A 72,089-nucleotide genomic window follows, 5' to 3' on the forward strand; every position below is an offset into this window, starting at 1 on the left:
CAATTCGTACATATTTGTCAAGGTGGCTAATTCGTACAAATTCGTATGACCTCACTTGTACGAATTCATACTATTTGTGAAAAATCATCCGTATTTTACGAGGTGGCAAATTCATAGGAATTCGTATAGACCACACCTAACCCTGCCCCTAAACTTAACCATCACAGAAATCATACAAATTTGAGGTCATATGAATTTGTACAAATTAGCCACCTCGTAAAATACGGCCGAATTGGCCGTGAGATAGCGTTGGTATTGCTCGTTCTTTTACCATTATTCATCTTTAATATCTACTAAAACAACTTGCTGGGTGACTTAACACAGCCCTGTTTCTGTCATTATTCTTATCGATGTCATCCTGGATTGCCGTTCCCTAGACGGCCCTGAGGCGAAGTCAAACTCCTATTCTGAACCACTGCCTGAGAAAGTCCAGAGAGAGGACTCCATCAAAACACATACTTGACCTCTAACCTCTTCTTTGAGAACCCGTGTGTCTGTTCTGTGACCTAATGCCAAGAGAAAGTCGCCCTGGACTACTGTATTCGTGTGATGATAGGTGAGCTCACCTCACCTCTAAATCTCAAGAGAGGCCTCATTTGTATTTTGTTGGCATTTGTTTCTGCTCCAGTGACTCATTTGTCATGGTGGTCCCGTGTGCTGTGGTGTACTGTAGTGGGGGCTGGATTTGGGATTCAAGTGTGGTCAGACTGCTAAACTGGGGAGATGGAGAGCCAAAGGCCCAGCGGGTGTGTCAGACTTCCGCTGTTGAAAGAAGCCATGGTGTGTTGCTCATTATGAGAAGCAATATTTCAGTATTGTGGGCTAGAGAGAGAGAGCTTAAACAAATACAGGCTTTCTTTAACCTGGAGGTTAGAAGCGACGGCATGCCTGCTCCATGCTAAACGTCAGACTAATTGATTCAAAACATTTATTTTCTCTGAAAAAGAACACACCCAGCCAACATTGCTGACTGCCTTTATCTGTATTAAAATAATACAGTATTTTTCATATCTTGACTACATTTTTCTCGTAATTATTATTTTTGATGTTTTATTTATTTTATTTTATGAAATGAAACGATTAATCGTTTGACAGCTCTAATATATATATATATATATATATATATATATTTATTTATTACATTTATATATTATATATTAAGTTTATTTACATCTCATCAGGCTCCTGATTTAAAAAATACATATAAAAAATATATATATTTTTTTAGATGTTTTTATCTTTTATCTTATTGTTACTGTTTAAATAATCTTAATATTATTGTATTTGACCAAACTATGTTTTACCTTATAACTTTTTAATTTGAGACTTTCTTCTTTATTACTATCTATGTGCAGTTGCACCACCTTGACCCACAAACATATACAATTATATTTTAATTCATAAATGGAAAGCATGTTCGTATTTGAGGGGAAATGTATTTTGTATTTTGAGGGGAGGGGCTACAAATGAGAGATTTGTGATGTCAGCTGAAAAGGAAAGGTATTTCAGAGCTGGAGCGAATTGAAAGAAAATATGCCTATATTATTATTATTATTATTATTTTTATTAAATGTAAATCATGTGCACAGGTGAATTACACACATCAAGGACAGGAATGTACATTAAAAAAAATAAGGTCCGTTTTGATTTCACGTTGACTGTAGAAATTGATACTGGTGGCTTGAATCCAAATTCTTCAATGATATCAGCTGATAAAACATGAAGCACAGAGCAATTACTGTACAGCCTGTGCTGGTGATGCCCGTCTTTCATCGGCTCCTCTTGAGCGAATCCCAGCATTGCTGCTAATTAAAAGGGCTTCATTGTGTTGATCCGATCCTCCTTTTCACCTCAGCTAGGATCAGGTGACACCAACAAGAGAGAAAGGGAATGATGGATCAGAAATGCAAAACAAAGCTCTCAAGCATGTCCTCAGGGTGCTCCTGGTTTGCCACCTGGACTCTGTTATCTGACCCTAGTAGACACACATAGATGCCACCACACTTACCTGGATCATATTCCCTATATCACCCTCAGCCAAAGACGGGCTACAGTGAATGTTTGTTTTGTTTGATTTCATTTGCACATAATTAATCATGCAATGCTATGTGCAATGTTCTCAGATGAAGCAGACCTGTAAAAATTAGCTTAACATGCTCTTTTATATATAGCACATTAGTTAAGTGCTACAACATAGACTTTGTTTACCAAGAGGTCAGTCACCTGAGCAAATACAGCTGTGTAATTGATGTCTTTCTTTAATTTTTCAAATTGCCAGCCAGTTTGTCTGTAATTGTAGGCCTTATTCCATAATAAATTCCATAAATAAGTACAGTAACATGTAACTCATGTATATGTCTCAGGAAAAGGTGGCTAAAGCAAAACAATGGCACATTTCATGTCATACTAAAGCCAAACATGGAATGTCTGTGCATGTGAACTTGTCTGGCTCAGCATTGGCTCAGACGTAAAATAATCTGTTTACACTGTCGTCAGGTTTAAGATGCATTAATCATATAGCGAGGCCTTGAGAAAACCCACTACTGTGAAAAATAACAAACTGCATATTTATAAGGCTGTAACTGGGTTTTATAGACTCACAGCAAAACATTTGTCATGGCTGAAGAAACAAAAAATAAAAGAGGAAGTTATTGCATGACGCATTATGGAGAAAAGTTCGATTTTCTTCATTTGTTTTTTTCAATTAAGTATCACGTGTTTCTCAGATGTTTCTCCTTAAATTCCTTACGAATAAATGTAGAAATATAAATATAGAAGCAAATAAGATGATAGATGACAATAAGAGTATAAAGATACAAAATGAATGCGAACAGCATTAAAAATGAATGATTTCTGAAGGATCCTGCGAAACTGAAGACTGCAGTAATGGCTGCTGAAAGTAATTTTTAAAAGTATTTTTAAACTGTTTTTTAGGTCTCTTATGCTTACCAAGGCTGCATTTATTTTACAGTAAAGACAGTAAAAATGTAAAATATTATTACAATATAAAATAACTGTTTTCTGTTGTTATACATTTGAGGTAAAAAGTTTACATACACCTTGCAGAATCTGCAAAGTGTTAATTATTTTACCAAAATACGAGGGATCATACAAAATGCATGTTATTTTTTAATTTAGTACTGAAGATATTTCACATAAAAGACATTTACATATAGTCCACAAGAGAAAAGAATAGTTGAATTTATAAACATGACTCCGATCAAAAGTTTACATATGCTTGATTCTTAATGCTGTGTTGGGTTACACTTTATTTTAAGGTGTCCTTGTTATAGTGTAATTATACATTTAAGTACTTAGTAATATTAATTAACTACATGTACTTACTATATGGTTAGGATTAGGATTAGGGTTACTTGCATGTAATTATGCATAATTAATTGTTATTATAATAGTAAGTACATGTAACTTAGGGGGAAGTCGTGGCCTAATGGTTAGAGAGTCGGACTCATAACCCAAAGGTTGCGGGTTCAAGTCTCGTACCGGCAGGGATTGTAGGTGCGGGGAGTGAATGTACAGCGCTCTCTCCCACCTTCAATACCACGACTGAGGTGCCCTTGAGCAAGGCACCGAACCCCCAACTGCTCCCCGGGCGCCGCAGGAAAAAAATGGCTGCCCACTGCTCCGGGTGTGTGTTCACGGTGTGTGTGTGTTCACTGCTGTGTGTGTGCACTTTGGATGGGTTAAATGCAGAGCACTAATTCCGAGTATGGGTCACCATACTTGGCCACATGTCACGTCACTTTCACTTTCACTTAACATGTGCAACAAGGACACCTTAAAATAAAGTGTTACCCTGTGTTGTTACCTGAATGACCCACAGCTGTTTTTTTTTTTTTTTGATAGTTGTTTATGAGTCCCTGGTTTGTCCTGAACAGTTAAACTGCCCTCTGTTCTACAGAAAAATCCTTCAGGTCCCGCAAATTCTTTGGTTTTTCAGCATTTTTGTGTGTTTGAACCCTTTCCAGCAATGACTGTATGATTTTGAGATCCATCTTAACTCATAAACAACTATCACAAAAAAAACAACAACAAAAAAACAAACAGCTGTGGATCATCCAGGTAACAACACAGTATTAAGAATCAAGCGTATGTAGATTATTTTTTATAAATTCAACCTTTATTTTCTCTTGTGGACTATATGTACATGTCTTTTATGTGAAAAAATCTTATTCAGGTCAGTACTAAATAAAAAAAAAATTACATGCATTTTGCATGATCCCTCGTATTTTGGTAAAATAATTAACATTTTACAGATACTGCAAAGTGTATGTACATTTTTGACCAAAACTGTATATATTTACTTTGTATATTAAACCCTCAGTTCTATACATCACACTAACGTAACTTGGTCGTTGGCTACTTCCTATTATTTCTATTGTTTCTCCTTATTGTTAAAATGAGGTAATTTAGTTTTTTGGGTTGCGGCGCGCCACTGTAGCCATTTGAAAGATCTCATTTGTGCTTTGTCTTTCCTATGGGATGAAATAGGAGTAGGAAACTCATGTTGTGATAAGAGTAGGCTGGAAAGTAAATATAGATTGTTGGACGTCCTGATTCCCTATGAGCCGATCAGGCATTGTTCTCGTTCTTTCTTTCTGTATATTTAATTCACTCTGACACTCTCAGAAATTTTCCAGTGGTCTGTTTCACCTTCCCCAAGGAGGTTAATTGCTGCCCTTTGGCCTTTTCTTGCCCGAGCAGAATTTATGTACCCTCCACAATTTCCATCTTAACCACATACAGGCTTCCAGAGCGCAACTTGATTTATCTAGCAGCACCCTGGCAGAAAGTGTCGGCACACCAGCACACAGAACCCAATAAATCCAGACCAGACTGCATTTCCAGACCGTTCTTCAGCTCTTCAGTGAGTGAGGTTCTTTGTGATGTTGACTGGGATGGCAAACAAGCACACTATTTAGGTGGCACCCTGTCCATCACTCCCAGTGCTTCTTGATCCAGCCGCCTGCGTGGTGTGCCGGGGTCATGAATAATTCCCGCTCAAGTCACTGACTTTGCCCCACGTCTGTTTGCATGTCATCTCGTAGCATGGCACTTTGGCACTCGGACGGCGTTAATTATTTATAATCTTCATCATCACTTGCTTTGCTTGACTGAGCTGTGTTGTTCAAGTGTGTGTGAGTGTGCATTTTTAAGTGTGTGGTTTCATCTGTGTGTGTGTGTGTGTGTGGATATGATGTGCTCTGTGTTGTAGTTTTTTCAGGTTCTGCCTTTTATAATGAGGACAGGGTAAACACTGAGCTTTTCATTAATTTATAAACTCACTGAATGGACAAACTCGTTTGTTACTTATTCAGAGCCGTTTCTTGTGGGCCACCAAGAAACAAGACGGTCCCACTCGTCTCACGCGTCTGCGCTTTCTTACTGTCCCTATCACAAGGACCAGCCATTTATCATCATGTATATTTGATGGAGTATCTGACCGAGTGTTTTGTGTTCGTCCGTTTCAATAGGGCGATACAGTTTCATCGTGTTCACAACTGTAAGAAGACCTCCCGCTAAATGTGATAAAAGTCAATTATTGCAATAAATCAGTGTCAAACGGTTTTCACTAGAATTCGGTTTAAAAGGTGTCCTTTTTGATAACCTTCCTTGCTTGATTTATTTTAAATCCCATAAAAATTGATAAATTCTTCAAAACTGAATAACATATTAAGTCAGCATGAAATCAAAATCAAATGTACTAATATCATTTTTAAAATACACATTCATTGTTTTTTTTCGTGGGGGGAGCAGGGTGTGTGTGTGTGTGTGTGTATATACATATATATATATATATATATATGTGTGTGTGTGTGTGTGTGTGTGCGTGCGTGTATAAATATAGGATTAATACAATTAACCTTACACTTAATTTTAAAAAGAAACTTAAAATTTTCAGCATACTGTATTTTAAAGATAATTTTGTAAAATACAATTACTAAAATGTCTTTTAAAGAGGTGCTGCTGTTTTCCTTCTGAACATATGCGTTAATATCCCAAGTGTTATAATGGGACAGTCGTCTGCTCTCAAATTGGCTATTTTGTCCATTTTCTTTATTTCCAGACTGGCACTTGAAAAGAACTCGCTCTGTATACAACATATTTCAGTCAGAGTGACATCTGTTCATAAAATACCTCTTAATCAGATCTTGAAAAAAAACTAGTCTGTTTCATGACAGCGACAAATGAGTCTATTAAATGCAGATTTTGATATGTTTACCCAGGACGTTTGGCCTTGAGCTCTGCCTCATTTGAAAATCACTTGCTCTTTGTCTGGATTGTACGGCCACATGAAGATGAAACAAGACCATTTAAAAACCCATCCGAGACACGGGGCTGAAAAGCTCTTTTACTAATATACAGTAGACTTTAGGCTGCAGTTTTGAATTGTGTTTGCTCAGATGATTATGAAGATTAAGCGTCGAAAACAAAGTGCAGATCCCCTTGATGACCAACCCAATGGCTGACTGCTCTCTCTCTGTGTTTATGCACGATTTAATGTCAGAGAAGTTGCATGAATGAGTGAATGAATAAAAAAAAAAAAATTCATTCTAGATTCATCTAGTGATGGGTTTAGCACCTCTGCAGATGCTTTAGTGACCTGTGATATATGTATTCACTGTTTCAGAGGTGAGTTGTTGAATGTGGAGCTATTTGATGAAAATAAAACTAAATCAGCTCTGAAAAAATAACATATAGAAACCACACCCAACAACAGCAAAACTTAAAACAGTAATTATAATGATTATGATTATATAATTAAATTATAACAAATATAACAAATTATATGGCGATGTTAAACAGCATAGGTCTCTATAATATTATGTAAAATATAATGTAAAAATACATAAATAGATTTTTAATCTAAAGGTGTAAAGGTGTTTAAAGGTGTAATTGTGTTAGAATGTATCACTAATGTATTTATTATAATTGAGAAACTATTATATACTCTTATATATTTATAATGGTTTTCATTTAAATTTTAGCAAAGGATTTAGTAATATCGTTGTGTAGATTTTCACCTTTTTTGTCTATAGTTTTCATTCATTTTTATTTCAGCTTGTTATTTTAGTAAGTATCAAGTTAAACTAAATGAAAATGAGAGATTTAGCAAAAAAACTAAATGTTTAATTTTAATTTTATTTTTAATAAAGGATTTAGTAATATTGTTGTGTAGTTTTTCACCTTTTTTGTCTATAGTTTTCATTCATTTTTATTTCAGCTTGTTATTTTAGTAAGTATCAAGTTAAACTAAATGAAAATGAGAGATTTAGCAAAAAAACTAAATGTTTAATTTTAATTTTATTTTTAATATTTTTATTTAAAATAACCAGTTTTAGTTAATTAAAATAACCCTGGATTTTATATATTTCTGTGCATTATTTACATTAATTTGTTGTTGTTGTTGTTGTTTTGGACTTTTTTAGGCAACAGTCTACATTTTTCAATTTTAGAATTTATTAAAATAACTGAATTATTAAATGAGTGACACACTGTGATTTTTTAAAAATACATTTAAAAAAAAATCTCTAAAAAGGTAAGAAAACTAAAAAATCCCCTTAAAAAGTTATTTTTTGATACTGCTATCTGTGTCCCATTCCCTCTTTCTTTTTCTGTTTCTGTCCTATTGCGGAACACAAGGTCTTGTTGAGGCAGGATGAGTGTGTTATCAGGGTTAACAGAAGACTGAATGGAGGTAATTGTGTACAAGTGACTACACACAGGTGTCTTCACCCTCCCAGTGTTGAGTTGGCACAGACCCTATACTGACAGCTGCGGACAGATACAGTCTCTTGAGTGTCTGTGTGTTTGTGGGTCAGGTTTTGCTTTCATACTCAGAGCCTTTACTATGTAAATGCAGCTTAGATGTTTAAATATATTCAGGAAAGAAAACACTAATCAAAATACAATATGCAAGTAGAAATAAGAAAAAGTCAAATTGAAGTTCAAATATGACATTGTTGTTAGAATGTTTAGCATTTGAAGTCTGACTAACAGCAGGATAAAAGGCTGGAATAAACATCCTTTGCCCAGATTTTTGCCTCGTTTTTTCAGTTTGAACACCTCAACGCTAGTTGCCGCAAGTCTGAGCCAGTCTGCAAATTTCTGTCAGTTAGAGTTAATAGATTGTGCCAAAAATTACGTAGTGTATGATGGGCACAGAATCAGCTTTTTTTAGATTCAGACTATGATTCCATCCAGCTGGAGGATTTCAGACATGTTTAATATTTTGAGCCTGTTTTAGAAAACATTTTCATTTGTCACGTGTCTTATAGCCATGAGGCGCATATTTCTGCATGAGTTTGTTGTGTTTGGAAGGACTTGCAAGTCTGGTAGTGTGTAATCCTCAGTCGTTTAGTGCATGATGTCCAGTTTTTCTCTGTAACCATTTACTAAGTTGGCGAGTATATGATTTCTAGTGTCTTAAAAAATATTTTCAAATTTCAAAAGTTGTGTGGCGTATTCCAGCCCTAAGTCAGTTGAAACAAATTCAAATCTTTAATTTCAAAATTTCAAAAGTATGAAGTTTGCAAAAACTGAACAAAGGCTGACATTTTCCACAAAAAGTTTGGCGTTTTAATTAAATGTGGAAAGATTTGGAGTCTAAATGTGAAACGCTTAACGCTGAATTAATTCTAATAAGGTTCACTAATTAAATGTAATATTAAAAACAGTTTATTTGCAAATCAGTATGTGATTTGAGTTATTTGATAAGATTTTACATCATGCAAAGCATTGTAGATTTACAGTGATGGATGATTATTTTGACGTATGGATTACTGCATGTGTTTAAGAGCTTGTGGGTTCATTAGAAAGTTCTCAATCCTTAAATTCGACAGCTTTATATAGATGCTTTATATATTATGTGGTTGAGCTGAACAGCTGGAATAGTCTATAAGAAACCCAACCTGTGGAATTTAATTTTGATGCGAGTCAGGTTAACACACTGTTTAAGTTCATAATGAATACTGTCAGATTCCAGCCTGACTGCAAATTCTGTTTTTAAACAAACACACGGAGTGAATCGACGGGATTCAAGGCAGCACAGAGGCCAGGGATACACAATGAAAACAAACGAAAGCCTAGGAACAAGGGATTGGTGGAGAGCTGGTGGCTGTCAAGAGCCTTAAAGCGGGGAGACATTTGCAAGTGATAAACTGAGAGAGAGAGAGAAAGATAAAGGTTGGGTTAAAAAGTCCAATTCCCCCTCAAGAGGTTTCTGCGGTTGCCAGTGCACACGGACCATCCAAATATCCGTTTTGTCCATGTCTTGCCGTCTCCGTTTCCAGTGGTGCTCAACAAACGGTCGTTAACCAGCCAAATTAGAAAAGCAAACTCCCGACAGGCTTCTGCACAATCCAGAAAATAATAAACCCACAATGAGGAGCATCTTCTGGGGGCCTTGGAGCATCCTGCAGCTGCCTGGCGTGGACGAGAGACTGAAATAAGCTGAGACAATGAGGCTGGATGGAGCAGGACAGATAGGACTGCATCCAGTGGAGGATGAGGGCTGCTGTCTGCTGCCATGGTATTGAGCCTTTTTGAAGCCATAAACCACTCTGCATTTTGATAATTTTTCGTAATTTGATTCATGCAGCATTAACTAAGAACTGAGTATGACAATTCTAGGCTAAAACGCTCTGTATGTAATTTCTTATTATAGGAATAGTTCATCCAAAAATTTAAATTTGCTGAAAATGTACTCACCCTCAGGCCATCTACAATGTAGATGAGTTTGCTTCTTCATTCAAACAGATTTGAAATATAGCATTACATCACTTTCTCACCAATGGATCCTCTGCAGTGAATGGGTGCCGTCAGTATGAGAGTTCAAACAGCTGATTAAAACATCACATCACAGAGGATCCACTGGTGAGCAAGTGATATAATGCTAAATTTCCACAGATCTGCTCCCGTGAAGAAACAAACTCACCTACATCTTGGGTGGCCTGAAGGTGAGTACATTTTCAGCACATTTTTTTATTTTATGAGAGTTCAAACAGCTGATTAAAACATCACATCACAGAGGATCCACTGGTGAGCAAGTGATATAATGCTAAATTTCCACAAATCTGCTCCCGTGAAGAAACAAACTCACCTACATCTTGGGTGGCCTGAAGGTGAGTACATTTTCAGCACATTTTTATTTTTGGGTGAGCTATTACTTTAATGCAAACACAATCACAGTCTGAGAATTGTTATTTTTAAAAACGATGTTTTTATAAAAAATGTGCTTTATAAAATCCATTATTCAAATTAAATAAACAGAACTATAAAAGCATAATGTGACTGATAATATTGCAAAGAAAAAACTAATTCACTCACTCTGAACCTAAAGGTGATGTGTGTAATGCAAAATAATAATGATTGCTTTTAAGTTTCCAAACAGGTTCCAAACAAGCCTTAAACTTTGAGCAAAAATCTATCTATTGATGGCTCATTTAAATGTGGGATTTTAAAACATTTTAACATTGAACAATTACTCAAATCACCTTTAAATGGAGAAACACTGATTGAATGGCTTTTAGAGGCACTGCTGCTTTGTAACAGTGTCTTTCTCATACTCTCTCTCTCTCACACACACACACACACACACACACACACACACACACTTACTTACTTTAAATGGACTCTTAAAAGCTTGCCATCCGGTCAAATCACAAATTAGACTTTCATTTTTTTGTCCTGTAAAACCAAAAACCCCCAAAAATTACATAATGTTCTGCATGTTTACTACTTTGGCCGTCCTATTATTGTCATTGATCCATTAATATAAGAAACATTTTTGAGATAACATTGCTCTCATTGAAAAGGATGGCAAACATTTAAATGTGCACATTTAAATTTCAGCTCGCATGGAACATTTTAGAAAAGGCATTCTGTTATAAGATTCAAAATACAAAAGAAATCACCCACCCTCCACATGCAAAAAAAGTGAAGGGAGGTGTTTAGTGAAGATTATTCAGAATAGTTAAACTGTATATGTGTACATATTTTTTTAAATAAATCCATACAAAAAAATACACTTATTTTTATTCTTTTGATATTTTCTTCCAAATAATTGCAAAGGTATATAAGCAGCTAGTCTTTCTACATTAAATATGGCAAAATAACTAATCTGATCTCTAACTCCAGACACAGTGGATAATTCACAGTTCAGCATCCAAATGCATAGTTCTAGAGTGGATCTCTTTAGTTTTCAGGTGTCTCTTCTAGGTCCTCTTACGGTACGGTATATGGCTGTTTAAATGACAAATATGGCTAAAGTCTGATTGGGTAAAAAAAGGAGTACTATTCAAAAAAAGGTAATGTATAAACCTCTTTTTGTCTGTATCTTTTTGCCTGATGTAAATGGTCAAAATGTCATTTTTGAATCTGGAATCTGAAGTTAAATAGAATCTGGAACAGTAATAGCAGTGTGAGGACATTTACTCCTGTTTTTGACATTTGTTCATAGTGTTCCGTACCTAACTTGAGTTGGATGTGGATTTTACTATAATTTTCCACAACCAGATTGGACCACTTTTTTTTGTTGGTGAGGTCACAGTATAATTGTTTCTCCCTTGTTTCAAAATCCAGGGTCTATTTCACTGTCTACTATCCGTCATCCCATCCAAATGTCCTGCCAGTCATCTGGTAGAACTTCATGTTGAAAGGCCTGTAGAAGTCTCTAAGTCTCTGCACGACCTCAGGGTCAATGTTTGGATGGGTCCGCCCTTTGGTTTTACCCAGGCAATGGGGCTTGCTGCTGCCCTCTGCCTTTTTGAGACAAGGGAAGCCCTTGGTCTGGTTGAAGTAGAAGTGTTTGTCTGTGATGATCCTCTTGAGCCCCAAAAAGTCCTGCACGCGGCCCAGCTCTCCGGCCGGGTCACTGATCAGCCGCTCTCCGCTCACGAACAGGATCTGGCTCATGGGGAAGAACTGCAGCCAGTTGTCCAGGTGTTTGGCGTAGATGCCGATCTGAATGGCGCTCCACGAGGTGTCGATCAACCCTGTAGTCCTGTTTTTGAATGTCAGGCTCTCAAAAGTAGGAATGTCAGGCTTCTTGGACAGTGTCTGCGTGTAGTCAGAGATGGCTCGAGTGACGGGGTCCCGGACCACCACGATCAGCTTGGTGTCGCGGGACATGGCGTAGATCCGGGCCGGAGCCTCGCGGGTCACAAAGTAGCTTGGTGTTTTCTCCATGGTGATCTGGTCCTCCAGGGTTTTAGGCATCAGGTCCCTATGAAAATAAAATGAAAAAGAAGAGTTGATGTAATTTTAGTCAGTAGTTTAATTGGTAAACTGTATCTAAAGCTTTTTGCTCTCGCTCCAAACCAGCATCCAACACTCAAGAGTTGTTCTCATAGTTGACCTCATTGTTGTTAATTTCTGAGAGGATGAATGCTTTTCTCAGAGGCTCTTAGTGCCAATTGAGACTCCATTAGACCATCAAGCTCTGAGCCCAACATCACACGACCCTAGATCCTCTCTCCTATAATATAGGTTTCTTTTGTAGCGGAGTTACTGACAAGACAAATTATTGAGCAAAGGTGCAAAAAGACAGCGTATCTGACAAAAACACCAAAATAAGTTACTGCTCATGCTGGCTTTCAAGATAGTCCTCCATTAAGAAAAATAGCCATCATTTTGTTTCCATTATAAGCCTTTGGGGCAGTTGTAAAACTTTTCATGTGATTTTTTTCTCTTGTGTTTTGCATTCTAGCTCTGTCGTATCTAGAAGAGGAAGAAAAGAGTCTAATCTGTTTGTCCATGCCGCTCTCACTCTCTCTTCCCACTGCTCTCTAGTGCCTTCAGGACACTGACCTGAACCAAAGAGGATAAAAGCAGTGGATTAATGATTTACAGCACTCCACTCCACCATTTAGAGCCTCATAAGGCCCGTTCGCTTCAAATTCAGCCCAAGTGCAGAATGCAGCCCTCAATTATTTATCTTACTCCACTGGGGGGTTTAGGCCCTGACAAAATGGCCTCCCTCAACCCCGATGGCGGTTTATGGGCCGTAATGGCATTAGCGGGCCGGGGGTCAGCGGCTGTAGATAGCCCTTCAGGTCGCTTTGAAAAAGGCCCTTATTTTTCATTGCCAATTGTATTTCATGTCACATGCCACCACAAATTCATGCCTCCTGATAAAAACAAGAGCCCAGCGACTTTCCAGCATGTTGCAGCGAGTGTTTATGTGCTGTGCAGCTGGGCCGTTTCGCTCAAGTGAACACCACAGGTTGCTGATTGAGTCGTGTTTGCAGCACTCCCACAGACAGAAGTTGTTTCTGGAGCACAAATTAAACTGGTGATGTAACACACAGCAAAACTTTTGCATACTAATTACTTGTTTAAGTGACTTTCAGTATGCTTTTAACAGGATCAGCCCCCCAAAAGTAACACGGGGTAAAGTGTCTTGCTCATGCAACAACGCTGATAGTTCAAGGAACACTTGGTTTGAACTTGCAGCGGTCATCAGCCAGGAGTTTTAACCATCAGACACTGTTTTTTTTTTTGAGAATTAATTTTAGTTTACATTAAAATTGCATTACATTTTTTGCATGTTAATGTTAATGAAGCATATATATATTTAATTAAAGTTATGTGGTATATGTATTTCTTTACTGTTGACTTTTTATTTTACTTTATTTTTGTCTCTAGCTCAACAGTACCTATATGTTTCTGTTTCATTCTTTCGTTATATAGAAAACACCTAAGGGGCTGCTCACACAGAACACGTCTTTGTGTCGAAAAATGCAAGACACAGCGCTCAGGAATGTTTTTTAAAAAAGCACAGCACAGAACGCGAGGGTCTCAAGACATTTTTCAGACGTGATGCAATAACGGAAATAACAGTGCCTCCTCCACCATGCTGGCGTCAAGTAAAACAGTTGCCATGCCAACTTGCTACTCTAAACAAAAGCTTGCAATGCTTGATCCGCCTCCGGGGTCTTCTGATTGGTCCACTGCTTTGGAACTTAAATTGATGGGTGTCGCTGCGTGTAAAAGTTAAAATTCTTTTAACTTGACACGGCGTCTCAAAAACGTGGCACTCATGTGTGAGATGCTGCAAAAGACGCGAGCTGCTAAGACTGCTAACCTTCTCCTTACATGTGTTCCAAGCAAGAAAGAAATTCATCCAGGTTAATAAATGATGACAAAATATTCCTTTTAGGGTGCACTAACCCGTTAAATATGAGTACAAAAAGACAGGAATCTTCTTTTGGGATGAGACCGTTTGAAACAGACCAGCAGTCAGGATAAATCTTCTTTCTGTCACAGCACAAGGCCATTTCTCAGACATTAGAGCCCGTAGAGAGTTTAAAAGTTAAACAAACTCTTGTGTGCTTGTAAGTCTCAAATGATATCAGAGAGAGAGAGGGAAAAGGGAGATCTGGGAAGACAGAGTGAAAGAGAAAAGAGAACATATGAGAGACAGCTTTCACAGCTTTACCATTCTCTGAGGGACAGTATAAAAGGGAGGGTGCTAGTGAAAGAATATTTTCCTCCATTCTCTGGCAAGGGAAAGTGAGGCTTTCGCTAACAGATGGTTATTGGCGGCGCAAATGATGTAACACTTGAAGTAGCTTTGCCTCCGAGCACAAATGATTTACAGTCCTTTCAGAGCAATGTTTGATGTCTTCTTCAGACATTAGAGCCCGTAGAGAGTTTAAAAGTTAAACTCTTGTGTGCTTGTAAGTCTCAAATGATATCAGCGAGAGAGAGGGAAAAGGGAGATCTGGGAAGACAGAGTGAAAGAGAAAAGAGAACATATGAGAGACAGCTTTCACAGCTTTACCATTCTCTGAGGGACAGTATAAAAGGGAGGGTGCTAGTGAAAGAATATTTTCCTCCATTCTCTGGCAAGGGAAAGTGAGGCTTTCGCTAACAGATGGTTATTGGCGGCGCAAATGATGTAACACTTGAAGTAGCTTTCCCTCCGAGCACAAATGATTTACAGTCCTTTCAGAGCAATGTTTGATGTCTTCTTCACGCTGTAAGAATATGACTCCCTGTACACACATTCAGTCATTTAATACAGGCAGAAAGCCTCAGCCATTAAACACATCCGGTTCATTTCAGGGTCCAACACGTAGTGATCCAACTGAAGAATATCGGCCAAATGCTTTTTCATTTTCAGACAACATACTTTAAAGCGACAGAAAATTATGTTATCATTTACTTTAAACCTGCATAAGTTTCTACTGCGAAACACGACAACAAATTTCGAATGTCATTTTCAGTGCTGTTGCAATTAAAAACAATGCAGAAAGGCATACTTCCTAAGAGAAGTAGTGATATTTGATTCATTATTTAATTGTTTGAGTCAAACAAACTGATTTTTTTTTTTTTTAGTTTAGAACACAGACTCAATTATCCAGTCAAATTACCTTTTTATTGGAGGGGATCTGCGACAGGGTTATTATAGTTTACTAAAATGAAAACAAACAAACAAAAAAATCTAATTTAATTTTGTTTAACTTGGTGTACTAAAATAGCTCAAACTTAAACTGAAATAAAATTAATATAAATAATATAGACATAAAAAACCTTCTAAAAATGACAAAAAATCCCCCAAACAAATTACTAAAGATTTAACTAAAATTAAAATGGAAAATATAAAAATAAAATTTGATTTAAAATATGAATAAAAACTATAAAAGCATCACAATGATACTAAAATATAACTGAATATTGTGCTCCACAGAAAAAAAAGACAAGAAAGTCATACCAGATTGGATTGAATGAGGGTGAGTAAATTTTTCTTTTTTTTAGTGAACTATCACTTTAAGCAAAGCAAATGATGTGTATATTGGATCCCGATGTGAAATTCATGCCCAAAATCAAGATAATTAAAAAACAACATTTTCATAATCATATATTAAAGGCTGCGTGAAAAATGTAGACCGAAATAGCTTAAAAAATCTCTTGAAAAGGCACTATGGCAGATTACACAGATTCATTCATCCTTTACTTAAAGCATTCTGCTCCATTTGTGTTTAATGCTAATGAACTACTGCCAAGCTTCTCTCTTCATATCAGACCATATTTACGTCTTCCTGCTGTAGCACAAGTGTGGCGTAGAGGGACAGACAGGGGGGCACGGCGAGTCAAACGGGCAGTAATCACAAAAAAGCAAGAGGGTACAGGGGCCACACCGCCGTAGATTCATGTCTCCCTGTAGAGAGGTAAAACACCCATAAATATCTCCCACCACTCCATGCTGGCAACCAGAGCAGATAATTGTCATCTAATTGGCTCAATATTTCTAGCCTTTGGCCAGACAGTCTCTTTCTCTCATTCTTTCTCTTTTTCTCACCGCTGAACTCCACTGGAGGTCAAAAGAGTGTGTCTGTGGTTTACAACGACAGTCACAGTCTGTGCAGTCTGTGTGTTTTGAAATAACATGAATTAACTACAACTGTCTGCATTTGTGACCCCGTCAGCCGGTACTTTATGTAGCTGCGATGGTTCATCTGTCCTGAAGTGGTGTGGAGGTTGCAGCATCTGACGGTTATGTGAGAGCTAATCACTGCTGATGGACAGCAGAGCAGGTGAGTGCTGTTGTTTCCACTCTTGAGATCACTCAACCATCAAGAAGGCTCTGGCTGTTGAGAAAGGCCACAGCAAAGCTGTTATTACGTGTGATGTGTGTTTGTGTGTGAGCTTTTGTTATTTGTCATCTGCGCAGTTTAGTGCCAGAGTAGATTGTCTTTTATCATCTATTGTAGTGTTTCTCACCTCACTTTTCAACAAATATCTTGTCGTACACGTATGTGTATGTGCATGTTGCTGTGAAAACAAACTGTTGAAGCAATACAGATTGTATTAGAGTGACAGAAGTCATTGTGTCATTACCATTACACAGCTCTCTGGAATACTTGATTCTGATTGGTCAATCACAGCATTCTGCAGTCAAATATTTGCATATAATGACTGCTAAATGACTTAATTGACCATTATCTCCTACATAGCCATACTAGATTCTACAGTCATTTCACATGCTAAAATAATTGTAATTAAATCAATAAATCATATCAACCTATTTGCTAAGTAGCTTTCTAATATTTGAAATAATTTACATGTTTCTGTTTATTATTGTAAGAGTGATACAAGACCACTTCGCATCAGGGTCCATGTCACTATTATTTAAAATATATTAATAATATAAAATATTTATTTTGAAATAATATTACATTTTTAATTTTTTAACAAATTAAAATTAGGTTTCATTTAACAAATGATTTAACAAATTAAAGTTAAGCAGTATTGAAAAATACTAAAGTAAATAATAAAATGCATAAGTAATAATAAATCATAAAATATTTTATAATTAATAATAATCATACAATGTTTACACTATATCAAAAATTTAAAAAGCATATTTTGTTTTACTTTTTAAATTTAGTTTACATAAATATATATTATTTAAATATATACATTCAATTTGAAATTATAATAAATAAATGATGAAGAATAACATAGAACATGGCCGTTCAAAAATAAGGTAATTCAATCTGAGTTTAGGAACGTGCGAAATTAACAAAAAGCACTGGAATTCAAACTCTAGGATTTATAGCTGCAGGCTATGCAGGAAAATCTGCTAAATTTAAGGTTTACTATATTTCATTTCATAAAGCGAATAAACTGGACAAAACTGCAGGGACATATTTCTCATGGAGACTAAATATGGGAGATGAAATTTTAAACAAATAGTTCATTTCATGACATATTCAAAAATGTACACACACACACATATTTTCACTGGTACCTTATGGTATTAATTCAGTCAGTGATTTAAACTCCTGACATAATCCAATAAAATCTAATTTAGGCATTCAAGCAAAGTTTCCAGACCTGACACACACACACACACACACACACACTCACACTCACACTCACACTCACACTCACACTCACACTCACACACTCACACTCACTCACTCACTGTACTTTATTCAAACCACAGTCAAACTGGGCCAGTGCAGGGGAAAATGTACGCTGATAGAAATGTTTTTCACTGTGAGCCGCTCCACTTTCACTATAACAGGAATGATGGGGAAGCCGGAAATTCACTTAGTATATCTACAAAAAAAATATTATGTTGAATGTTATTTATTCAACCCTATTTCGAACAAATAAATCTTTCGACAGCAAGTGTGGTAGGCTGTTATTGTGGTGTGTTGCAGGTGTTTTTTCCATTTCTTTTTTTTTCCCTTTCTATTGCAACTGCCTTTGTGCAATTTAGTAAAACATTTTATAGAGTTAGCTTTACAGTCTGTTCTTATAAATATATCAGCAACATTTTAAGTACAGCACAGCTTCCTCTGTCGAGCTCTCAGTCTGTCTCTCTGTGCCTCGAGTAACTCCCAAGTTTATTGTGTAAGAGGAAAAATAAGCAGTATCTCTGTGGCAACCTTCTTGTGAATAATTCACCCTCTCTAACTGTAGAATAAAGATGGGCTGGAATGAAAGACAGAGAGAAAACACACTCTGTGCCATCAGAGGATGAACATGCTTTTACATTCCACCAGTTAAAATCCACACACACGCACAGATATGCAGAACCTCGTCTTCCCCTTTTTATGGCCTTCCGTTACGAGATGGGAAACTTTAATGTTGCATTTGCTTTGAGGGAAAACCCTGACCGCTCCTCTGATCCTCTTGGCAGCTAAACTGGGCTGTGGATTGAAAAGTGAGTGCTTGAAATGAGCTGAGTGTGGCTGAAGACATGTGTGGATTTATAGTCCTGATCCCCCACCCCGCTGCCATCGCAGAAACAGACGGGTTACTAGAGAAGCAGTTCACGCATTAGTGTGAGTGTGTGCCACTGTAGAACTGTCGAGTGCGTGTGTGTGTGTAGGGTTATGTTCGGGATAGCATTCTAACATACTGCTCTTATTATCGCTGTAGTATATAGTATGTATACTCTGTACAGTATGCATGGAATAGCCTACATTTTCCAAAATGAGCAGCATACAGCACTGTTTGGAATACGGTATGCCACAATTCAATGCACTTCACTTGTCCTTCCATTTAAAAAATAATCAAAGAAATTACAGCTGTGATTTTTAACATATCTTTTTTTATTCATTTTGATTAAGATTTAAGATATTTTTGCACAGAATTTAATCAGAGATGCAAAATATATAATGAAATAATAATAATAATATCTTAATACAAGGTTTAATTAAAATTTTTAATACAGTAATAATAATTTTGTGGCAAAACTATAGTTGCTTTTATTCTTTTTAATTCTATTTAGCCTTAAAAAAAGATTGTTTAACAAATAAAATTTTGGCAGCTATCATAAAAGAAAAAAAAAATGTACACACACATGCAACGATAATGTGTGTGTTTGTATATATATATATGTATAAACTTTGAAACAATTTTCACAAACAACTACAAAGAAATGACAAGAATCACATTTTAAAATTTTCAAAAAAAATTAAGTAGAAAGACTAATGCCTGCTGTTTTAAAGTGCTTAAGCGAACTGAGTATTGCAATGAATTCTATACCCCTGGTCAATATGCCAAATGAGATGCAAAATGAATCTCTGCATACGTGTATCCAAGTGTGGCTGTAGTGGTGATTGGGTATGTGCATACCTCTCTGTGTGTGTGTGTGTGTGTGTGTTGTAGGCTGATGCTAAGGGCTTTATTGTACGTTTGAAACTACACTTTAACATGGCATCTGCATTACTTTTTAATGTCTTTCTGACCCACTTGTTTCTGAGTTGCAGTGAGTCACAGACACCACGTACAGCGACAAGATTACTCTTAAAGATGTTAAGGCCTGTTTCTCTCTCTCTCTCTTTTCATTTTTCAGCAAGTCTTATCTTTTTCTCCTTGTCTTACACATACTTTGTCTTCTTTTTCAGCAAGAGCTTGAGTGAAAAGACACCTAAACTGAATGCCAAGCTCATTTTTGAGGCATTGTATTACCTGGAGGTCAGCTCAAGTGTACCACTTTGGTTCTTCCAGCATCTACGTGTAGAAACGTGATTGGAACAGCTATTTTAGTAAACCTATATCTGTGAGGTACATGTCAAGTGATTGGTCAAGTGAAATCATTTAATTTAATCTCAGTTTCACTTGCAGGACACCATATGTTTATTAAGAGTCAGCACTGAGAAGTTTATGGGGAAAAAAATGGCTGTGTGTTCGATTGCTGAGCTGTGTAGAGATTAGTTAGCTTTAAACGGCCTATTCTTTAGTATATCCTCTTCCATTTAAGCCCTCCGTTAAGAGTCTATGACTTTGTGCCAGGTTCATTCTTTCTGCCAGGTGTGGATACGATCCCGCAGGAGGTAGCTGGAGACGATTAGACGTCTGTTACTCCAGGCCTATTAAAAATCCCTCAATAAGAACCACATAAGGAAAAGAATAACAAAGAAACTTGACCTCTGCAAAACAACAATCACTCCATCAGCAGCAATGGGCTGCTTGATTTCACAGTACTTACTAAAGTTATATATTAGATCTTTAACTCCTTAACTTTATTAATGAGGTCCAGGTGTGTGTGTGTGTGTGTGTATATATATATATATATATATATATATATAGACATTTATTTTAAGATATTTCTTTTTTTATAAATCAATATCAAATCCAGGTGGAACAATTACAAAAGTTTCTTTGCTTTTGCTCAACAAGTGAATTGTTACCAACAAAAACCAAATAAATGTTAGCGGAGGACTGCATGTCAGAAGTTGTTTTGTTGTTAAAGTTATTAATTTCATATTATTCTTAAAGGGAAATAAATGTGTTAATGCGTTAACTATGGTATCTATAGACTATGTATATATATATATATATATATATATATATATACACACATACATAGAGAGTGAAAATATTAATTGTTATAGCTATATCTAAATATAATTACAGAACAAATATCTTAAAGTAGAAATGTCTTTGTTTTTGCTCAGTGACTTGGACTCAGACTGATCTGGTAGTTCCCGACATTTAAGGTCCCTGGATTATTTTGCTGGAGCAGAATATCTTGGACTGAAAGGTCAGTTCTATGTTGTACTAGATTTGCTGTAATATGTCGACCTCTGGAAAAATCTATAAAGATTGTCTGTTCAGGCTCAAAACAGAAGGCCTTAGGTTCACTGCTTCGATTGAGTGATTGTTTTGTACATGCAGCTCAATAACTGTTCACCAGAACTTGTGCACTGTAATCGGCACAACAGTTATTCTACGTAGTTCCAAATAGGGTCGTTATAGGTTTGGATTCAGTTTTTATTTTATTTTTAGTTTGCCCTTTCAGTGTTGTGTAGTTTTGGTTTAAACTCTAGAACTTATAGTTTTGGCTGTTTTAGTGTTTTATAGTTTAATTTGTATTTCAGTATTAGATTTTCAGTGTTTTATAGTTTTAGTTTTTATTTTAGTTTTACTGCTTACTGTTTAATGAAAAGCATTTATAAATTATCTTGTGGCATTTTTTATGTTTAACGAAGGCGAGGCGAACCTTTGTTCTTCATCAAAAACTAACAATAATTTTTGGCCACTTTTAATTTTTAGTTACTTTTTGGATTCATAATAATTGTAACTTTTTTCCTAGTTATATTACTTTTTATTTGAATTTTTAATGTTTTTGTTTAGTTTTTGTTAATATTAGCACTGGTTCCAAACAGTCTTGTGGTATTTTCATGTTTAATGAAGGCAAGTTACAATTCTTTATCAAAAGCTAACATCAATTTTTAGCCAGTTTAAATTTTTAGTTAAAATTAATTTTATTTTAATTCAATCTTCCACATTTATGTTAGCTTTTATTTGAATTTTAATGCTTTAATTTAGTTTTTATTAACAAATTAGCATTGGTTCCAAACAATGACTGAGAACATAGAGAAGGTTTTGAAATGACAGAGTTACATACATACTATACATACTATAGAATATGAACTGTTTTATTGTGAATGGTGTGCTGTTGTCAGGACTAAAATTTGATTTGATTAGCAAAAATATATTCACAAATGTCCACATGCATGCTGCTTCTTATTCTACCCTTGCACTAAAACCATGCTGAACAGGGTGCGAACTACGGGGGAGCTAGGGGGAGCTCGGCTCCCCTTAATAAGACATGGGCTCCCCTGAAAACGGGATTTGTGAAATTTTGGGGGGTCTCAAAAAATATTGACAATGTGTTATTTTGACGTGCAATTTCAGTTTTGTGTAATGTGATCATCGTGGATTATTATGTGTAAAATTGCAAAAATATCATTCATCCATGCATGACGGCGATTTAAACCTAATTAACTTCAATAAAGATAACTATACATGCTATTCTTGTCATGAGCATCAAGGTGGGGGGGCGCTGCGGTGCAAATTCCACTCATGTTTAGTACATGTTAACCCAAAGATTCGTAGAAAAAATATAAACGCTGGACTCTGTGGTCGATTCTGTGTTAAGGTAAGGCATGTTATTCGCAATTATGTGTTGTGGCTGGGTTGTTATAGGTCTGCGTGACTCTCGATGTCTTAGGCCTAATTGAACGGAGGAATTATGGTATTCCTCTGTAGCCTGACGACGAGTAACTTTAACCGTTATTCATGTGAACTCAAAGACAGCCTGATGCTTTGTTTATAGACTATTTGTGGGTGGCTGTTTGTTGTTTCACCTATCAATTCGTGTCGATAAAGTATAATAGGGTAAACCCTGTATAGTGATTTATCCTATATAGTGCTTGCATTATGTATTTGTAATTAATTGTAAGTCCCCTTTTGAGCCATGCGCAAGCGCACGACTGTTCTCTATTATAACAGAGGCTCAGAGGATTCGCTCCACATGTCAGTGTTCTTCCTGTTAGTTGCAATGCTGTGGGTGAGAAACCTGCGTTGACTGCTAGTTCAAGTTGTGCTCAAGGCACTACTGTGATGTTTTGCGCTGTATTTGACCCCTTCTGTGTTCTTCAGGAGGGCTCTAATATCATTGCCAGTGGGTTTTGACCCGTTAATCTGAAGATACAGTATGCAAAGTTCCAGCTCTAAATTCTGATTCAGAAGAATGATTTGTTCATGAACATTTACATGGTTTCCTACAATTTTGGCATTTTCTTGCCCAAAGCTATTATATGGCTTCTAAAGACTTGAATGAAAAAAGTATATGATAGTTTTATGGTGCTTTTGAGTTCTTTTTGAAACTTGAAAGCTTTGGACCCCATTGTAATTGCATGGAAATTTCATTCTTTAAAGATTTTCTTTCTTTCTTATAACTTTCCTCATTTTATTTTCCACAGAAGGAAGAAAATCATATGGGTTTTTATGACACTAGGGTAAGTAAATGATGACAGAATTTTTACTTTTGGTTCAACTATTCCTTTAATATATAGTCGACAATTAGGAAAGGGTAGCCATGTAGAAAATTTGTGTCAGTGCAAAGACCATTGAAACAAAAAGCTCCTGCTTCAGAGCACCTCATTTGTATCCCGAACATCAAGAACGAAACATGCAAAAAGGTTATTTTGCCATTTCTAGTCCCCACTCTGAGAGGAGGACCAGAAGAGACGGAGCAGCGTTCTCCCAAAGAGAGAAAATCATCAGAGCCACTATAAATCAAACTGGGTGAAGATGACATGAACGCGCTGCTCTGTGCTCAAACTCTCCTCTTTTGTGTGTGGCTCTAGGCACAGGGCTATAAATTAGACATTGTGCTCTCATTGCTTGTCTAATATGGACCAGCAGTTCTGAAACCAATGCCCTGTGGCTGTGAAATCAGTGCATGAGGCTCATTCATCATGTGGATTTTTTAATCCGTCGAAATATAGAGACTGATGTCACCATTTACATCTAAGTTCACTCCCGGATCACTCGTGTTTGCTACTTCAGAGAAACAGAAGTAATAAAAGCTGTTGTAAGTATGACTTAACTAATAATGTGGGGCTACACTTGGGTGAATGCAAATAGGGCCAGCACATGGGTGCACACTCACACACCACTGATGCCGTGCAGAAGGGAAATCCCAACACAATTCCCGGCACCTGGTCCTCCCACAATATGAGATCCGGTCAAACAGCAGCTGTATGAAGGCAGCCATTGTTCTGCTCTAAAGGCTTGTGTTGAAATAAGGACAGGGACAATGACTGGTCTTAAAACTAGTGGTGTTTGCCTCTGCAAAACTTGCCAGTATGATGTTATGGTGTTGTTTGTGGGGTTTTTTTTCTTCAGTTTCTAGGTACTTACAGATGTGTTCTGCATTTGATGAAGAACTTGCTTTTGGAGTACATTCTACAAGTATTTATGTTTGTAGTAGGAGTACAGTCTGTACATATCTTCCATATTCAGATTGTCATTTATTAATACGATGACCCCCTGCGTCCATTGATGTAAAAGCATTGGATGAATCCCAGCGGAAGTCATTTTGGTATTTTTCTCCTCCTGTTTTATGAGTACTACTTATTTGATGTACTGCTTTTGCATATTAGTAGGGAAGTAGGCATATTCAGACATGGGTCTCTAGCTCTATGATATTCTGGCGCCTAACCAAAAAAATGAACAATAATAATAATAATAGTGATGTTTTCTAAAATATACATGGATACGTACTTCAAAAATTCACCAAACAAATAGTATATGCCACCCCAGCACCTTTTGATACCATTTTCAACATACTATGATTTAACATGTGCTAATTCTAACTGAACTGTCGAACTGGAGTACGAGTCAAGAGAATACTATTTCAGTTGTTCTACTTCAAAATTTCATATTTAATTCAGTGTTATTTGTCGTTTCTTTGTAATTATTTGTGATTTTTTTTTCCAATGTAACCTTTATAATATGTTCACCCAGCCCATTTTGGATAAAAAGAATACAAAAGAAACTGTTTAAACAGTCTGGAGCTGTGCAGGGTCGACCTGGTCATGGTATTTCTACAGGAGCCAGAGGTTTAATTCCTTTTTATATCAGAATACAGACATTTTGGTGTCTGCACATTTTTTTTTTACCTATTTAGACCAATAACTACAAGCTAAACAGAGGCAGAGGCCGAATAGTGCGGTTTGGGAAGGGATGAAAGTAGGAAAAAAGTAAGAAAAAAAGTGAATGCTTAGGGATGAACCATCAAGCACTTTATGGAAGAGTGAGGAGCAAAGCTGATTACACAGAGTCTGCTCTCTCTCTCTCTAAGTCCCTCTCTGGTTGTCTTAAACTTTTCTTCTCTTACTGTAAGCTATAATCCTTATTTCTTCCTCGTTTAATTTCTGCTCTTTCATGAGCCTCACTTGCATTTCACTGTCACTCTCTCTCTCCTCTCCCCGAGCTCTTTCCATGTGATTATACTTGAGTCTGTTCTGCACTCAGTCTCTGTTCCTCATCAGTTCTCTCTCTCTTTCCGTAAGACTCTTATACTTTGAGCTCTGCTAACACAAAAGACTCCCATCCTGCTCTGCCTGTCATGGTGCCAAGCTACGAGAGACATAGCAGCAGTCCGCTCACAGCTCTTCCCTGCACTGCTACATACTGCCATCATACAGACTTCTCAGCTCAGATTAGCATGTTTAAAAATGCCATTTTATCCCATGCTTCATATAAACTCATTACAGTGCTAGCAAGGCAACACTAGACTGATATTCCTTAAACATTCTGCTTATAGGGGTTTGTTTTAAACCCTTTTAACCATCTGAAAATGAATGCATCCCAAACAAAGACTTGACTTTGTAGATGCTGCAAAGGTATTTTGTAGATATTTAGATGAGCTGTCCAGTTTTCTTGTAAACTGTATACATTTCTAGAGGAATAGTTCACCTAAAAATTCGCCCTCATGCATTTTTTCAGGTTTTATTTTAAATATATATATATTTAAAATATAATAAATATTTATATAAATACATTTATTTAAATCCATATTTGTATTTCAATACATTTATTTAAGCATACACGTTTAGCATGCTAAAATTGCCTATCGTTGCGGTTGGACATCAATGAGATTGATTGGTTCATAACGTCATTAGTTCTCAAGTACATTGTAACCAAATGTCATAATGTTTAACCTGTGCCATAGGCAGTATTTGCATACTGAATCACAGTTGGTCTTCTTTGTTGCATGCATTTACATACCGAATAAGGATATATCTATTCAATCATCTGCAAAGATGGTGTCAGGTCATGTTGATTCTCACATAAAGCTCACGGAAAATGAATAATCTTATTTAATTTGATGAATTAATTTCATTAAATTTAAACCTAAGCTTACCAGAAACATTAACACCTGGCAAGCACTGGTACTTCCTTCAGAACATGCAAATAGTTACATATACTTTCTATTCCTTCTACAAGGATTTCTTGTTCTTGTTCTAGCATTTTCAGAAACAAACAACCAGCAGTGTGTGTTAGCCATCATGAGGTTGATTAGAAGTCTGTTGCTTTAAATATTTGATGGGATTTCATCTTGCTTTCCTCTTACATATTGGGCAGAACAAGTAATGCGCCCCGTAATAATGTTTTAGCACGGTAATTTATCCGAACGAGGAGTACGAAGAAAGGCAGGAGGGCTAGAAAATGGGGAAAAAGGGGTGGGTTAATGTGCCATTTACATTTTGGAGGCCTTTTTTTCCATTAGCCATTAAGTAAATAGCCCAAGGAAGAAATGGAGCTGCGTGCATCTCATTCACATCCAACTGCAGCTGAATCATGCGGTACAGGTGACCGTGACAATAAAATGAAAGAATGAAGCTATCTGCGGCAGTTGTGTTAGTGTGTAATATGCAGGTAGATTGAAAAAGAGGGGAAGAGATGAGCAGGACTATGAAGAAAGGCTTTGTGGTTTGTAATGGTGTCTGAACTGAGCAGCGGTTTGACTGGGCTCGAACCCAGATTCAACAGAACCGAAGAATATACGGTGAACCCCGATAAAAAGAAATATCTGTCCTTGGAGAATAGAAACATGTAGAAATACCTCTTCCTTTTTCCTACAGTGAAGGTAAATCCATGCCGCTGAATAGAAACGGTTCGATTGCTGATAGGAGATGTGACGGAGGGTGTTGTGAAAAGCTGTCAACTATGGTTAGGTTTCCGTATGGCACTGTTATTTAAATGAAGAGGAGAAGATGAGGAATTGATTACAGAAGGATGCTATTATAAGACTTTAACAAAAGACCTATTGAGAACTCTGCTTTTGTCTTGGAACAAAATGGAAAGATTGGTTTTTGATAGAGTGGCTGTTTGGAAAATAAGCCACTTTTGCAAATAAGAAAAACAATAGAAGAATTTAAGTTTTGAATGTTGGCGAGCTTAAGGGTCACGGAGTCTGTCCTGTTAAACAAAAGACTGGTAATTTTAAAGCAAACTGACATCTAAGTGAATGATGATGCTTCTTTCTGTGGTGTATTTATACACAATCGGAGTTATCTGTCTTATAACTAATGTGCTTATTCCAAAAAATAACTCTTATATTAGACTCTTTAAGCTTCACAATCTTCATGGCAGTGATTATAAATGAACAGTCGTCTATGTGTCACCCATAATGGCGTATGGGGGTGTTGGGGTGGGCCGTCCCGATAAGATAACTCACCTAATCAATCAGAGAGATTTTACTCTATTTTTTCATACTGATGCAATCGCTCCTCAAAATGCATTAGCATAATGGGAGAGTGCTGAAGGAAGATAATGTGTGAATTTTTGGGGAGTCGAGAGAGAGAGATTGAGTGAGGAGGCCATGCTTGAAAGACAAATGCCCCACACATACCAAAAAAACGATTAGAGATTGAAATCGATTATATCACGAGATTGCAATTATGCGAAAAGCAACACTCTGCCTGCTCTAAATGTCTCTGTGCTGTGGTTTAAAGAAGCTCCCCATCAGTATTTGTGTCAGTGTGCGAAAGTGTCTTGCACCCAAAAATTGACATTTACACATCCTCCAGATCAACACATTTCCACATATTTAAATTAGTTATGTACAACCTGGTGCAGAGTGTCATATTTGAATACATGCAATCTGATCTCACGAGAAAACCGAATTTGTAAGAATCTGTAAGGAAGCCTACAGTTTTTAGAAACAAGTGGACATGAAGGTCCCCCCCCCAAACCCGACTGTAAGCAGATCATACAAAAAGGTACAAATTCATATTGCACTTAGCCACCAATTCACCAAATGCTAAAATAGTTATGAATTGCCATGAGTGTTTTGATATATTTTGAGAACTGCCATTTAAAATGTCCACTTTTTTTGAAGCTAAGGTTTCAAATGACTTAAAGTGCATACAATCTTATGGACCATTTTTATGAGATTATTTATATATATATATTTTTTGGTGCCATTTTTGGAGATAATTGTCCCTGTTCACTTTCATTGTATGGTAAAAATAAAATTACACAAATAGTACAAATTATTTCAGTTAACAAAAGCAATTTTTAATAGTTTTAGTTGTAGTACATACTAATAATTCATAACTTATAAATTCTGTGTCATACCCAACATGTAACTTATAATCAATATCGAACTGTAACATAATGCCTAAAGGGTTTGCATATATCCATAAAAACTGCAGTGATCATAAAAAATGGTTTGGACAGCTTTGATTTTACATATGCTATATATATATATATATATATATATATATATATATATACACACACACAGTATATATCAATCATAAGAATTTCAAATGGCACATTTCCATCAAAGAATCACATCGTTAATCCTCTGTGATATTATATTTCTCCAGTCCCTGTGTAAATTAAATTAATTGCTCAGCTATGCCGTCCAAATTATTAAGAAGAATTAGATTAAAAAGTTTCCAATGATTATTGCACAATAACTGAATCTCTGATGAAAACAAATGTCGTCTCTGAGATCAGCACAGAAAAATACAGCCATCCCAGCACATATTTCACGTATCTCTCTAATGAAATACACGGCAGTATTAACAATGCATCATTTCATGTCTCACGGTTGTGTAGGCTAAGCACATTTTGAGATTTTTGAACAGTGCGTTTGGAGCAGCCTTCTTCCTTCACACACCCAGGAGAGGTTTAAATTTCTCCAGATGTTAAAAGAAATGAAGCAGGTATGAAAGATTCTGTATTACAGATTTTCTTATCTGTGCAAAACTCACCGCCACAATGATAGTGTGATGTATGTGGTTGCTAAGGTATTCTGGATGGTTTCTAGGGCGTTGCGAGGGTTTTCTGGGTAGTTGCTTACTGGGATAGATCAGAAGAACTCACGTCAAGTCTCTGGATTTGGCTCAGGTCACTTCTTCAATGTAAGTTGTAGGATATCAGACCGAATCAGACAATCTAAGATTTGGTCAAACATGGCTGAAACCTGAGGAGCCCATAATTCCACAAGAGGCCCAAGACACAGGATGTCGTAAATCAGATCCTGGCCCCAAGCCTGAACCAACTAGCAGCTTTGAGTAGCTCACAGCATTTAAACAGAAGAACACTTATTGACAATTCCAAGGAGATTGTCAATTCTGGGGCAAGTTATCAAGAATAATGGCCAAAAGAGATGCACAGCGTGACCGTCACATGGTAACCTGTAAAATCTACGTCAATTCCCTTTGAGCTAAATTGACCTGTTTCCCTTACAAAGTCTATGAATTTTTTTTTCCCGTTTTATAGCCCGCCATGTATAAATCATATATCTGATCACTTAATAATAAACATAAAAAACATTTTAATAAGCTGTATGATTTGAGGTATCATTCATGTCCATAGGTTAAAGGTTTTCTAGTGATAGTGTAAAGACCGGAAGCACCAGTAACTAGACAGCACTTCTGCATCTGCTTTTCTTTCCCCTCTGAACGCAGAAGTTATTAAGGCCCTCGTAGTCTGATCTGGCCAGACTTCAGAGCATTAATGTGTGGGATTGTTTGTGTGCTGCTTAGTGACATTAGGTGTGGTGGGAGGGCCTGAAGCCTCATTTGTGTTAATAAAATGTCTCAAAATAGTTTGTGTAATGGAATTATGGTTGTTGCGGAGACTCTGGGAGACCTCAATTAAGGTGATAAGCAAATGAAAATAAGTTTCCCACAATGGTCTGCCTGTGTACAGTAAACACCGGGAGGAAACAGGAAGTGATCTGACAGAAAGATTTTTAAAAGAGGGCATAAATCTCTGTATTACTGTACAGCACTCTTCCAAGCTGTTTTCCCAAAGGTCTCTTGCTCTGAACAAAAGGAGGATTTGAAACTTCCTCCTCAGAGATAAAATGAGGAGTAATATATACTTCCAGTAGACTATGGCTAAATATAACTTGAGGTATGTGAATTTGATAAACTAATTTGGATAAGAAAAGCCTCATGAATTGATCATTCTCAGCACTGTAGTAGAGCATGATGATTTACAGCAGCAAGTGGCTGACAGATTAATTTTTTGACTTATGATTCCTCACCTTCTTCTAAAGTAATACTTGCGTTTGTGTTTGTATTTGTATGCCACACTTCAATGCATTTCAGTGCATTAGATAACGAAATATGCAAGAAAGTGGCATCAGAAAACAAATGAATCTCAAGCTTTTCTCAGTTCTTTTTAATATTTTTTTTAGATCTATTTTTTAATTATCAATTAATTAATTAGATTTTTATATTTTTAAAAATATATTATTACATTTTATATTTATACTTTTTTCTTGAAGTGAAAGTATAAGTTAATATTTTTGTATAATAAATGACACTTGGTTTGATATGTTTTTCAAGTACTTGCTACTTTTATTGACCAGATACAGTGGAAACGTCATTCCTTAGGACAGTAGCTGAAGGGTGTGTCTCTTAAGAGGATGAAGGAATGAGAGATTTAAAGGACCTCAGAGGCATCGCAGTTCTCAGGGTGTCCTGTTTCGGGAGGATGTCATTAAAAACATTCTCTTCCTGTCTCATCTGTCCAGGCTCTTTAAATATGCTGTCACACTCACTCTCAAAAGAATGACACAGATATACTATACTAGTGCACGGTCTGAGTGTTATTAAATGTTCAAGGCTTGTAGGCGAGGTCGTGAAGAGGTCGTACAAGCTAGTGGCTTCTGTCTGATTTTTGTTTGACTCCGCTGGACGAATTTGAAATTAATTTCAATCTAATGCAGTTTGGGTCTATATGTAGTAGTTTATAACTACACTATTGTTGCCAGTGAGGTTTTTTTAAATTTAAAAAAAAAAAAAAATTAATACTTTCATTCATTAAGGACACAGAGTTTCTTGAGCACTAATTCAGCATATTAGAATGATTTCTGAAGGATTTTGTGGCAACGAAGACTGGTGTAATGGCTGCTGAAAATTCAACTTTGCCATCACAGGAATAAATTACATTTTAAAACATAATAAAATAGAAAACTGATATATCTAATTGTAATAATATTTCACAATATTACTGATTTTATTGTGTTTTTGATCAAATACAGGTACATCTAAAAAAAATTGAATATCATGAAAAAGGTCAATATTTTTTGTCACTCATTTCAGAAAGTGAAACCCATATATTATATAGATTCATTACACACAGAGTGAAATATTTCAAGCCTTTATTTCTTGAAATTTTGATGTTAAACTTTCGAACGGCTGTGTGCAGTACCTCATGCTAAATATGCAAGTTACAAGTTTCAAGAAATATTCCTGGCCACACTGAAAGTAAAATGCAGAAACACTCCCCTGTCTTCCATTGCTCAACAAACAGGTAATCCCATCCCATGTTGTTATTACATGAAAAAAGTAGGGATACTCAAAAGAAAAGATTGCAATTTTGTTTGTGGTACAGAAATTATACACTTGGAAAACCAGGAAATATCAGGGAATTTCAGAAGTGTGACTGGAAATGTCATGGAAATTAATACAATCTTAAAAGGTTATGGAAAAGTCATGGCCATTTCTATAGTCTATATAATTTTTTCTTAGGCTAGAAATGACTTTATAATCTATATTTTAAAAAGCTTTTATTAGCCATTACAAATGACTGGAAAAGGCATGGAAAAGTCTATACTCTATATAAATTTTTCTAACTGTTTAGACTTTGTAAGTATGATCTCTGGAAAATGATTTCTAAAAATCCATGACTAAGAAATAACTGGAAAAATCATGGAAATTCATTGGTCAGAAAATGTGGAAACCCAGTAACTAAAGTAAGCAGAAATCAGTCTTAGTGTTTAATCCTTCCCTTTGGTATTGTCCTGCTTGCTCTGTTTTTCAACAAATACGGCACCTTTTTTCACTTTATTCCGACCCTAATCGATGCCCCATACATGCTTCATTTTTCACGGACAAGAAAGCAAAACAAACAAACAAGTGCTTCTCCTCCATCACTTAGACACGGCGTTCTGTCAAAGTTCCTCCAGACTGTTTAATGGTGAGTCAGGGCTGGTTCCATTAGCAATTAGAAGTGTTCAGTTTGGGACTCATTAAATTACTAGACCTCGTCAAAGGAGTCTGTGGTTACAGTATCCATCACAGGCTGTTCAGAGGCCTACACTTTGTCTTTATGCAAAAGAGCCAAGCTCTGCCAGTGGGCTTCATTCGTCAGTGCTCCGGTGCCAGAGCGGGTCACTCTCTCCTGATGACTGATTTGTCTGCTTGCCGTACCGACTAGTAGGGTGAGCTTACGTCTGGCTGAACGTATATTCATAAAGAGGATGAATGAATTCAACAAACATATGCTAAGCACATAGACTGCTCATGGTATATGTCTAGATGGTGAATTATATGCAAAAGAACATCTATTGGATCCTGAAACATGTCCAGTGAAAAGTGTGCAGGGAATTATGAGACTCTTTAAATCACAACAGGGATCATCTCTTGAAATATATGTGGAATTCTTAAGAACAAAGGAAAGAATGTTGGAACATCCCAACCTGCTAATTTTGTGTCGTAAATCTATGGGTATTGTGGTAAGGCTTATTCGCTATTCAGACAAACACCTTAAGCGTGGTTTAATGCACCGTGTGCAGTCTTTAACAGTGCTTGCATGTTTACTGTGCATGGCCACCTTAGAGTTTTTACAGCAGAATAAGGATTAATACAAAGAGTCTAGCATTCGTATGTGAGGTATGATGTCTTTCTTTACCACAGACGTCTCTCTTTTTCTCTGTTTTGTGTGTTTGTATAGGAGATCAGCCCAGTTGTGCTGAGACTGCCAACCCTCAAGTGTCTGTTACTAGGGTTGTGCTGTACGTGGGTCTTCTTGCATGTTTCTATAACACTGGATTAGACGGCAAATTGCATGATAGATTTACCAAATTCATTTCTAAAGTCAAAACAATATGCCTTGAACACAAACACATCAGTGGATAAGAATAAAACCAATACATGCACAAAGTGTGGATTATGTTGCACGTGATTTGGAAATACAGCAGAATTATGACAAGGCTTGTTTTATGGATTTAGCAAACTTGTGTTATTTGATAGCACTGTCTAATGCTGAATTAATAGTGTGTTCAATACTTGTCAGAATTATCGTAATTATGAGAACTTGGAGATTGCCTTCAGAATTGTTCATTTCTATCTAAACACAACTTAAAACTGATCTATGCGTGGCTTTGCTAATGGTAAAAAAATACTTAATCACTAAATGCTTTTTAATAAAAAATAATAAACAGTAAATTAAGAGATTTATTGTATTTTGTTTTACCTCTATTACATTGTTTCCTAATCTAGCTTTATTATAAATCTGGCATTGTATACTGTGAATATTGTTGCCTCTGTGATGAACGACTTGTGTTTCTCTTTTATAAGTCACTTTGATAAAAGCCTCTGCTAAATGCATAAATGGAAAAAAATGAATTTAAAAAATACATTAATTAGATATATTCACTTTTAAAATATTGAAGAACTAAGAAAGCACATTAGGTAGCATCAGCTATAATAAAATATAATAATAAATGTAGAGGTTGCTGCATTTCTGTCTTCATCTTTTGAAGCTACTGCCATTTTAATTGTTTTATATGATAAACTGTGAAGTAGAAAAATACAATTTGTAGTTGTGAGACAAAGAATTAAATGTTTTTTACAGTTTGGAACGTCATAATTACAGTAATTCTGATATTATATGAACGCACCATCAATGTATTAAAGAAGTTGTGAATAGATTTGTACTAGATGTGTTTATTTGTTTGGTTTCTCTGTTTTTCTTTCAGAACTTGCAGAAGTGCACAAGTAGAGAAAAAGGGTTAAACTGGGCTGACACACACACACACACACACACACACACAATTACATTTTTCACTTTTGGCATTTCTCTACATTTCTCTCCCCCTCTCTGTCTTGTTTTCTCTCTGATTCACAGTGGCATAGGGACACCACAGGACTGGCCTGGTTTGTACTGCTGGCACGGGTCACATGGAAAGATAACACACACATTACAAACGGCAGCTCTCAGGACACCCACAGCGTTAAACACCTAACAATAGGAACCACATCAACACTAGTGCAAACTTATAATTTAAAAGAGCTGCTATAATATTTCAAATGTGGCTGAGGTACAAAGTATGCTAAAAATGCAAGAAAAGACTTATGCATTTTAAAAGAGGCCTCTGTGCTGGATTCATGAATGGAATAAGTACTTATAATGGGTCTGCATTTCATTTTCACCAGATGATTAAGTTGATAAATAATAAATGTTACTAATTAATATAATCATACTGGAAAAGTGTTGATTTTGCTCATTTCAACAGTTATTTTAGAATGGCAAAGGAACTACTGCTCTATTTTAGGGTTTGTCTCTCTCTCATGTCTGTCTTAGGTTGGAAAATTTGCTGTCTCCCTTTCCTGTGATAAAGCTGTTGCCTGTGCACTGGGAAAGTGAAATCCATCATGCGACGGAGAGGGTTTATTCCTCCATTCCGCCCCATTGAGGCCCGTAACACGTATGTGCTCTTGCCATGCATCATTTACCCACAACACCCCTCTCTCGCTTAGTGTCTGTTCTCGGTACTGTCTATTGGCTCGCTGTTGCGACAGCTTTGCTCGCATGCAGTCTTTTGCAGGATTGATCTATTGTAGTTGTTGTTTTTTGCGGGTAGTTTTATTCAGCGCTGTTGGGTCTAGTTCACAAACATCAACGGCTCCTTTATATTGTCAAGACTCCTTTTGCATTGTTCCTGCAGGCTCTGCACGGACATAAACCCACATGCACTTCTACTGCCAAGTGCTTGGTGTACTATTTCAGCTTCTTTATGACAGGATAACACTTTGCTACCACTTTCAAGGTTTTTCAAGGGAAAGAGCGAGGAATCTGTGCACAGGAAGGTGAACACTAAATTGCTGCGAGTGCTGAAGTTTTGAGTTGCTTCGGTTGATACATTGAAAACCGCCCCGGGTTAGTTTACTTTAAAATATACAAAAACATCAACCAGTGTAGTTCCACAATGCCCAGAGCAAATAAACAAAAATGTACATTCGCAGACATGCCCTTAAGAGATTGTTGAATAAATTGCTCTGTTTATCTATGGAGGTTTCACGATTTTGTGGCAATAAAACGCCTCCACTTAGATTAATATATTCAAGAGACGTCTTTATTGGCAAAACAAGACTGAGCAAATGCAGCTGCTGTTAACGTATGCTATCAAGACTTGTCTCCTGTAAAATGTGCATGTCTATGTAGTAATTCACGTGTTGAAGGATCAGTAAAGGTTGTATCTGCACTGACAGAGATTAAATTGATGGAGGTGGCCATGTGACCATGTGCTACTATTGGTTGGTTACAGGTTTCTCCTTGTTTTAGAAGGTGGATCACATGAGTAACTGTTGCTCATGTCACCTTAAATGACCAACTGAATCGCTGCAGATGTAAACACTTAAAGAGCTGATTTACCCATATTTAAAATTATATTGTCATTTACTTGCCCTCATGCTGTTCCAAACATGTATTACTTCAGAAGACTTCAGAATATACTGCATGAGTGTTATGAAGCACTTTTTACCCTGGCATTAGTTTGTGGGTCAGTTTGACCCATTTTTGAGTTGTCTGAAATACTGGGTAGCCTATGATGTTCTCCTTAAAGTTTTGTGACTTTTTCCACATTTAGGATCATAAAAATGCATACAAAGTGTTGACACTGATGTGTTTTGTGTACAAAATTTATATTACAATTATTGAGTTTTTTCTTTGTATTTTTGGTGAAATTACTGTAGGGTGGGTAAATGATGACTCTTTTTAATTTGGGTGAACTCTCCCTAAGTTTTCTTCTAAGTGATGAATCATTTGTTGCAGGCTGGTCTCAAGAGGTGGCATGGATGAAGCTTTTGGACGTGTACGTGTCTTTCTGCACTTCTTTGCTGCGCCATACAACATAAAAAGTCGCCTAGACACCATCTCTGTAGTTGAAAATAGTCCCTGACTGTTTTCTTGGGATCAAAGCTTGCACAAATCGAACAACATAAACAAGTGGTGAAACCCGACTTGTGAGTAACCGATTCCTTGCATTCCCATCTGTGTCTGCACGCCGGTCACTCTCATGGCTAACATCTCTCACCCTTTAGAGTTGCTCTCTGTGACCTGTAACCAGCAAATTGTCAATCCCATTTCCCACTCTTTATCAAAGCCCACTTGCTCTCATCTTAGTGCCGAAAGTTGCAAATATGTGTCCTGCTGAGCTGTGTTCAGGTTGTGAGGGAGTTGTAGCAGATAATGGCATCAGGTTGGTATGTGTGTGTGTGTGCGTGTGTGTGTGTGTGTGTGTGTGTGTGCTCTCTAGTATTTTTCACTCAGTCCTGCTTTTCTCCTGATCAATTCGGGTGTATTATTAAGAAGAGTGTGTTTATGATGGGATTGGGTGTGTGTGTGTGTGTGTGTGTGTGTGTGTGTGTGTGTGTGTGTGTGAAGGTGTCTGGGGAGCAGTCTACACCTGCTCGCTCTCTTCAGTGCCCACTGGGGGCTGGATTCCCAGAATGCCTTTCAGGCAGCTGTTGAAAGCCAGCACTGTGCCCTGGCCCCCCAAACGGCTCTGGGGATAAGAGTGTTTGCATGCGTGTGTTTGAGGGGGTTATCACAATGTGTGTTCTGCAGAGAATGTCATAAGACACTTGTTGCAAGTGTGTATGTGTCCTTGTTTGTGTGTGTGTGTGAGGGTATAAAATATGTGGCAGTACTGTGCATGTATTAGGGTTGTCATAAAATATTATATAGTAAATACATTGTGATTTTTTATAATGCATTTATCCTATAGATTCTTGTTTCAGTATGTTTCAATTTGTGTGTACATTAATATAATAATTTATATTATATTATATTATTCCATTTTTAAATTATGTATAATATATTAATATATAATATTTATGGACAAAAATGTACAAAAAAATAAAACATACAAGGATCTAAAATATCAAAGGGGTGTTGTGAGAAAAAAAAATGACAAGATATCGTAATATGATGTTTTTTATTTTCAAACCTATATTGCCTTGCTACTTTACGTCCTTGTATTAACTTATTTAGGATTTTTTTTTGTACATTTATATAATTTTCTAGAGTTGAAGATGATGAAGAAACTATGTATAATAAAAATAAGGTATAATATTAGTCAAGAAGTGTGTATACATGAACAATCTTATGCCGATTATCCTTAACAGGCAACAGCTTTCAATTAAACCCCTTAAAGGGTTAGTTCACCCATGAATTACTCACCCTCAAGGCATCCTAGGTGTATATGACTTTCAGACGAATCCAGTCAGAGTTATATTCAAAATTGACTTTGATCTTCCAAGCTGTTTAATGGCAGTCAGCGGGTGTTGCAGTGCATCAGTCCAAAAGAAGTTAAATAAAGCGCATCCATCCATAATAAAAAGTGTCTCACACGGCTCCGGGGGGTGAACAAAGTCCTCCTGTAGCGAATCGATGCGTTTCTGTAAGAAAAATATCCATATTCAAAACGTAATAATCAATTTAATCTAGCTTGCGCTCACTGTTGTACACGGAAGCAGCTCCGGGTGGATGACGTAAGACGTCGGCGTTGCGCATGCGCCGCTCAGAAGTGACGAACGCGGAAGCGCAGGGGAGAGATCAAAACAACGGTCACAAATTAGAAGATATATGCCTAGGATGGCTTGAGGGTGGGCTAATTTTCATTTTTGGGTGAACTATCCCTTTAAATTCTTCTCTTTAAGTTTTACGATTTAAGCAAAACCCAATTCCTCATTTTTGCCTATTACCAAGATTTCACATGACTTTCTAGCATCTTTAGCATCATTCCATTCAATATGCTTATGTCTGTGAGAAAAACTCAAAATCTTAATTTCAAAATCCCATTTAAATATGGTTGTTAGGATTTTAAATTGAAAAATGTATATTATACTCATATTTACAGTATATTTATATTATACTCATACTGAAATAGGTGTAATGGACAAAAGTGAAGCAAAATTTGTGAGAGCATTTCTCCTGCTTGGTGCTGTTATAATCACGACCCAATTATGACATTATGATTCATTGTGACATATATATCTCAATGTCTATTGCATCATGAGCTAGTTGGCCGTACCCAGCCATAGTCTATCAGATTGCATGCTCACACATTCCCTCAACAAGAGTTGAGAGACCTCTCGAGTTCCCTCTCACAGTTGTACCCCTGACGTTAATTTTCACCCTCCTGAAGTCCTTCACTTTACAGATCCAGTTACTGACCCCTCTCACCTCAAAACATGATCTACATAAAAGGTCCGAACCTTCCTGTGACCCACGTTTGCACACATACGCAAACAACCACATTTATACTCTCAGTGTCTCATTGTAAATCACAAGGCTCTAACTTGGCTCGAGCATTAGTCGTTGGCATCTTGCGCTACAAAATAAACAAAATCCACTTTTAGTCCATTTTAGTCAAGGAGCATGATTACATGCAATTTTACACTGGTAACAGTGTTATCATCAAGGAAAAGTCATAAATGCTTTGAGCGAAATGTGATCAGCATACCTGCAGTTATCTAGAAGTGTTTGGAAAATTGTAATTATGCTGTTTAACTGTCTACTAAACTGAGTAAAAATTGCAGAGAGAGATGATAGTGTTTCTCAGTGTATTTGAGGTAACTTGAGCGAACATGTCACAGCGGTGCCCCTAGCCAAACCAGATCAAAGGCCTCCACACACGCACAGAGGTCTCTTTGTTCAGTGTGATCTCATGTCCCAGCTGGCTTATGTCATCCTAGTGCTACAACATTACAGTACAACCTGCCCCAAGGCTGGCTCAGGTAGAAAACATTAGAATAGTCTAATAAAGCACATGCAGGTGTGTGTGTGCGAGCAGGTGAGCGAGGCAACCCTAAGACTGCATATGATTCCTAATAATAAAGCTTCTAACAATAAATCTCCATTGTTTTTTTTCTTGCACCTTAAGTTCAGCAAAAAACATTTTTGATCTCATTACTATTAATATAAAGTGTAGAACTAGCACACTAGCAGTTTTGAGTGTGTGTATTTTTTCACTTCTGAACATAAATACAACTTTTGATCAACTTAAAAAGTGTTTATGAATCTTCTGTTTGGGTTTATCAGATATAGAATGTATGCAATTAAATTGATTATTTTTTAATTGTATTTACAAAAAGCCTAACTTTGATGTTTGTTTCAGTTGTAGGTGATTTTTCATACCTGTTGAGCTTTGATGATAATCAAATTCCTGCCAAACGATATATCTTGATTTTATTTGTTAATAAATTTGTAGAAATATATTAGTGGGATATTGGTATTTAGCCTCTATTATTATTAGTAGTAGTATTAACATTAGTATTAGTATGATTATTGCCCAAAGAATAAACAGTTCTTTAAAGAACATTGTTTTCTTAGTGTGAAAAACATTTTAGAATTAAATAAAATTTATTTTTATGAGTTTACATACAGATATCTATAAATGCTAATAAAATCATACTGGGTGCAGACAACTCTTTGAAATATTCCATCAGACAAAATGTGAAATAGTGTGTTGAATGCACATGTATACGTTACTGACTGTCAGTTGTTACTGTACTCATGTGAATCTGTCCGTATTTCCACTAACCCAGGGGTTTTATTTTCCCAGGAACTTTGCCACTGCAATATAAACCACAGGCTGTGTCTGCCAGTGTGAAGCGAACACCATGTTCCATGTACAAAAAACGAAGTCCATGCCATTCATCGCTCAAGAACATTCCCCTTATTCCACCGAAGTTCACAATACCCTCTGCCAAATGGCCAGCCAGCCTCTCCACATGTCCTCCAAAACCTTCTCCACAACATCTGTGATGAGAGATGTGTCTACCAGCTCCAAACAGAGGCGTGTTTTAGAGCCTGCTTCCCACTTAATAACAAACCAGCTTTACAAGTCAAAACTCTGCTAGAATACTATTAACATCAGAGACATTTGGAGTTGACAGAGGTTTTGTTAACTAGTTTATTTGCACAATGCAAACTTCAGCTTAGGATAGTTTAAGGAGAAAATGAAAAGTCCTTCAGATGTGTGGCCTAGGATTTTTTCCACATTTTCTAGCCTGAATTTTAAAGAGGTTTTAATGTAGTTTGAGTGGCTACGCTTTGATATGCGTTCCTTGAATCCACTTGAGAGAAGCCCTCACCGCAGGGGCTACCAAGGGGAAAGAGTGCAAAGACACATAAATGCACCGGCTCTCCAGATGTGTAATTACTTAATTTCCTTGCATATAAAACAATGCTATAATTAAAAGGAAGTATGCAATTTACCACAAGTAAAGTAGACCAAATAATTTATGAACAAATTCAGTGCGTATGATTATTAGAGCAATACCAAAAACACAATAATGCATGTTCCACAATTCTGCATGTGGTGTAATTTTTTATATGGTTAATTGGGCCCTGCATTAGTTGTCAGTGCATTGTAAATCTTAATACAGTGGGTACGGAAAGTATTCAGACCCCCTTAAATTTTTCACTCTTTGTTATATTGCAGCCATTTGCTAAAATCATTTAAGTTAATTTTTTTTCCTCATTAATGTACACACAGCACCCCATATTGACAGAAAAACACAGAATTGTTGACATTTTTGCAGATCATTCAAAATGTTTTTTTTTTTTTTATAAGTAAATACATTCTTTTAGAAAGGATGCATTGAATTTATCAAAAGTGGCAGTAAAGATTTTTACATTGAGAAACATTTTGTTTAAGCTGACATTCAGCTGATGAACTGTCAATTAATAATAAATTAAAAAAAATAAAATAAAAAGCCTGCTAATACTCATAATCATAATCTAATACTCAATGTTTTACATCTCACAGATGTTCTGGCTGCATGTCTGATTTCACAGTTGCAATGTTGACTGCACATGGGTGAGTAATGTTTTGACAAGCAACCACAACACTGATATTTGTAGTAGCAGATGCAGTCTGGCAACACTACAGTTACTTTTTCATTATGTAGTTTTTGTTCTATGACAAACTGCTGAAAACAGTATAGCAAATATGCTTAGCACAGCATCATTCTGAGATTTTTCTTCAGATTTTTGCACCATCAATACGACCAACTGGACACGGGCAATTTAATTGACAAAACACACACACGTCTCACATTCCCACAGAGGAGCAAATTTGTGGGATTCCTTCACAGTCTCCGTATCAGCCATTACGACACACAAAGGACCTTCATCCCTGCAGATGGAAGTCTCTGTGTTTAAACATTCACAGCCTATCCTGAAAAGAGTCACATAATTCCAGCAAATTGGACACAGTGATTAGTGCAGGGAGAGAGAGAGAGAAAAAAAAACAGAGCCCATTCATAACTTCAGTGGTCAGGAGAAACGCAATTATTCCCAAAGGGTTTGACAAAGGGTGAGAATTTATGCCGCAAAAGTAATTTTATGTTTGTTTTCTTTATTTTTAAGACATTTGCACAGATCCATCAAACTGTCACGCCTTGTGCATATATTCAGGAAATGTCTTTCAGCTCATTTGAGAAAAGAGAGTGAGAGAAAAACATTGGCCGCGTAGTTTATTTCTTTATTTTTTCCTGGCTTGAAGAAAGTTGACAGCCTTCCACAGTTGTTTTAGCTCAAGCACATTTCTTAACATTTTTTGCCAGCTTAGTTATTCCACTCACTTTTTGTCCATTATACCTGATGGGCTGCACTTTTTAAACACATCTGCTGTGTTTAAAAAAAAAGGTATACATGCAGTATATGCAGACATACTGAAAATGGATGAGTAATCTAGCACATGCTGTTATCTAGCAAATAACATTGATGTTGCAGTTCTTGTGTTTTATTGTGTCATTTTAAATTAAGGGCCATTCCCTTTCTAAAGGATGAGGGGTTTACGACTACCAGGCCTGTTTTTTTTAGCCTTGTGTCGCATTCCCAAGACTCCTGGCAACTCTTCTGGATGGATGCGATCCTCATGGATATAACAAAGCACAAAGGATGAATAGAATGTGTGAAAGAGTGATGCTGAAAAGACAGACTGCATGTTGATTTAATGGAGTAACTGTTTTTAAAGGATTTCTGTTTTTATTTATTTGTTTCTTTTTATCTATACTTTCAGCAGAAGGAAGTCCAGAAATCCATCAGAGAAGAAGAGAGGGGTGGGAAAGATAGTATTAGGGCAAGTTTGCCTTTGCACTTTTGCATGACCTGGTATGTTAACTAAATCTGTCGGTGAAATATACCTGTGGAGACAGACAGGTAACCTTTCATTACGGCTGTAATCCCTCCTAATAACAGAGATGTGATGTCTGATATGGTCCATTACACAGAGCAGCAAAAGACAAGCTACTGTTAAACTCTAACAGCATCCTGAATATATGTGAATGAACCACACAAACACTCACCCATCTTATACATGCAGAAAATATACAGATACATATAAAAGCACAACAAAAATACAAGAAAACAGTTTTTCTTATATTCTTTAGTAAGTATATGTGTCATAAAATACCCCAAAATGCACTTTCATTCAGTGTCTCACACTTCCATAGACTCTTATAGACTCTTCATTCCTTAGTTGAAAAGTTAACATAAGCCAATAAACTGATACAATCATGAAACAATTAGAAAAAATAGTAAAAAGTTTGATGGAAATGCATATCTTTCTTTTAAGGGATTTTTTTCTTAGAAATCTTCTTCTAGTGAGTAAAATAGTAGCTTCCTGCACTTTTTATTTCATTCTTATAATTACTAATATTGACCTCAAACAGTGCTGTGCAATATTGTGAGGATACTTTTTAGCTTAAGTTCTCACTTTAATTTGATGTCCAAATACCAAAAAGGTTCAAGAGATAGTTACTAATGACACTGAGGGTTTGATTTTTATTAGAAAATAAGCAAATCAGATCTGGTCTGTTTTTACACTTTTAATCTGATCTACCAATTGGTTAGGAAAAAGATGCAGGGATTAGTGTGAAGCATTTATATTATTAATGTTAATACTGTTAATACAGAATTATTCAATCATGAGATGGCTTTATTTGCTTTATTTATTTATTTTTTAAATTTCCATTTATTACCCCACAAATAGTTTTTCATCTACTAAAATAAACATAGTATTAATACTATCAAATCTATTTTATTATAAATGCTAAATATTTACAGAGTAACTTTTTTAAATTTGGCTTGTGTGTGCTGCTTTATTTTAGTTTTTGAAAAACAGGCGTTGACCTTTCACAACAACTGACAAAACCAGCGCCACAGCAAAATTAAAAAACAATTATAATACAACTACTAATAAATTATTTATTTATTATTATTATTATTGTTGTATAAAATAATATCCAATGCAATGTTACATTTATCTAAATTAGATGTAAATGATAATGAATTATGATAATTCGCATCATGGATCATGTGTAACTTACCTGTACCAGTCCAGTCCGTTGTCATAGTTACGATCGAAGAAGTGCGGCTCCGCACCGACAGCGCGAATATCTGGATGCACGCGCAGAAACTCCAGCAACGCGCGCGTTCCGCCTTTTTTCACGCCGATGATGATCGCCTGAGGCAGCTTCTTACTGCCCTCACCTAACGCGCTTAGTTTACCTGTATCAAAATACGAGCCTACCGGCTCCAGATCTACATCCAAAGAGTTCGACAGCTTTACGTGTGCCTGAAAAATGTGTTCATTTGCCTCAATTCCAGGTAGATCCTCTTCACTGACCCTTTCGAGCCGGTGGATTAAGCTGTGGTGCCTCATCACCAGATGTCCCGTGGAGGTCCATTTCTGAAGTCTCTTTCTCCTCAGCGACTCAAAATCTTTCAGTTTCGAGACGTAAAATCCCTCCACCGGACTCGTTTCTCTTCTCTCTGTGGGTATACAGGTCCCGCATCGCTCCGTGAGGCAGTGGAGAAAGTATAAAGACGCGAGTATAGACAGCAACATGACCGCGAAGGTCCTAAAGATGCTCTTGGACGGAGGGTCCGAAAAGACGCGGCTACATGCCATGTCGGTCCACGGGTGGCATGCATTGTAGAGACAGCCATGCTAAACTGGCATTATTCAGTCTTGCCATCAAAAAAATAAGGCAGAGTTTGGAGCTCGAGAGCATCAAAGGTGGATTAGAGTTCGCACGCGCCACTTTCCAGAAACCCTCGCGCATATGTAAAGCCCCTTGTCGTTATGTAAACTCTTACTAGTTTAAGAAACAGATTAGTGCGAATTTTAAATTACTATGTTAGAAGAGTTCATTTAAATGATTTCTTTAATAATTTGTTTTAATCCAAATTTATACAGAAACAATAGCCTAGCCCCTTTAAGTAAAATCCAGCGTTTGCTTCGAAATATTTGTGAAATTCTGATAAACTTTCATTGCACTAGTAGCTCACACGTGTGTGTCTTGTATCTAACTACAGAATGACGTCGCCTGAAGTGACTGACATGTCGCGGTCCAATCAGGTTTTTACAAACCTTTCCCGAGCACATGTAATTTGCATGCCTGTAACCAATGGGGTGCAGGATGGGCAGCGCAGACTCCGCCCACCTGTCAGTTCAGCTGAGGAACGGTCACGCTCGTGTTAAAAACATGTCATATTCAGCGCCCGTGGCCGCAGCCAACCAAATGCAGGTTTGTAGTTTACGCAAGGTGGCTGTAGAGAAATCAAGAGATGGTGTGTCGATTCATCATCAACATATTCACCAAATAAATTAATACATTTCAAAGTAACACCACTGCTAAGATTCAAATGCCTCTACAGTCAGTGTTATAATTTTGTTGTTAAGATGTTAAAACATCATTTTGCAGTAAATCCCTTACTAAATCTAGTTAGAAATCAGGCCAAAATGCTTTGTCGTTTTGTTTGGAAATTTTAAACTAATGCTAAACATATGATAAGCCATTGAATAGAGGAACAATTTAGTATGAAACTGATATGTTGTTTGATCTCTTGTGCAAGTGTGTGTTTACACAGTCAGGGTAATGGTTTAATTAGATTATTTCAGACATGCATTACTGCATGACTAAATCTATAAACATGATCTCCAAATCTACAGGGTGTGTGCACTTCATCATTTGTGTGGATGGATGTGTGTGTGTGTGAGAGAGAGAGATAGAGAAAGTTGGTGTCCATTCCATCAGTTTTCACCACTATTTATCTTTTATGTCTTTACAGATATATCACTGACAGAACATTTGGCCTTTCTTTTGCTTTTCCCTTAATCCGTCATTCTTCAAACTCCGATTACATTCGGACCTCAGCGCACTTCAGGCCACCAAAGACGTCCGTCATTTCCCCCCAGTATTTATTTATTAGATATCTAATAACAATAACGCATGTCTTTTCAAGCAGTTGTGTAAACTAGGCACATCATCATAATGGAAATGAAACTTACCTGTACCAGTCCATTCCGTTGTCATAGTTACGGTCGAAGAAGTGCGGCTCCGCTCCGACCGCGCGAATATCTGGATGCACGCGCAGAAACTCCAGCAACGCGCGCGTCCCGCCTTTCTTCACGCCGATGATGATCGCCTGAGGCAGCTTCTTACTGCCCTCACCTAACGCACTTAGTTTACCTGTATCAAAATACGATTCTCCCGTCTCCAAATCTACATCCAAAGAGTTTGACATCTTTACGTGCGCCTGGAAAACGTGTCTGTCAGCATCAATAACAGGTAAACCCTCTTCACGGACACTTTCGAGCCGGTGGATCAAGCTGTGGTGCCTCATCACGGTCCATTTCTGAAGAAGTCTCTTTCTCCTCGGCGACTCAAAATCTTTAAGTTTCGAGGCGTAAAATCCCTCCACCGGACCCGCTTCTCTTCTCTCTGTGGGTATACAGGTCCCGCATCGCTCCGTGAGGCAGTGGAGAAAGTATAAAGACGCGAGTATAGACAGCAACATGACCGCGAAGGTCTTAAAGATGCTCTTGGGCGGAGGGTCCGGAAAGACGCGGCTAAATGCCATGTCGGTCCACGGGTGGCATTAGTTGGAGAGACAGCCATGCTAGACTGGCATTATTCAGTCTTGCCATCAAAAAATAAGGCAGAGTTTGGAGCTTGAGAGCATCAAAGGTGGATTAGAGTTCGCACGCGCAGCTCTCCAAAAATCCTTGCGCATATGTAAAGCTCCTTGTCGTTATGTAAACAGTTACTAGTCTGAGAATTAGTTTAGTGCGAATTTTAAATTACTATGTTAGAGGAGTTCATTTGAATTATTTCTGTAATAGTTTGTTTTCAATCCAAATTTATAGCGAAAAAATATCGGAACCCCTTTAATAAGTCCAAAATTCAAAAAAAGCATAATTTAAAAAAAAATGTATCCAGCGTTTGCTTCAAATGATTTGTGAAATTCTGATAAACGTTCATAGCACTAGTAGCTCACACGTGTGTGCCTTGCATCTAACTTCAGAATGACGTCACCTGAAGTGACTGACATGTCGCGGTCCAATCAGGTTCCACAAACCTTTCCCGAGCGCATGTAATTTGCATGCCAGTAACCAATAGGATGCAGGATGGGCAGGGCAGACACCGCCCACCTGTCAGTTCGGCTGAGGAACGGTCACGCTCGTGTTCAAAGCAAATGTCACATTCAGCGCCCGTGGCCACAGCCTAACAAATGCAGGTTTGTAGTTTACGCAAGGTGGTTGTAGAGAAATCAAGACATGGTTTGTAGATTCATAATAATCGCCATATTCACCAAATAAATTAAAAAGTAACTACACTGCTAAGACTCAAATGCCTCTCCAATCAACGTTATAATATTGTTGTTAAGAATGTAAACATTATCTTACAGTAAATCCCGTACTTAAGTCAGGCCAAAATGCTTTATTTTGTTTGGAAATATTATATAGAATTGTAAGCTAATGCTGAACATGTGATAAGCCATTGGATAGAGGAAAAAATTTAGTATGAAACTGATACGTTGTTGGATCTCTTGTGCAAGTGTGTGTTTACACAGTCACGGTAATGGTTTAATAAGATTATTTCAGACATGCATTACTGCATGACTAAATCTATAAACATTATCTCCAAATCTACAGGGCGTGTGCACTTCATCATTTGTGCGGATTGATAAGAGAGAGAGAAAAAAGTTGGTGTTCATTCCATCACAGTTTTCACCACTATTTACAGTATCTTTTATGTCCTTACAGATACCTCACTGACAGAACATTTGGCTCTTCTTTTGCTTTTCCCTTAATCCGTCATTCTTCCAACTCCGATTACACTCGGCCCTCAGCGCACTTCAGGCCACCAAGGACGACTGTCATTTTCCCCCCCGTTGTTACCGTATTCTCTTTCGTTTTAAATAAGGAGAAGAACACAGCATGGTGAAATAAAAGTAAAAGCAGCACATTATTTCTTTACAAGTGAACAAGAACAGAACCAAATGTTTCACATCTGCTCCTGTAGTTTTCAGCATTACCATGAGAAAGCCAAAGGAGTGTTTCAATGCAGTACAGCCCACTGCTTCAGAATGGAGATGGAGACCTCAGTCAAAACACGGCTTGCTTGTGCCAGATGTCCCCGTGATGAGGACACAATGCAAGGGCTGACTCGCATTTAACAAATCACACCCTGGCCTTTTCGGCCATCCCGGGAGAAAGAAGAGGCAACAACCATAGCCGGGCCGTCCCCCTGCGATGCCCCCTGGGTCAAATGTTTTTGCACCACCATTATTGGTTTCATGATAAAGGAATGTGTGGAAACGTTGTATCTGAGTGGACAGGCCAGTCCACTGAAATTTAAATCACAGGCTGAGAGAACTTCATTGCACAACATCGTGCCAGTGTTTATGTATTTTTGGGTTTGTCCTTGCAGTTTTGTTACTGCAACTTTTGTAGAAGTATGTGGTTTTTTTGTTCTCTTGAGTAACACAGAAGTGGAAATCTCAGAGCGTAATTATACAGTGCATTTGGCTTGAATAAAAAAATATAGAACATATAGACAAATAATAGATAACTCTCTTTCATCTCTGTTACTCTTGATACGTATTGAATTATAAAACAGGCTCAAGGATTTACAACAAATAATTGCAAGTATCTGCATTTTTCGTTTGTTAAGAGAGTTCAGATATATCCATTTTGAAATCACAATACAGTTTTTTATGAGATGAACAGCTGTTATTCTATTCCTTGTTGTTTTTAATAGGATCTCAATGTTTTTATGGTCAGCAAGCGTAATCTCAAGTAGACAAGAAAACGACTTGCGCATCAGAAATGTGAATCTCGGGCCCCCACGTCTTGCTGCAGTGAGCTTGCTGTAGTTTTCTCTGGACAGCTTTATGTGTGGATTTGGGACATCTCTGCATGAGAGAGACATCTTTACGGCCATTGCTGTTGGAAAAATACAGTGCAGGTAATGCATTTCAGTTATAAAAACAGAATGGCGTATGAGGTAACTGTCCAGTAAAACATGATTTCATGATGTCCAGATAGATAGATAGTTGGATATATAGATAGATTAGTGTGCTTTATATTATATATTTGAATACAACTTTTTATTTTCCTGTAATACAGGATTGGCTGAGAGGAATTATACACCCAAATTCTAAGCAAATGGTTAGGAAATGTATTTAGATAAACACATCTGTGGTTCAGACGTGCAAGCAAAGTGTTTTTCCGGTACTGAAGAGGAAGGATTTTCATTCACAACTGCGGACACGCAAATAAATCATGCTCTTAGTCAAATTAAGAGTCAGATTTGAAATGCTGCTTAAATGATTAGATCAAGATTGATAGCAAAGAACCGCCCAAGGCTTATTTATATCAAATTTTATACCTTTATGAGTGCCAACAATAAACCCTCAGTGTAAAATAGATTTCCAGAAAAAGTGTGACAGTGTTCATTAATCAGATTTTGAATCCCTAATTAAGTTCAAATGTGATTAACTGTGTGTGTGCTAGTGTGTGTGTGTGTGTCATATTTGTGTGATGACTGTGTCACATTCCTACCTCTAAGAGGCAGCACGACTCAGCCCAACTTGGAGAAGGTTTGATGGGCAGCATTGAGTGAGAGAGACAGGAAATGGGGGCCATAGAGAATGACTATTGCATGTATACCACAAATCATATCGTTTGAAAAATAGGAGAAGATACTTAAACGCTTCAAATGGACTCATGGAAACATGATACATGACTACCACAAATCCAGTTCACAAAATAGAGATTCCAGCCGATAGAAATTATATTGAAACTTGTTAATTATCCTGTGTATATCACTCTTAATACAATGCACTGGTCAGGCTGTCTCTTTCTCTCTCTCTGTTTCACATTGATCACACTAATGGGCCTGGCTTTGGAGATGAGTCTCGCAACCTCCCTGTGTGACTCTCATCTCAGCTCTACTTTACCAGAGGCCCTTTGAGAAGATGACTCAGTCATTAGATGGATTGCTTTCTTACATAAACAAATGTCAGACTTGTTCCCGACCTCCCTGTTATACTCTGTTGTGGGACCAGAAGCGTATGTGATATCAGAATTGTAGAGACCTCTTCCAGCTCATTAAAGGCCAGAGAGTAACTGTAACGAATCAGCTCATGGGAAATATGAATAATTAACCATAACTAGTTATAATTAATTATGAATATTTTAGATCCGCTGTAGATATTTACTTGACCTCTCAGGGTCAACTGTCTTGTCAATTCTAAGAACGTTAATTTCCTGGTTAAGGGAAATAACTTTCTTACTGTACAATTCTACACTGTTGTGGGACCAGAAGCGTATGTGATATCAGAATTGTAGAGACCTCTTCCAGCTCATTAAAGGCCAGAGAGTAACCATTCATTAAAAAGCGATACAAATGGGCAACTTCCATTTGCAAATAAGTGTTTCTTCGTGAATTTAAAGTTGAGTCATATGTAGATAGAATACAACATATACAGTATATATAAAAGATAAAAAAAGAATAGTTAAAAATACCCAGCAGCCAGATTCTCAGCCAATTAGATTCTATAGAAATTATTAGTATTAATTGTTTGTTGGGGTTTTTTTTTTTTTTCTTAAAAGCTTAATCACTAAGTAGAGAATAATTTCAACCATTCCAGTACTTGGATTTACTACATTCCTCGCAAACTATTTTGAGCTGAGCCAGATGTCATTCTTCTCTGCTAATGTGTTGGAATATAAATGAAAATACTGCAAATGTCTCCAGATTAACAGGCTCTCTGATATTTCTCAAAGTGTCGGCATAACTTGCAAGCAAAAGCTGGAGAGATATCCCTACTCTTGCCTTGTCCACAAGACCAAAGAGAAGAGCTGGAAGAAGCCATTGAAAGCTTCTGTGTAGGTGAAACCAGTTATGATGTGCATTTGTACCTGTTTCCAAGCATACAAGAGGTTATTGATGAGGTGGGGAGCAGTGTGTGTAACAAAGGTTTTTATTCAATTTTCTCTTCTACAGTATGACTGTCCAAGGTTCCATCTGAGGCACTCAAGGGATAGATGATAAAATTAGTTTTGGTTTTGCACCCAGTTTATCCCATCATGTCAAAACCTCTGGGTTAGTGTTTTAACTGTTCTAGGGAATGTGGGAATCCAATGCAGCCACCTGAGTACACATTACCTGCATCCATTCCAAAAACAGTTCATCTTCCTTAATTTGATAGAGTGTGGAAACCCTGCCTTCGACTTTTTGCATGAGCCTTTGACAGTCAAGACAGCTGGATGTAGAAATAACTGCTTTTTGGCACTCATCTTGACTCGCTGATCCTCTGTTTAACATATTGACTCTGAGCAAAAAAAAGGTGTGCTATTATTTGTTGTATTTGCTATATTATTATTTGTAACAGTATCTCAAATAGACGTCATAAATGTCAAAAAAGAGGGAAAGAAAAGCGTGGGAAAACTCAAAAAGAGAAAAACAGTAAGAGGAGCTCAGACTGCTCAAACCTGAAAACAACATTCCCAGCAAACAAACTAAAATACAGAAGGTCAAAAAGATTTAAAAAAAAAAAAAATTCCCTAAGTGAGAGCACAAGGGTATTTTTATAATTGTTTCTAATCAGTTATCATTTGCAATCATATACTGTAGCATTTTTCATGCTTAAGCATGAACTTCCTCTCCCACTGATATTTACATACAGGAAGATCTGACCCAGCCACACGAAAAATATGTAATGAACACTGTTTGTTAATGTCAGCTTCCAGCCTAATGCCATCAACCAGGACATAAGCAGAGCTCTCATTTAAACAGTTAGCACTTTTTACAAGATCCAAACTGTATAATTTAATTTCTGCCATCCATGACTTGTTAATATTTGCCAGAGTATGAAAGATACCTTGTTAGCCACACTGCATAATAAAAGAGTGATGACAAATTAGTGATTTTGCATCTGGGGAAAGGTTGAGTGAGTTGGCAGCAGGGTGCTTGTTGCTTCTTTTTTGGCTTTTGGCTTGCTTGCCTTTCAATGGAAAACTCTATGGCTGTTTAGGGCAACCGGACTGAATTGAAATGTTTGGTTATGCTTGTCTGTATCATTTATTGTATTAATATATATATCATATTACCACAGCTGTCTTCTTTAACTCTAAGATACCTAAATACCTGTTTTTTTTTTCATTTAGTTTATTCTAATCGCCCAATGCTCTAATCAGTTATCCTGATTAGAGCCCTTAAAGTAAAAAGGATAACTTGAGAAAAGTTCCCATCTGCAGAAGGAGCGACTCCATTTAAGAATACTCTTGAGTGCGACATCAGACGCCTCCAGCATTTTTAATGGTTTTCACAAGTGCCTGAATAGCTCAACTCGTTTCTAAAGTGGTATGTTAAGGGGGGTGCTGATGGAGACGTTTTTTTTTCTGTTTTGTTTGCTTTAGCGCAGCAGTGTAATTGATACTCTGCAAAATTGTGCTGACCTGCTGGTCTCACTGAGCATTGTTTTTAAGCAAGAAATTACAGTCTGGCAAAGACTCAAAGGCGACAGACTCTGCTTAGTGACTCTGGGTGGGGTCCAGGGTAGTTGATAAAGGCACACGTTACACAAGAAAGGAGGTATAGGTTGTGTGTTTGTATTAGTGTGGTCAGACTGATAAGATATCTGTGTTTAAAAATAGTAATTGGAGACAAATATTTTGTCACTCATTCACTATGTTCTCAACATCATTGAAGCACTTTTTTTCAGCATAAAAAAGGATAACAGGGTGAAACTATAATAGTTATGCTTTAGGTATGCAGAGATAATTGTTTGGGGATCAAGTTAAGGCTTTATTTTTTTTACAGACATTTCTGTTTTTGATCTAGTTTTGTTCTTGTCCTCTAATAGTGTATGAGTATAGGTGTTTTTTTCTTTATTAACAGGTAGTGATTTTAATAGAAACAGGTATTTGCACAATAAGCAGTGTTTGTTTTTCTTTAAACAGTTCAGACATGTTGCTTTTGTCATTTTTTCAATAAAAAATTCAACATTGTGATGCTATTTTGTATCATTAGGAAACAACTCATGGAAAGAACATGACTAAGCGTGCCATTTTCTGTGGAATTTAAGTTGAAGAAGCCCTAATCATATCAATGTATACATGGTAAGACTGTTAAAACTTTAACATGTGTGTTTAATTGTTTAATGCTGTGCAGACTAATGGTTTGAATACAGTAAGTGCCAATATAGAGACCAAACCAAAATAAGTCTCTTTCTTCTCTCTTACAGTCTTTCCTGTGCAATGCATATGCGAGCAGTCCAAAGTGTCCAAATCAGAGGATCAGAGGATGCAATTAACTGCACATCTGGATATACAGTTAGGAATGGTGCCTTTTTGTAAGTCCCCATCTATATCCAAAACCCCTTCCTACCAAGCAGACACACACATAAACATGATAATATATGGCATAAAGCCAAACCTCTCCCACACTTTCGTATATCTCTTTCTATCACTGTCTTTCACTCCGACACACAAATATATACACACTCCTCTATTTCCCTCCTGTCCTCCCGTAACATCCAAATGGTAAGCATTCCTTCCTCCCTGTGCTTCCGCTGAAAAAGCCTCCCTGTCTTGTACAGAACTGTACTGTAACCTCACTGCTCATGTTACCACCCCTGAGACAAGCAGGTGATAAAATAGGACTCTGGTCAGCCAGCTCATCCTCCCGCATCTCTTCTAATGAGCACAGAAAGGGAGAGCTGGGACACGGAATGGACTCCTTCCCTTTGAACACGCTAATTATCCAGGATGATTTATACATTTGTTTGCTTGGGAATTTGAAGGGAGGATAGTTCGGGCACCGGTGTGAGCCTCTTGTTGAATACTTGGTTGTCTTTAGAGATTAGCAATTGTGAGCTTTTTTTCCGCTGAACCCCTTATTCCAAATTGCTTTCCTTGCCTTTTTTTTTTTTTTGACAGCACGAGCAGCAAACATTCACCGTTCTACAAAGACAGAGAGTGAAAGAGAGGAAAAAATATATTATTTAATGAGAAAATTTCTGTGAGCTGTGTTTTGAGCACCGTTTGACGCTGCCCTCGCTACCCCCATCGTTGTCGTGTCAGTGCCACCTTATTTCGACGGCGCGTTAGGGCAGACGGGGCCGCCACCACAATTTGACACAACTAATTTAGACCCGGGCTTTTATGACACCCCAGAATGTATTACCTCGCACTGGCGTAATAATAATGGAGAAGCATCAATCAAATGGACCCTGTGCACACATTGTGCAATAAAGCTTATCTCTGACTGCCACAGTCTGTCTGACTCAACCCGGCTCGGTGACAATGAGTCTGTGTGCAGTTCTCTGGCATCAGCTCAGTTAACACAGCATAAATATGCAGTTTAAGGGTCAATTACATTTTAATAAGCCTTCGGCTGACAGATCCAGCACTGGTGTTTGCACTGGAAAGTTTGGGTATATGCACAGGGTGGCTTTAGGGAAAAAAATTTATTGTTTCTTGCATGTTCACATAGCATTTTGTTTGCTGATTGTGTTCTTTCCCCTTCCTCCATTTCTATATTCATTAATTGTACTGTGACTATAGTGGCATCTAATTTTAGTCAATGAAAATAACATTTTAGTTAACAAGAGTCCAAAATCAAACCAAATATTAAAACATGTCATATACTACTGTTCAAAAGTTTGGGTCAGTAAGATTTCTTTTTAAGTCTCGTGCTGCATTTATTTGATCAAAAATACAGTAAAAACAGTAATACTGTGAAATATTATTATAGTTTGAAATAACTGTTTTCTATCTGAATATATTTTTCTGAATATATTTTAAAATGTAATGTATTCCTGTAATTGCAGGAATATAAACTGAATTTCCAGCAGCCGTGACTGAAGCCAGTCTTCAGTGTCACATGATCCTTCAGAAATCAATCAGATATGCTTATTTGGTGCTAAAGAAAAAATTCTTAGCAATGTTGAAAACAGTTGTGCTGTTTAATATTTTTGTGAAAACTGATACATTTTTTAGGATTCTTGGATAAATGGAAAGTTCAAAAGAACAGAACATTTATTTGAAATAGTATTCTTTTGATTCAAACTTGCTGAACAAAAGTGTGAATTTAAACATGTATCAACATTTAACATTTTAAAACTTCTATTTAAAAAAGAAAAACATTGTTAGTTCATTGTTAATATCTAGCAGTATTGTATTTAATATTTTTGTCAACATTATGTTTTGAATAAAACCCGTTCCCTAACAAACATTTTTTTAGATAAACCTTGCTCCATTTTTGCCTGTATATGTATTTACAGTTACTCAATCTTTGCCATCTTTTTCGACAAGGTTCTTTTTTTCTTCTCTTTTTTCTCCAGCCCATCTCAAAGTTTCCTTTATGCCGAGAACGGTGATGTCATGGGTGGTGAACACCTGGAAATCTCTGTAACTTGTGTCACTGTGTTTAGATGAGACGTATGGAGGTGTTCTGGCTGAAAGCCCTCGGCATAGCAGGAGATGACCTATTTATTCGAGCTGATTAATGTCCCTGCCTGCTGAACTCAGGGTTACATGTTCTGGTTGGTATGGCTGCCTGCTGAGAAGTACTGCTCTGCTGTTTTTCAGACTACATCAAGCATGCCTTTCATTGACAAATGTTATCAATTTAAGGCAAAAGGCATTTGTAATCTGCTTTAATACCATTATTTTTGTTGAAGAGTCACCAAACATGGCCACTTTCTTCACCAGTTTTGACAGCTTGTGTTTGGGAGTCCTTGTGTCAATCAGCTTTAATTGTTGCCATGACAGGGTCAGAGACCCCTTGCCATGTGGAGGCAGTCAGGCTGGTCTATAAAGGCTCCAGTTGGGCTAGAACAACATTAGCTTCATGCAAGCAAACTTTCCGCCACTTACCGCTACATGAATTCCAACACTGAATTCTCTCTCTAAGCTCCACAATATCTTGGCTATTGATCTAAACTGGCACAGATCTAAACTGGCAATACGCAGTATTGACATCAAACTCCCTGACACCAGGGATGAATGCAACTAGCATCATTAGCTTAGAGACTTATCCGCTATAGTCACCCGTTCTCTCATTAAACAGCAAACATCTAAAGCTGTAAATTTTATCTAGCCACATTGTAAAGAGGTATAATCAGAGCTAAGTAGATGGACAGGACGCTAAGACGTAGTGGCTCCGGTCATTATCGCTAACGTGATCCTCTTGCGTACAAACTGAGATGCATTGTCTGTAACGTAATGTATGTTGTCTATTGGTTTTGAGAGGTTGATTGTTAGGCATCATCCATATTGATCACGTGATCAGTTATGACTCAGACTGGACATGAGTTGTTGGCTCATGATAAGAATGTCTGTTTGTTTCTATGGGTGTGTTTTATCACCCTGTTTAAGACGATGGAAAGACTAACACGTTGGAAAGCATTCCAGAAATACCAGACATCACAAGCGAAGTTTTGTGCAACTTCGGGGTTAAATGTGGTTAGACTAGCATAAACGTATGTCCACAGTATGAACCCAGTGATGTATTAAAGGGAACATGTAGTTTCTCAACATATACTACAGTTCAAAAGTTTGGGGCCTGTAAGAATATTTTTATTTTATTTTTTTTTTAAGAAATTAGGGTTAGGTTACTTTTATTCAGCAAGGATGCAGTAAATTCATCAAAAATTAGGTAAAGACATTTGTGTTGTTACAAAAAGATTTATATTTAAAATAAATGCTTTGCCATCACAGAAATAAATTACATTTTAAAATAAATTCAAATAGAAAACAGCTATTTAAAAATTGCAGTAATATTTCACAATATTACTGTTTTTACTGTAGTTTTGGTCAAATAAAGGCAGCCTTCATGAGCATATGAGACTTCTTTTAAAAACATTTACAAGAAATCTTACCGATCCCAAACTTTAAAATGGTAGTGTACATAGCTTACAAACTCTTTCACACTATGCATCAACATTTTCCATTAACCAGTCCAGCCGTATTCAGCAATGTCCTGGCCCAGCTAGGCCTCTGTATCACACCCACATCCCAGCTGTCACAGGCACTGAGCTTTAGTTAATGCCTTGTCTGGAGGTATACGGGCAGCCATAATGCCTGACTCTGAAATTGAGGAACAGAAGAGGTGTTATATTGGGGGTCTGGCTGGGACGAGGGTGGCTTAGGGCCTGTCACCTGCAGAGTGCTTGACTTGTCCATAAAGTAAGTGATGAATCGATTATGGATTGGCTGGAGTGGCTGCAGGGCCGCCTTTAAGGTCTGGGTATTTCATATGCATGGTTTGTATGGGGTTGAGTTTATGTTGGAATGGCTCTTTCACATTTTGTTTTGTTTGCACTTTTCTTGACACTCTACTTGCAGCCGGTTGTATTGACCTGTGTAAACAGTACAAGGAGTAGAAGAACAGTTCACAAAAGCTTGATATGTAGTTCCCTGTTGCAAGGCAGTAATTGTGTTTTTTAGTTTTTCTAATAAAGCTTGTTTGTTGCACAGCCAAACTTTTATGGTTTGCAAAACCCCCCAGTGGCGTGTGTTTCTTGCCTGATCTGCAGTACAGCACTTGTTTTTGGCAAATGTGAGAAACGTGGAACCTGAAATAATGAAAAGCAAAAACCATGCTGAATTGTGAATTTAACAGAGCATAACTCATGGTATGAAAGGAAATTTAGAGACCCATACCTAACAATGCCAACTACAGCACAAACAGTGACAGGGACACTTTGTTCTGTGGGTTTGGGAAAGTTACAATCACTATGCATATTAAAGACATATGTGGTTACTGAGGGCTTCTTACGATTTTAAAGCAAGCTGCAGAGAGAAGGGCCTATATTCTTGGCCTTAAATGACTGTTTTGGGTAATTTCCATCAGGCTATGCATTGCACATAAGAACATTTCTCCTTGTTAATACACTCACACCTGTGTTGACATTTGCAATGTATCTGCTGATATGGCTTGAATGAATGAGGTCATAGATTGATGTATTTGTGTTTGAACTAAGCTTGTTTGTTCTCTTTTATTCTAGGGTTTGTAAGGAGGGTTGGAACATTGTATGTTTTAGATTTGGACGTCTTGCAAACTCGTCATGTTGGTGTATGCTCCTTATGTGGGTCGGGTTTTGACTACATTGTGGAGGCCAAATGTACCCAGAAAGACAGTAAAACTTGCAATCACCTACACTGTAAAGACCAGCAGATGATTCTGAGGTAAATGGCATAGTAAACATAATGTCTTAATGAAAATCTTAAAATGAAAAAAGGTTTCTGTGGGAGTTTTTGATGAGGTTAGGGGATAGAAAAAAATCGTAGCTCAGTATAAAAACAAAAGAAGCCAATGGAAAGTCCTCACCAGTGTACTTGTGTGTTTTGAATGTATACTTTAGTAAAGCCCTATAAAGAAAATGGTAAATTTTTGTGCCCATCCTTATCTCCAGTCTCCCTGCAGAATCTTTATGCACAAAAAGCATTGCACTCAGGCAAAACCACTCCACATCTTGTGGCACAGAGATACTCCGAAGATGTCAGCTCTCCCTAAACAATCGTAAAAGCTTTTCCATCAAAGCTGCTGTGTGTTAGGTCCAGCTTTCCCTCATCACTGTCAGCGATAGGGAAGCATTATCTGTTTTCAGAGACTAAGGTATTTCTGTTTCATTCATTGAAGTGTTAGAACCCTTTTTTTTGTCATTATTATAATTATTATATTTTTCAGTTGGAAACTTAAAAAACTTTAAACGATGTCCTAAGTGGATAAACATTAGCTCATCAGCTCATTATCCCATTATTTAGATGGGATAACATTCATGCACATTTCATACATTAATTGTAATTATTGTTGTTCATGTTTGTCATTACATAGCGCCAGATTTTGTCCAAAAAGTGCTGAAGTGTACACTTTTTCAAGTCCTTAAGTAGGCCCACCAAACTTCTTGTCACTCGATCATTATTTTTTTTTTTTAAATAATAGCAGCTGAACGCTGTTGGGCTGATGACAACCATATTTTTTAAAATAATTGTGGCTTCCAGCTAAACTTCAGCTCTTATATTTGCTTAAGTCACAGGGTACAATACAATACTCACTGTTCAAGCCAGTATAAGATATTTAGAGCTCTAATAAGTTTCAAGTTTTTGGGAATAAGTAACTTTGGCCAGGACATGTGGAGCCTTTGGTTGATGTCTCCAAGACCTTAGGTGCATTATATCAAATCCTTCTGAACTAGACAGTGGCCAAGAAGAACAGAGGTGACTGTCTGCATCACTGATCCATTCTTGTGTTGTAAATTACATTCCTACGTCATGCACAAACCAGATAATCCCTTACATTTGAATTAGTACATGTGTCGCTGACCTTTTGATCTGGCCGGTCGGGATGCAAACAGCTCTGGTTACATCTGAAGCCCTTACGAGAGGGCAGCATCATGGTCTTTCATTTTCAGGGTCTCTTTCCACTACAGTATGTGGTTTGTCTGAAGAGCTGTCAGGGAGTTAAAATGGAAAAGTGAAAGGATTAGTGGCGGAGAAAAAAATGGATATTCGTCAGGATGAAGGAGGGACTGAACTGGAACTGACCGCATGCATTCATCTTCTGATCTCATGAAAATTCCAGAGTGATTTCATAGTGACCTGGAGCTTTTTTTTTGTTTTGTTTTTTGGACAGCAATTGAAGCAGTTTTTTTTTTTTTGCCAATCTTGTTTATATGGGAACTTTTTGTTTCAGAATAATGTTGGTGTCAAAATAACATGGTAATTTTCTTTATTACAGTACATGCCATGCTGAAAATATCTGTTTAGTGAATTTCCATACTGGTCCAGCCTGGTTTTTGCTATTTTAGCCAGTGAACGATCACAGCCACCATGATATTTCTGAAGTTGGTTGACCAATAAATTCTTGCTAGTTTAGATAGTTAGCAAAACTTAGCTTGTAAACCTGGATGATCATCATGGTCATTTTGGTTAAGCTGGTTGTCTTTGGTTAAGCTGAAGTCTTGCTAGTTGGGACAATTTGTAGCCTGGTGGAGACAGCATTCTTTCATATTTGATTATTTATAATGACAGCAAAAACTAATCTAAATGTAAAAATAAACCGAAATGAGCACACACAATTAAAAATCCAAAATATATTGGCCAAATATATTAAACTTATCATGCATATTGTACATCCCCTACTATTTTCAGCATAGTTTCTTATTTAGCTTTCCATAAACTATAGCTTATTTATCATGCAAGATACAATTCTGCACAGCAATCTTTGGCACACACTGGCATATCTGGTCGTCATAGAGGAGATGAGAATAATTTATAAATGGCTGATGAATATGGAGGAGGGGGAAAGGCCTGTCTGTGGAGGATAAATGTTCAGCAGTGGCTCAGTCAGAGGGACAGAGACGGCAATAAGAAACCTCTTGAACCCTCTGTTCAGAACGACAAACTGCCTTCAACCAGGCAAATGCGTAGAGATTAACATACGCACAGCAGATCCAAAGGAGCAATTTCATTTCAAAACTCAATCTGCCAGCTTGAGGATTTGCATGGCTAATTAGCCACACTGGCACTCATTTTTTCTCCATCTATTCTCTCTTGTTCTTCTTTACTTCTCTCTGCTCCTTCATCTATCTTGGCAGGAGTTATCCTCTGTTGTGATAGCAAAAGGAAAGAGAGCCGTACACTAAATTAAGCCTACCTGTTGTGTAAAAGATCCCATTACACATATGTTCAGCCACTTCTTTGCTGTACGTATTAATGCATAAGTGATGTGAATGGTCACAGTAGTTATGTTTTCAATTTAATAGATTAATGATGGGTTAACACAGATCGGCTTGCAGTCAATTAGCTCACTCTAGGACTGAATTTATTATGAGACATATGGATGCTAATTTCCAGTTAAATTGGCCGGCCCATTATTTTGCAAATTTCTCTCTCTCTGTCTAGATACATATATCATTCTCTCTCTCTCTCTCTCTCTCTCTCTCTACCTACCATTTAAAAAAAACATCCAAAAATATGGGGTCCTTTTTTTTTTAAAGGGGTCATATCATGCTTTTTTAAAGATCATTATTTTGTGTATTTGGTGTAACAGAATATGTTGACATGATTTAATGTTAAAAAAACACATTATTTTTCAAATACTGTACATTATTGTAGGTCCTATATGCCCCGCCTCTCTCAAACGTGGCAGAGTATTAACTTTGATAAAGAATATCTCTTTGGTTTTGAGACTTTAGTCTTTGCAACTTCAGGTATCTTATCTATGCACAATCAGCTTGTAACACTCCAAAGAGAAAGGAAAACTTGAAATCACATCATATGACCCCTTTAAGTAATTATTTTATTCAGCAAGGATGCATTAAATTGATCAAAAATGACACTAAAGACTTATTCATAGTTACAATGCTATTTCATATAAATTCTTTTTATTTCACTTTCTATTCATCAGTGAATCCTAAAAAATGTATTAGAGTTTCCACAAAAATATGAAACACATAAAAAGCATAAAGCACACCTGTTTCAACATTGATAATAAGAAATGTTTCTTGAGCACCAAATTAGCATACAAATATGGCTTAAAATACAGGAATTTTTTCTTCACAGGAATAAATGACATTTTAAAATATATTCAAATATATTCTTTTAAATTGCAGTAGTATTTAGCAATATTACTGTTTTACTGTATTTTCAATGAAAATAAATGCAGCCTTGCTGAGCATGCAACACTTAATTTAAGGACCTATAATGTAACAAATAAGTTCAAAATAATGAAATTTGTTTCCCTCCAAGAACCATATAGCCAACCTGAGAACGCTATAGAGCACATCGAAGAATATAAGGGCAAATAAGAATTGGATTCTTTGCTGAACCTCAGGCATTTCTAAGAGCCATTAAAGAAGCTTTATTTGTAGGAGTGCAGGCCTGAAATGTATTCCACTTACAATCACTTGGTGATCTTCTCTATTTTCTCTTCTCTTTTTTTTCCAGATATAGAGATACAGAGTGAGCATGAAGGAGAGAGAGAGCTGGAACGAGATGGAGAACATACCCATAATTACATGTGAGGTTCATTTGAGTGCAGTATGCATTTACAGTATATGTATATCACTCTATAGATGGGATTACCCTCATAGCCCTGCATCCAATTAGATAAACTGCCTTTAATAATTCAACCTAACCCATCGTTCCAGAATAATGAGTGAGATAATGCTGCAGTATCTCAGACACAGATGTAATTTATTGCTGAGAGAGCAGCATTAATGGAGAATGTGATTTTCTACAGGCATAATGAGAGTTCGGGAGTTCACCGCAAATGTTATGGACTTGATTCTTTTGGATGTGCAAAATGTTGCCGTGAGCTTCGTAAGTGCATTTAGATTAGATTGTTTTTAAAATTAGTTTATTGCAATAAGGTAATTGCTCAGATGAATCTGGTTGATGATAAAAAAAAAGAAAAAACTTTTTTTTCCCCCTGGCTATTATTATTCTGCTGGACTGAACTTTTATGATCACGATTGTTAGCAGAAAGTGTTTTGCCCTGCCCATAAGGTCTTGCACAAGATATTTTGGCTTGAGAAAGGAAACAATAATGGCTAGTTTGGTAATGCTACAGTAGTGAGGGAGCATTTTGTGGTTTAATATCAGCAAAACTTTTTCCATTTTCTTTTCTTTACCTTTTTTTTTTGTCTTTTCATCTCTTCCTCTCGCTTTCCCAATGTCCTTGACTGTCTGGCTACTCCTGTAAACAGCACAGGAATCACATATTGGCATTCCTGAAACAACACTGGATTGATTTTACAACCCAATTAAAGTCAAGCTGTAAATCAGTGGGGCAGTAAAGCCTTTTCTGCTTCATTCCCCCCCACTCCTTTCGCTTAGCACCTTAAGCAGAATTTAGTATCCCCGAAGGCTGTGAACCAATATCAGGACAGCTTATAAAAGCAACAGGACAGAGAATACAGGCAGGACTGATGAGGGCGTTTACAGGGCAGCCAAGGATGCCACCCTTGAGGTTCCTAAATCACAAAGCTGTGATAGCTAGCAAGTGGCTGCATGGCTCTCGTCCATGGAGACTAGAACTCTTTCCGTCTTCAGCACTAAATCCTGGATGAGTCTGTGTGCTTTCGGTTACATCTAGAAACTTTATAAGCAACATCAGTAGTAAATGTCATTTTAAATATTGCTGTATGATAATTATGTTCTGGATGAATACTATAAAAAGTATGCAGGTGAATTACAATGAGTATACTGCACTTCTATTCAATTAGAAAACAATTCTACTGTTTTCATTAGAATTAAGCTTTTCATTTATGTCCTACATGCTATGTGAAAGAATAGTGTTTTTGTAATATATTTTGTAAATTTGCATTTATTACAAGTAGTGTTGTCAAACGATTAATCGTGATTAATCGCATCCAAAATAAAAGTTTTTTTAAACATAATATATGAGTGTGTACTGTGTAAATTTATTATGTATATATAAGTACAAACACATGCAAGTATATATTTAACAAAAACATGTTATGTTTATATAATAAATATGTTTATATATAATATAAAATATAATAATATGAATATATAAATGTATATACATGTAAATATTTTTCAAAATATATACTGTATGTGTGTGTATTTATATATACATAATAAATAAACTGTACACACATATTATGTTAACAAAAACTTTTATTTTGAATGCAATTAATCACGATTAATCGTTTGACAGCGCTAATTACAAGATAGTATTGACTCATTGACTCATTATTTAATTGTGAGTCTTGTGAGTAATTTATTTCAGAATGGAAGCTTGCTTCTGTCACGGAATGAAAAAAAAGACAAAAGTAATTGCACATTTTTTTTTTCTCAGTTCTGACTTTTTTTTAAAATTGCTAGATATAAACTGAGTTTGGGGTCAGTATTTTTTTTTTCTTTTTTTCTTTTTTTAAGAAATGAAAATTTTATTCAGTAACGACGTCAAAAATTACAGTAATGGTTTTTATTTCAAATAAATGCTGTTTTTTTTAAAACTTTCTGTTCACAGTTTCAGCTTTGGCATTGGAGAAATAAATGATATTTTAAAATGTACTGAAATAGAAAATGGTTATTTTAAATTGCAGTAATATTTCACAATATTATGGTTTTTACTGTATTTTTGATCAAATAAATGCAGCCATGGTGAACATTAGAGACTTCTTTCAAAAATATTAAAAAATCCTACCAAACCCAAACTTTTGAATAGTTGTGTACATTTATCAATATTTATCCTGTTTTCTCTTGGAGCAGTAATTTAACCACAGTTAAACTTGAGACTGGTAGAGCAATATTTTATCAAGCGTTTGGCTACAGAATCAAATCCTATTCGGGGCAAGATCTGGACAGGAATCTCTATTAGTCTCGGCATGTGGGATTCAGCAGTCAGGAATACTCATGTGGCTTACTGATGTACAGTTTCCTCCAGCACACATCCGCTGGTAGATTAAACCATCTTGCTGTGTGGCAGTTGTTTTTTACACAACATCCATTGCTAAGACAGTAATTGCCTGCTGTAATATATCAAACCCAATACAGGCGATTGTCATTTTTCATTAGCGTGACAACAGGTCAATGCGGGCTCACAGCTATTAGTCAGAAATTTCCTCTAATGGCATATCAATAACTCTGTGACACCTAGCGCACCGACTGACTGCATGATCTAAATTCTCTTTTTCGTTTATAAAAGCCAGAATTTTAAGAAGAGGCGTGATGTGCATTAAAGCATTTGAAATGAAAATCTCATCCTGGCACTCACTTAATTGCTTAGTTTATATAACAGAAACACAGGGTTGAATTTAAATAGCTTGACGTCTGTTTGGGCACACTGTCTTTTAAATAAAAAGACAGCACATTCAACTGAAATATGCTTATTTTCATGCGACCATTAATCTTTTACTTGTCATACACGCACTCATATGCACAAACACTCATTATGAGTACACATCTGGCAGTATGCTGTTCATGACAAGTGCGAGCAACACCTCGGATAGACAGTACGACAAAGTCAATTTGCTGCTAAGAGACATTTGAGAGAAATTAGGCCAATGCAGTCGTTCTGCACTGAGTGTTTGTCTTCAGACCCCAATGAATGAAACCTCACAGCTCTTTTTGTTCTGGGTCTCTGTCATGTCATTAGAAGCCTTACAGATGGAGTGATGAGGAAAGGCAGCCCTTCAGTCCAATTCACAATGCCAAGAAACTGCTTTGAGTCTTGGTGAATGATGTGCACAGGCCTAAGATATCAAATCAGGTCTATGTTGTTGCTTAGTTAGGCATTTTGCAGTAAATGATGTGACTAGTAGCAATTAACATGCTAATTATACACTGGGAGGCTGCTAAACATCACATATGATGCCATTCACTATGGAAAGTACGTTTATTCTGTGTAATGCCTACATCTTGAAATACTTTTTACGTGAGTTGCATTCTGGCTAGGCCACATTTCTGGCATTCGCTTGTCTTAATTTAACTCTTGATTTAATGTCTTTCACAGACTTGAGCTAAGAATGACCATCAGGTCTTACACGTAAAGCTCTGAGATCGGCAAATTTGATGACTGTTATTTCTGACTTAAGTGAACACCGATTGATTGAGGTCTCTTGGGAACGGGAAGAATAACATTGGTTTTTGCACACCGTGGCTTAGGCCTCAATCAAGCAACAATTTGCACTTGGCACACCAGGTGAGCTGATTTCATAGACAAATAATGACGAGTGTGATTAGGGCTGAGGTTGAATTTAAAGCAGTCTGTCTCCATGACCTCTTGGTCTGAATATGAATCCACATTCCTCAGGCTGGAGCTCTGAAGCGCTCCTCTCTGTCCATTGCTCTGCAGCAGAAAGATCTCTACACCTGAGTGCTGCGTACTTGTGACATGTTGACGCAGCTGTGGTTTCGGCAGAGAGTTTTAGATGGCAGGCACACCGCAGTGAACTCACACCTGTGGGATTGTGGGTAGATGTTCAGTCTGAGTTTGACAGCTGGTCAATTCTCTACTATATTCGATTCCTGCTTGCAATGTAAAAAGCTGTTGTTGACAAATGCCAATGTTTGTACTCATATGCTATGTTTAAAAGGTGTGCTGAGTATTTTGTTTCCTCATTAAAAACGTTCACATCTAAAGAATCGAATAGCACTTTTGACAAAAGATGACAAAAATGAATTTTAATACTTAGGTTAAGTAGGCAAACATAAACTAAAACTTACTAAGTGCTTTATTAAAGTGATTTAGTTATTGAGTAACATATAGAAATTAAAGGAATATTCCAGAAATACTGAACCCCCAGTACTGTACTGAACCCAGAATATTCCTTGAAAAAAAAAAAAGAGAGAGAATAAAAGTGATTCAAAGGGATCGTTCACGGCTAAAAATGAGCATCAACAAGTTCTCAGTGATTCAGAGGCACATATCCCCTGCAAAAGCAATTAAGTAACATTTTTCTGATCTCAGAGCAGTAAAATATAAGCGGTAGAGGAGGAGAGGTCAGCCCTGAATCCAACAGGAACAACGCTGATAATGCAGGAACATAAATTACCAGAGCTTTCTGCAGGCTCTCTCATTGAACACATATGCCTCTAGTCAGTGAGGCCTCCTGGGACATCATGATTCGTTCCTCAGCTGTGGCCCCTTACCTGCTGGGTGGCAAGGCTCTTTAGTAAATTGTGTCGGGGCGATGAGTCATTAGTGGGTGATTTTCTTCTGTTGTTGGCATTATGGGATATTAAACATAGCTACTGCCCTCGGTGGGCGGAGACGCTGGGCACAACACATTACATGTGCCTGTCGTTATGGGCTGTAATGACCCTGCAGCGCTATGGAGTTTTATGGTGTGGTGATATGAAGCAAAGCGTAGAGGCAGTCAAGGCAGTAATGCTGGTAGTTTGATGTGGGCAAGAATGCTAAGATATAAAGTGTTTTCCAGATATTGAGAAATCTGAGAAGGTTATTTTACAATAACTGGGCTGGCAGGTATGCATTAAAACCGTTAATTTAAAGTCATTATTGTGTTAAATGAGAAAACCATTTATTAGACATAATAAATAAAATAAAATGATACTTTAAATGTGAAACTGAAACTGCCAGTAGGTGGCAGCAAGTCACTGCCTTAATGAGTGAGTCATTCAGTCATTCATTCAACTGATTCGTTCAAATAGCTTGTTCATTCAGAAGCAATGCAAATGACATGAATCATTCACTGAATCTTTGGCTTACTTGATTGCTTCAAAAACGTGTATTCATTCAGTAATAAAACGCCAATACTGATAAAATCAGTATCATATTTGCAATCTTGCAGAAATCGGAGGGAAAAAACAGCACTCTTGCTTGTGAAATATTGCTACACTATTTTATATGATATAAATCTAAAACAAAAACCCATACAAGGGCATTTTTTCCTCATATCTTGAATTTTAGGGTATATAACCGCATTCTTGTAGGCTAATACACTCTAAAAAATGCTGGGTTAAATACAACCCTGTGCTGGGTTAAATAGGGACAAACCCAGCAATTGGGCTGTTTTGACCCAGCGGTTGGGTTAAATGTTTAACCCAACCTTCTGGGTAGTAACCCAACCGCTGGGTCAAAACAACCCAATTGCTGGGTTTGTCCCTATTTAACCCAGCACTGGGTTGTATTTAACCCAGCATTTTTTAGAGTGTAGGAGAGAGAAAGTGTCAACCTTTATTGTGTAGAATAGGGGTGCCATCTGTTAGCAGGCCTCCTCAATGACAGGGCTTTGTGTTTACAGCAATACAGAACAAAAGCGTTTATGCACTCGTCAATAATGCAAATCTGGGGTCAAGGAGTAATTGGGCTCTAATAAGCCAGATGACTATCTCTTATTCCCCTCTGAGGATTAAACAAGCATTTTGGTTTAAACTGCAGACTTTATAGCACAGCTGTGGTACGTCTATCTAGGAATGCTTCTGGTTAAGTTACATTAGTTTGAGAAGCCTTTGCAATGTTCATAAAATGCAAAAATATAAATTGTGCATGAAATATCTGTCCTGGAGTAAGAATTACATATTGTGCACTCTTCGCTCGTTTGGTTTTATTGTTTTTTTTTTTTTGTTTTTTTTGATGAAACAGCAAATTCCAGCCACCTCAAACTTGACTAACTCCTATTGTGACAGTCTACCCACGGCAACATGAGGAAATTAAACAAAACACCAGTAAAAGGTCTGTATGCTTTATTTTTAGGCAGTGCCATTTCTGTTTGGTCAAAACAGAATTCCTTCTCTCTGAACTTTACCACAGATGCCAGTCTGAAGCACAACAGAGAGGTCAGATACAAAAATGACAAAACTGTGTGGTAACAATGTGATTTTTTTCTATGTTTCGGTGTAAACAGAGACTCATTTTACTGCAAAGTAAAAGGTACGGTGACTGCACTTTAAATACTATACTCAAGTGTCTGTTTGTAATAGCCAACAGCTTTTTTTCAACAGTTAAATTATGGTATGAAAACAATGGTCCCTTGTGGTATAAACTAAAGCCTTTGCTTTATGCATATGAGAGAGGGAGAGTGCGTTTGTTTAACCATAGGAAAGAACAGTCACAAATCAGATCTTTGTATTATCTTACATTGTATTATCTTTGCTGCTGCTTCCTGCTTCTTCTAAAGGAAAAAAAACCCAGTTATTCTTTCCAGTGTAATTTTATATTGTTCATATACTGTTGCATAGGATTTATTAATATTTTGATAAAAAAAAGTTTTCAGTTAAATTTTGCTTTAATCATTGTATTGGCTTTTGTCATTTAGTTTTTGAAATTTTATTTCAGTTTTAGTTTTAGACATTTTTAAACTTCAAATGAGTATACGTCAGCTAAACCAACTAAACGTCAACTTCAACCAAGGCAACATTTCTAATTCTCATTTTTAAGTTTAAGTTTTTCATGTAAATTATTATATGTTTTTTAAATTCAGCTTTATTTCAGTTAATGAAAACATTTGAGTTGTATTTAGTTGTTACACTGATGCGCGCTATGCTTCCTACTTTAATTTAATAGCACTGAAAAAAATGGTGTAGGATTTACTTTGTAATTGTTTGTGAAATTTTCTAGCAATTTCTGAGTGAAAAAAGTTTCAAATTTTTAATTTTCAAAATTACAAGTAACAAATCGAATTAAATGTTAATTTATTTGACCGAAACAGTACAAAATTGCTAAAAATATAGTCTTGTTTTATTTACAGCTTCGATTGTTTTTTTTGTTTCGTTTTTTTACAGTGATACTCTTACTGTATGTCAACAGTTGTCTCAGTTGTATTTTATTTCTCCTAAGAAATTGTATTATAACATCTGAGACAACGTTTTCAAACAGATGCTTTGAGTAAATTATAGTTTAGAAATCTCATGAGCTACAACTGAGCAATATAATTTTCCTTTGGGTATTCAAAGGATGTTTTTTAAGGGAAGTAGTAAGTGTGTGTTAGTGACAGGCATTAACACTGTCCAGCACTATAGTCAACTGTTCTTCCCGGAGGTAAATGCAAATACCCACTGGGGACATTTTAACCCTCTGTTGCTGGGACGTTTGCCAGCACTATCACACACAAAAGCCAGAGCTGTCCTCCTTGACCACACCAACATTTTATCTTCCCAAGGACGCATGTTCAAAAACACAAAAACAATGTGATTCTTCCTTCCTCTCTGAATTTCTCTTTGTGCCACTCCCATTCTCTCTTTATCGCCTTTGGTATTGTGCTCCTCAAAAGGCAGCGAATGAAGATTAATGTGTTTGTTTAATTAATATGTTCTAGCTGATTAGGAACAGGGAGGTACAGTCTTGTTCTTGGGCTGGGCTTTTGAGGGAAGACGAGGGATTATTACAATTCAAACTGTTCTTTTTTATATGTATATTTTAAAATGTAATTAATTCCTCAGATGGCACGTGATCCTTTGGAATAATTCTATGCTGATTTTGATTATAATCTCTCTAAAAAAAAAACAGCATTTATTTCATACTGTATGCAGATCAGGGAAGCGCCTTGGTGGAATCATTTCCACTGTATACTAAATTTGATGGATATTATGCAAATTAGAGTCGTTGTAGGTTTCATCTGATGCCATCTAGTGATGGGTGGAGCCTTCGGATGTTTCATGAAAGTAGGGCTGTAGAACTTAAAAATATGTATGTATGTATATATATATATATATATTGCTTCAGGCTAAACATGGAAAAAATACCAGTTTCACCATGAAGTTCTTTGTTTCAGTTTATCAAGCAGTAATTAAATAACGTTCATCTTCAGAGCTCATAGTATGCATGTCCGTTTTGGTCAAATGCATTTCACAACAATGCTTTCAGGCCAAGTGGAAATTCTCCAAGCCACACCAAACTCCAGCAAATTATTCTTATATTTTACACAAATTCCTCCAGCTTCACAAGCAATTTCTCAGTCCTCAACAGTGACATGCTGACGGCTTATGTGAACCCATTCAAAGGTTGCATCTGAGTGTTTGCATTCCCAGCTGTGCACTGACAGGCATTTTTCACCTGAGCAAAATCATTGAAATTGTCCAATTAGGTCCAGTTATCAGCCTGTAAAAATAGAAAAAACTATAAATAAACACCCAAATAAATAATGAATCTTGCTGCAGGAAATGAAGGTTATTAGCTGTAATGATGTTCTGAACGCACCAGGAGTCCATCCATGAATGACACGGAGATGTGTTGTTTGAAAAAAGCCAGTCAGATGTTCTGGGATGGAGATTAAACTCTAGAAGGACGTTCAAAGACATTTGTATTCTATAAAAACTTTGTAAAGATAAAACCAGCTCTTAAAGGAACAGTTCACCCCAAAATGAATATTTTTGCAAACCTGTATGACTTTCTTCTGTGGAACAAAAAGTGATATTTTGAAAAATCTGTTGTTTGTCTCCACAAAGTCAGTGGTATCCAATGTCGTTTTGGACCCTACTGTATGTCAGATTATCTGAGTTTTGCAATCCACATGAATTGTATAGCTCTGTGTTCTTTCTGCCAGTTGTCTCATTTGTTTGTGCTTTTGTTTATCCGGTTGAAATGTAAGAGAAACATCAGCAAAGATATATCAGTTTTTTAGGACTACACTCTTAAAAACAAAGGTTTGGGTTCTCTCTCTCTCTCTCTCACTCTCTCCCCTAAAGAACCATTTTTATTAGTATGAAGAGCATTTTAATAATTAGAACAACATTTTTCCACTATAAAGAGCCTTTTGTCCAATGGAAAGGTTCAATGGATGTTAAAGTTTCTTCATGGAACCATCAATGCTCATAAAGAACATTTATTTTTAAGAGTGTACTTGCAACATCCAGCATATCTCGGTTCATCTTAGACAGATATGATGTATGACCTTCAGGAATGTCTCAGTGACTCTCACTTTGTCAAAACAGCACTCACATTGTTTGACATTTCTCATTCACAGTAATGCTCATGCTTATATTCCACAAGATTACATCAGGTTTCCTGCAGATGGACACTACTCCACCCATATCAGACCTATAAACATATAACTGAACAGTGCACAAAAAAAAAAGATACATAGAGCAGTGAAAACCGAAACGGGTGAGTTAAGTCATTATGTAAGCCATTAGGCAAAATATAGATGAGTGGAGAAATGAACATGAGGGACGCCTGCCAATTTCAGTGCTTTCAAAAAGGAGTCTTTGCACTTACTCTCAGATTTCCATCAGCTTTGTGAAACACTTCTTTTCTGCTGGAGCAACATTAGTGTTTTAATACTTTGAAAATCGAGAAGGAATCTGCAGGCTTGTCAGGCCTGCTCCTGAACCCTGGAGAGCACTGGAACGATTCCTCGTAACTTTTGGGGAAAGGAGACTGGAGGGCCGCATAAAAACGCCATTCCTTCTGAGATAAATGAGTGTTAAATGTGGCATCAGTATCTGTGACCGTGTCCACCAATGTGATGGGTCTCTGCGGAGAACATTTAGTACGTTTTTAAGGGACCGACACCACATGACTGACTAATTGTTTTGATTGGGTTTCTGGGGAGAGTTATGTTAAGAATTTGAAACACTGTACTTTGAACTTAGTCCTGTGATTGGTAACAGCATGTGGCCAAAGAGAATATCAGAGCCAGCATTTGTTATGCTAAATGTGAATCTTATCAGATCATCATATGAAATTCATTGTACAAATATTTCTCTTCTGTATCATTTTCATTTCTCGCCCAGACTCACTGTAAAATTGAGGAAACTGGGGATTTAGTGTGTGTTTGTGATGAGTGATACATACCTGTGGACCACCAAACGATAATCGCTAAATAAAATATTATTTACATACTAGTATAGTTAATTTTGAATTAGCTTTTGTTTTTATTTCTATACTTTTCATTGTAATTCTAGTTTAATTTTAGTCATTTTGATATGTGCTTTTATTTGATATTACTAATTTGAT

The 72,089-nt window shown here is 36.9% G+C and overlaps 1 protein-coding gene and 1 long non-coding RNA gene across 2 annotated transcripts; one reads left to right on the forward strand and one right to left on the reverse strand.

Moving 5' to 3' along the window:
• Positions 1 to 11,235: 11,235 nt before the first annotated feature.
• LOC107753271 (heparan sulfate glucosamine 3-O-sulfotransferase 3A1-like) lies at positions 11,236 to 44,305 on the reverse strand. The gene is made up of 2 exons (XM_016569402.1): positions 43,722 to 44,305; positions 11,236 to 12,244 (listed from the first exon to the last, which is right to left on the reverse strand). Exons 1-2 carry the CDS (start codon positions 44,303 to 44,305, stop codon positions 11,620 to 11,622), a joined length of 1,209 nt encoding a protein of 402 aa, XP_016424888.1. The 3' UTR covers positions 11,236 to 11,619.
• LOC107753285 (uncharacterized) lies at positions 13,733 to 29,458 on the forward strand. Its single transcript, XR_001641451.1, has 3 exons — positions 13,733 to 13,742; positions 25,965 to 25,971; positions 29,384 to 29,458. It is a non-coding gene; the product is annotated as an uncharacterized LOC107753285 (long non-coding RNA).
• Positions 44,306 to 72,089: the final 27,784 nt, after the last annotated feature.

Source organism: Sinocyclocheilus rhinocerous, unplaced genomic scaffold (assembly GCF_001515625.1).
Source record: "Sinocyclocheilus rhinocerous isolate Xijiao unplaced genomic scaffold, SAMN03320098_v1.1 scaffold411, whole genome shotgun sequence".
Taxonomy (NCBI): domain Eukaryota; kingdom Metazoa; phylum Chordata; class Actinopteri; order Cypriniformes; family Cyprinidae; genus Sinocyclocheilus; species Sinocyclocheilus rhinocerous.

Excerpts from the sequence above, each read along its gene's own strand:
- LOC107753271 (XM_016569402.1), bottom strand. The coding sequence starts at position 44,305 with ATGGCATGTAGCCGCGTCTTTTCGGACCCTCCGTCCAAGAGCATCTTT. Across the intron at positions 12,245-43,721 it reads AACGGACTGGACTGGTACAG|GGACCTGATGCCTAAAACCC; the intron begins GTAAGTTACACA and ends TTATTTTCATAG.